General features: G+C 51.7%; 1 protein-coding gene across 1 annotated transcript; it reads right to left on the reverse strand.

The window, feature by feature from the left end:
- Positions 1-3275: 3275 nt before the first annotated feature.
- On the reverse strand, positions 3276-31600 carry PIGQ (phosphatidylinositol glycan anchor biosynthesis class Q; the record flags this gene model as incomplete). Its single annotated transcript, XM_079543069.1, has 10 exons — positions 30933-31600; positions 25542-25673; positions 24242-24362; positions 18548-18674; positions 17438-17591; positions 14425-14536; positions 12620-12700; positions 11557-11671; positions 7552-7613; positions 3276-3428 (listed from the first exon to the last, which is right to left on the reverse strand). The coding sequence occupies exons 1-10, from the start codon at positions 31595-31597 to the stop codon at positions 3276-3278; spliced, it is 1722 nt and encodes a 573-aa protein (XP_079399195.1). The 5' UTR covers positions 31598-31600.
- Positions 31601-59128: the final 27528 nt, after the last annotated feature.

Genomic DNA, 59128 nt, shown 5'->3' on the forward strand with positions numbered 1-59128 from the left:
GGAACCATAAGATGGAATAAATAATAAAGGCAAAATGGGGTATTCAGGAGGAAAAAAAAAGGACAAAAAACTGAGCAAGATTATCATCTTTGAATGACGGCTGGCAAAGCCTGCTTGTCGCCTGCTAGAAGGCGTGCGTGGTGGGAGGCAGAGAAGACCTGAAAGCTTTTACTGCTTCTCGTCTGGGGACTTAGCTGGATAATGTGAATCTGAGGGTAAATTAGTGCCACAGCCTCACCAGCAGTCTCTTCCCCAAGGAAATGCCAGCACTGGACCAGTTTGAATTGCTGTGGAAGACGATGCTGATCATACCTTGTAATTAGGGATGACGTAAGGTCAAACGCTCCCGAGCAGGATCTCTGCTAAGTTGTTGGAATGTCTCAGCACAGCATCAGAAAAGGACGGGGGAAAACTATTTCACGTCAGTGACTGGAAAGGAAGAAGACAGACATGGCACGCGTCCAGCAGAAGAAACCACAGGCTCAGGAACCATCATGGATAAGGACATCGAGTCCAAAACAGTAAGGCAGTGCAGGCACCGTCCTGCATGGCACTGGAGAATGATGCTCACTGAGAGCCCTTAATCCCCAGCTGGGCACCCAAGGCTCTCAACCCACGAGATCCAGGCTCTGGAGATTGTGCAGAATCTTTTTCCCTCTGATATCTCGCCACCCCTGGTGTCAGTATCAGCCCTCAGTAACAGACCTGGTGTTGGAATGCCTAACGAGTTTGGCAGGTCCCCAGCAGGAAGGTCACATTTGCTGCTTCGTGCTGTCCTCGGGGCTTTCAGGTCACTTGATCCCAAAGGGCAGCCAGGATTAGAACCATCCTGAGCTGTTTTGTCTTACAGACGAATTTGAAAAGGCAGCATATGAGGAACATTATTTCCACAATATCGAAAATAATAAAGTTTCCCTCAGCCTTTAGTGAACTAAGCTATGCAGGCATGGGAGGAAATAGAGGAATGTCATTGAATTACTCCAGTGGAAACATGAGAGGGGCTAAAGTGTAAACCTGCTCTGCTGTGCACCAGGTCAGGATGCCTTTCCACCACCCTGACTTAATGCTGAAGGCAGATACATTACTAAGAGCATTCGCCCACTGAATGGATCACAATCCAGCCTTACTCAAACCTGGAGTAGAGAGAAATACTCAGGCACTGATGCTGAACAAAATAAAATAGTGGACCGTGTACAGGGCTGTTAAGCACTGATCATTAAGGTTCCTTGATGGAGGTGCTCCTCCTTAAGCTCTGTTCCAGTTTCTGCAGCCAGCGATGTCCCACCCAGAGGGAGCAGGCGGTGGCTGGGGGACTTTGTGCCACTGGGATGAAGGAAACACACCGTCACAGGTAGCAGTACCTGTTAATGCTGCCTCCTCTGGTGATGTCCTTAAGAAAGCTGCAAGCCCTCGGCAGCTCCTGTGTTTGCCTGCTAAGGAAAGTCCGGACCAAACACCTACTTACAGAGCTCCATTTTCTTCCCATCATACTGCAGCTGAAGAGGCAGTGCTGTCAGAGGCTGTGAGCAGCCACAGGCAAACTAAACAGACCTGGCCATGGACAACTGAAAGCGTCCGACATCCCTGCAGCCATAACCCCTGCTCTTCTGTGATGCATCCAAGCACAAGGATGAGGCATGGGGTTGGAACAGAAAACGTATCCTGCGAATGGAGGTGCAGACTGCCAGCACACACACCCTCCTCAACAGTCTTCAGTTCCCTTGGACGAGCTGAGGTCCCCCTGAGACCAAGGAAAAGAGGGCAGACCCAGCATGCCTCTCTGCTGCAGTTACTGCAGCTGCCTGGGAGCGCAGAGCAGCAGCGGGTGCAGTGATACTGCATTGTTGTTTCAGCCAGGGCAAGAGGAGCAAGCAGACCTGAAGAGTGTGTGCTTTTAGGCAAGGACTCTGCACACCAGCAAAGTACCCAGCAGGACATCACACTCCTGTGCACAGAAGCACTCTCCCCAAGGCAGGAATAGCTTGCTGGAAAGGGGAACAGACATCAAAATGAGCATGCTGTCAGTACAGGATGCAGGAAAGCCAGCTGCTGCTGCACTGCAGAGCTGCAGTTCAGTGCAGAAACACCCTCCTATGACCAATGTGTCCACAGGTCCAGAGAAAGAAGTGGCTTTTAATACTTCATCTGAAATAACTTAAAAAAGGCTTCGACTACCAGAAAGTGCAAAAGATGAGGCAGCACATGAAGAGGCTCCCATTTGTGTCCTGAGAAGCAAGGGGTTGTACTGACCCTGCACAGTGCAGCACATGCTTCCCAAGCTGCTTGAGCTGCATACCACCAGGCTGCTGCAGTCCTCTGGCAGAAGCTGCAGCTGGGCTCAGCTGGGCTTTGCAAAGCTGCCTTTGCCTTAGACTGCAGCTGAAGGAAAGAGCCCCGAGGCTTGGCAGGGTCCCAGGCTCTCAGCTGCCTCAGCTTGCTGCTGTCAGCTCGGGCAGTTTGGGGTTGTGCACCCTGCACTTCCAATTCTGCTGTCAGCTCAGGGCTCAGCTCTCCCCACATCACTACTGGCTGCTGAAAAACATCGATGAGACTTTCTGTCTCTCATGTAGGCACAGTCAAACAGCAGCCTTTGTTTCTGGGCCTGCAGTACCATTGTTTCTAAGCTCAGTACCCGTGCTGGTGCTGCATCCAAGCCCGATGCAAAGGAAAAGAACATCCTGCAAACCCAAATAATCCCACTGTGCAGCCTTCAGCGTGTGACCAAAAGCTGCTCCTCTCTGCTCTGATCGCAGGCCGAAGCATAAAAGATTCAGAACATCCTTTGGTAGAACGCACCTCAACGCTGTGATTTAGAACCACCAGAAGGGCTGTTTTTAATACGGCTCTGTGAATTCACAACAAGATGTACACAGCATCAAATGCTCAGGAGGTACTTCCTTGATTACACTAAATGCTGGTTCCATGAGGCACTGGTGTGTTTAACCTTTTGCTCCAAAAATAATCATTAGCCCCTGGTGCCAGCAGGCAGACATCTCAGGTAGGATGAACACTGCATTAACAAGAAACAGCTTGGAAACCAAACCAGTTCAAACACACGGTAGGGGAAATGGAAAGTTGAAGAATAATATTTAAAAATATTTGTCTTCAAAAATTCAGCCCGTCCCACCTTACCAAAATGTAATTAAAAGGATCCAGCAGCTGCTGGCTCTGAGATACCTTTGGTCCAAAAGCATTAAGAATCAATATGTTTTTCTAACCAAGTCTTGCAGTCCTGGCTCTTGTGGTTGCTTTGTTTTTTGTTTTGTCTTGTTTTTCTACTCCTGTTTCTCTCCTTTGTGTTTCCAAGGGTAGATCAGCTCTCCAAGGAACAGCTTCTTGCAGAGGGACGCCCAGGAATCCTTGGGGTAACAGCTGTAGGTCGGCAGCCTGTATGTCTGTACCACATTGCCATATGATAGAGGGTTGATCTGTGAGAAGAAAGAGAGACAGCAGCAGTGAAAATGCCCTGAAGCAGGAGGGACAGGGAGACGAGGCAGTAATTGCAAGCTCTGTGCAGCACTGCCTCTGTTAGAACATCACACAGCTACAGAAGACGTCAAACTCCCTCCCTGCTAGTTAAAGCTATTTAGCCCTGAAACGTTAACAAACCAAGCCTGGCAAACAGTAATATTAGAACAGTTTTCAAGCAGAGCAGCAGATGTAAATGTCAGAAGGATTTGAGCTGCTCACCTTACAGTGAGAGGCAGGACTGTCACCTTGTTGCACCAGCAGCTTGTAGTGGCTGGAGAGATGATGGGGCTTCATTGCACACACCAGTACTCCTTTGGGCATGCACTGAAGTTGTAGCAACTTCTCCATTACGTGTCAGTTAGAATTTCCCTTTTAAGGTGCCAGCCCCCAGTTCACAGCTGTTCTTTAAGCTGAACCTCTCTCAGCACTTGATGGAATCCTGTCCTAGCAGAACAGGATGGATACAAAGCAATACCAGGCAGGGCTGCTCACTATCATTTTAAAATAAACCTCTTTGGCTGAATTCATAGCTTTTCAATGCAACTTCAATCCCTGCCCCAAGAAGGATCTGCCTGGAGTCCCTATGCAAGCTCACAGCCTCTGACTGAGGTCACAGAGTTTCTGTATTGGTTCTTTGGATGATGGGGACAGTCAGACAGATGTGTTAGCTGGAGAAAGGAACACATCAGATCTTGGAAACTCATTCCAGTGAAGTATTTTTCGGGGCAGAGAGATAGCTGAGGTGCAGAGGAGCCAGTCTGGACAAATTCAGATGCATGGGAAGGATGCACAGCAATAGACTGACTCTGAAAAGTGAAGATGATTACACAGTAACAGTGGTGTCAGGAAACAGACTGTGAGAGGTGCCAAGGCAAGGAGACGTACAGAGCCTCGGGAAGTCTGGACAGAGGAGAGAGATGGAAGAAAATCCTCCTCTATAAAAGGGTCCAGGTATGCTGGAACCAAGCAAGCAGCTGCGTGATCAAGAAAAGAGGTGAGAATGCATGGTGGAAAATGCAGTCACAGAAAGGACAGGGGCAATAAAAACACACACAGACACTGCTGTTCCAGAAGCTGAATTTTTCTTTTGTCCACTGATGAATGACCAGTTTTCTGGGAGTTTGCTTATGCCACCAGCCTGCTTCAGCTCTTCTGTGCTCATATAGAGAGAAGGGATGAACGATGGGTGCCTGCAAAGATGGAGCTTCAAGAAAGAGCGATTAAGCAAAGAGTTCTTTAGAATTAGTCTCAGAGACCTTTATCAAATGTGTTTCAAAGAACAGAAGGAGGAAAATGCTTGTGCTCAGAAGCACCCCTGTGAAGTTTAGAAGGCGGCCAGGGCAAGGCAATGAACAGACCCAGCACAGGGTCCAGCTGCGAGACAGTGACTCAAACAGATTCACAGGAAGCTGAATTCCACCCAAATGAACGTTTGTACCCGAAACCCAAGAGCTGAGCTCACACATGGGCAACCCAAACTACTGCAGCTCGTATTTCAAACACAGCCTGATGGCCAGGGATGGACCACAGGGATCGACATGATAACCAACCTCACTGCACTGTGGCCGTGGGCAATTAGGAAAAACAGATGAGAAAGAAGGAAAGAGAGAAAGAAGGGAGGAAAGAAAGAAGAGAGGAGAGAAAGAAGGGAGGAAAGAAAGAAGGGAGGTGGAAGAAACCATCCCTTTCTCCCCAATTAGAAAACAAAACGTGCACACAAAATAAATAAATAAAAAACCCCTGCGCAGTAAAACTCGAGCAATGATCACTGCCTGCTTCCTCAGCTCTGCACAGCACCGTTGGAGGAGGACTGGAGCCTCTGGCCATCAGCTGTGTGGGCTGGAAGGATGCACACAATGTTTCCCTGGGCAGGGAGATGATGCCATTCTCTGCTGAGAAGTAACATGTAACCCCAGCGCAAGATATTTTGTCTCTCCTATTATAAATGCAAACAAACGAGCAAAAGAAAGGCAACTGCTTATTAGGGAAGCTGCGCCATGAGTTCCTTTTTTGCAGTTTCTGTCCTTCAAAGTTACGCTACGCCCTGATCATACTCATCTGCATCCTTTGTTTCCTAAGGGAGCTGCTCCCTTTTGCTTTCCTCTTTCGCTTAACCCTTCTCAAAGCAATTGCTCTGAAGGATGACGTTTCTGGCAGAAGGCACACAGATGAATTAAACACTCTGTGTCCTCACTGAGCTGAGCCACGCTGCCAGAAATCCTTCTTGTGGACTGAAACGAATACTTTTAAACACTAATGAAAACACTCAGCTATGTCAGCTATGGAGAAAAACTAGCAGCATTTGGAATGGGAGCATCACCCCCAGCTGCCTGTGCCTGGACAGCATTCCTTAAATGTAAGAGTGACTACTTGGCTGAACCACAAGCTGAACACGAATGCTCAAACCCAGCATTATTGATTTCTCATCCATTACCAGTGCCTCAAAGGGCAGCTTGGATTGTAACAGTCACCTGCAGCTTCAATTACTGCAGGCATGGTCGCATGCATGTAACCATACTTTGATCACACATGGCATCAGAGGGCCACCATATGGGGAGGGGACACAGCCACCGTGATACTGCTACAAGGGAAAAACCACCGCGCAGCACAGATCAGAATTTCAGCATGTCACTTAAAAGCAGGCTTCTTAGATTTCCCTCTCAAAAGACCTATCAGAAAGCAGCACATTCAGCAGAATTTCTGACAGGAGCCCATTTTTCATTTCCACCACCACAAAGGGAGTAGAAAAAAGTGCCTTTACCAACTCTGTGCTCATTATTACTTGAGCAGAAGGCCAAAAGCGACATCCACTAGACTGCTTCCACCTTTTGATACGATGGCTTATGCTATATTCTAGATAGGAAAATTCATCGCATTCATATGACTCACTGCCTCTGCTCTCTATCTCAGCCCTGCTATTTTTCCTCTGGAGCAGCTATCCACCTCGGCTCACAAACACACTGCTGCCAAACTGCTCAGCTGCTCCTCTGCTTCACCACTCGTGGCCACAGTTTCCTTTTTATGGATTTTTTTGGGGAAGGAGAATAACACATTTTGGTTCTCCCACCGCCATCCTACCGAAAAGAAGTGGGAGCAGCGTGCCTCAAAAACACTCAATTTGCCCCAGCAGGAACCTGCAGGAGGGATTCCCTTCTGAATCGCTGCTGGATGATGTGCGAGCTCGGTGCTGAGCTGACCTATGCCAAAATGGGGCTGGGGTTGGACCTGTGATGGAAAAAGCAAAAGATCTGGGAAGCCGCGGTTAATTCCTTCCCACACACTCTCCCAGTGTGCAAATGGTTTCTATAATTCCATCTCCTGACTCACAAACTTCCTTCCCAAGATGCAAAGAGCAACAACAGCGATCCTGAAATATGGCAGTCGGGAGAGTTTCACAGAATCACTCCTGAAAGTGTAAGGACAGCCTCCCTGCTACCATCACAGCATTTCTGTGCAGAACAAAACTGATTTTTTATCTCCGGTGACAGAGCGTGGAAATGCAGTCCTACAGAAGCACAGGTTGCCTTGTCCTGTGCGCCCTGACAGGACAACTAAGGAGAACAGGGGGCCCTTCCCTCTCTTGTCCCATCCACACACCTGTCCTGACTGCCTCATGGTACAACTGCAGCTTTTCAACACATCTGGAAGTGAAACTCTTTCCCTAGCCCTTAACCATCCTTCATTCCAGATACTTCCAGCTGTCTTCTTCTGCTCATCTCAGTGTTCAGCAGTTATTAAGGTGCAGCTGCATGCAGCCACAAAGTGTGGCAGTACTGACATGGTATTTCATGTTTCTCGAATTTCTCCCACTTCATTTCACATCACACAAGATCCTGCATTTTCTCCAAACAGAAGAGTCAGCCAAGGCACTTAGAAGATGAGAAAGCAGCAGTTTAGAAGAGTGGAAAGCCGGCCAAAAGCACCTCCTTTGTTTCAGTATTTCACAGATGCAATCCTTGAAGCCAGGTCCTTACACAAAGGGCACTAAGCTGTGGGACAGCTTAGTTCAGAGCTCAAGAAGAGGAAAGAAAGGATCTGGGGGTCAGCTGGAGGGCTTTTCCTCCAGCACACGCAGCTCACCTGCATAAGGAGTCGAAGAGGTTTTCCATCCTGCTGCTCGAGGACTCTGAACTTCACACCAGCTGAAAAGAAACAGAACACAAAAACTAAATCCATGCTGGAGAAAGGCCCACACCATTTTGTTTAGCTTAGAGAAGAGAAAGCTCCAGGGAAACCTCACTGTGGCCTTCCAGTACTCGAAGGGAGCGTATAAACAGGAGGGGGAATGGCTGTTTGTGAGGGTGGATGGTGATAGGACAAGGGGGAATGGTTTGAAACTGAGACAGGGAGGTTTAGGTTGGATATTAGGAGGAAGTTTTTCACCCAAAGGGTGGTGAGGCACTGGCACAGGTTGCCCAAGGAGGCTGTGGATGCCCCATCCCTGCAGGCATTCGAGGCCAGGCTGGATGTGGCTCTGGGCAGCCTGGGCTGCTGGTTGGCGACCTGCACACAGCAGGGGGTTGGAGCTGGATGAGCATTGTGCTCCTTTGCAACCCAGGGCATTCTGTGACTCTATGATTTGCTGACCAGCTGTTGGCTGAGTGCTCCAGAAACAGCCTTCCACCTTTCTGGAATTGTTAACCCCTACTAATTTTCAACAGGAAGCACAGATATCCCCCAGAACGGCTTTGAGACTAATGACAAACAGTGTTTCTCTGAGCTCCATTAAAATCAGCCCTCTGAGTCCCAGGCTGCAACTGCAGTCCAGAAGAAAGCACAAAGCCCAGAAATCAGGCAGGCAGTGCTGCTGACGGACTGCAGTAATCCTTGCCTTTCCAAACTTCCATCAGAACGGGAACTTCACGTGAACAAGAGGCACGGATCACCTTTGATTTGTGCTCATGGGGCTGCAGCACGTGTGCGAATCTCTTTCAGACTGAGCAAGGAGAGCAGCCAGCCCAGAGGCATTCAGAACATTTCAAAGCCACCACTGCCTATTAATCACAGCACTCATGTTTTTAACACACTAATAACCCCATCAAACCTGACACTTTCATATTCCCTCTTGGACTCAAAACAATCCCAATACTTTAAAGATTCTGGGTTCCAATGGTGACATCCTGCTCATGAACATTTAATGCAACATGTCAAAGGATGGTAACAATTAGGGCTGGAGAGGCATTTTTCTTCTTTTCTTTCCTATTATTCCTTTCTATGGGTGAGAAGATGGGGCCAGAGTAATGAAGTGATCTGTCACAGATCAAACAGCAACTCAGGAGTACAAACAGAAATAAAACTCTTATCTTTACAGGCTCTGCCACTGTGTAAATGGCTCTTACACATTTAAAAACCAAAACAGTTTATCTTTTCCCTTAGCTTTGAATTAATGGATATTACACGGTTCATTCTTCCTTTTGGGAGAGAACACTCTTGCCCAGCAAAGAGCTCTTCCCAAATCATGCAGCCCTTTTTTGTACAAGGCAGGAAGGGATTATCTGTTTATTGCTGGGTTACATTGGAACATGGACTCCTCCAATGGCTTCCAAAAGAAGTCTGAGTATGCTGGGTCTTGAGCAGAGCAGATGTGCTGGAAGTGAAAAAGTCTTCAAAGGGATTCATTGAGTTCTGGTTACCAGAAAGCATCAGAGACATCCCCAAATCTTCTTTTCAAGCAGGCAGCTTGTCAGAGATACAACCAAACAGGCACTGGCTTTGCAAGGTGGGTGATGCAGCACTCTGGAGCCTTGTGCTAACATCAGGCCATTAAATCAGCAAACGCTGTTTCTCTAAGTCACAGTCACATGCTGCTCTTTCACAGATGCAAGCTAGTAATCTCTGGAACAGGTTATTTAACTGTTCAAAAGTCTTCAGTTCTTAACTTTATAAGAAAATACAAGCAAATTTATTTTAGAATGACCTACAGAGTACCACAACACTCAGAAATCTGAGCAATTCACTTAAGAGATGAAGCAGGAAGACGGGGAAAACTCCAAATCGCTCCAGCAGCAAAGAACCCTCAGCCTTCAGTCATTGCCAGCCAACTCCAAAGCTCGAGGTTCGGCACGTTTTTGTACACAGGCATCACCATCAGCACGAGAGGTCAGGACATGGCTCCATTTGCTTTGTTCCACACGACAGTGCACTGATGGTTGTTTGTGTTGCAGTAATTATGGGGGAACATCATGACGACAGAACCGTGCTGAGAATGACAGCGTTTGCCCCAGAGTTTGTGAACAGGCAAGAGGAGGATGGAGAAAATGAACTGACTGCCTGCTATCAGACACGGGCAGGCTGAGACCCCCCGGCCTCACTGCTGTGCCTTCCTTGAGGCTGTGTATCACCAGCACAGTGAACCATCCCAGCCAAGGTGCATCCCTTCAGCTGACATCTGGCAGGCAGAGCACAAAGGGTGTCGGTGTGGATGTATTTGCACCGACTTTCTACAATCCAAAGTATTTCCCATCACATAGAGGAAACAAAACACGGATTTCATTTCTGGTGTGTGGACGGATCTTCCAACCATTCAGGCCCAGGCTTCACCTACATAACATTTTGTCAATTCAGAAGCTGAGTCAAGAGACTTGGAAGCCAGCACTGAACTGAGATGAACTTAAACCCTTGCTGATAGGAAAAGCTATCCATTCACGTTGGTAGAACTATCTTGATGGTGCTCAAAATAATCAGATGCCATACATAACGCATGCAAGAAGATTTCTGAGTCTGAAAAGGGAAGCAAAACCTCAGCAGTGGGGACATGAAGCAACGCGTACTCTCTGAAGTCCTTTGAATCTGATTCAACTGCTCCATCTGTCACCACTCCAACGATATGTTTTTATTCTAGAGCAGGAACATAGGCTGCAGAAACTCTGAGATACCTCTTCATCGAGCAGGCAGCAGAGTACTGCAGCGTTTGCTTTCACAGAATGTGTAAGAGGAGCAAACAAATAGCCAGCAATGAAAGTCAGCTAACAAACTGCCAAGCAGAGAATCCACAGCCTGGGCAGAGGCTTATTACTCCACAGAGGGTAGAACAAAACTGAGAAGTAACCCAAGACTGATGGGAGTACACAGCCTCACAGCTCCCAGTGCAATAAGATATCCTTCTGCCCTCCGACTCGCTGTCTGTTGGATCAGTTTCCTTCTGCAGTATTTCCTGCTCTCCAAAGACAGCCCTCAAGGGTGAAGAAGTTTCTGCCAGGAAATTGATAGGAACACGCTGAAAGCGCACATGGAAGAGCAACAGACTTGGTAACACAGCTCAGCTCTACCTTCCCAGAGTCAAACCTGGCACCACTCCAGCACACAGAGCTGACAGCAGCTCCCAGCAGCTTCCTTTGCTCTTGATGAGTAGCCCTGGTTTGGTGATGAGCAAATTCCTTGTTTCTAAAATTCCTCCTGTGTGCTCTTATATTGGATGGGAGACAACGATTTAGACCAGCTTGATTTTAACTGGATTAACCACGTCCACTGACAGTTAAGCCCACTTCCAAATGATCCTTTACTCTGATACTAATCGTGGCTCATCGCTGTCAAAAAGGAAACAACAACAAATAGCTCCGAAATGGTGACAGGTTAATCTCAAAAAGGGAATGATGATCTGAAAACCTGGCCAGAACTCTGAATCTGACCCAAACATCTCAGTGCAGGACTCCAGTTAACCAAGTCAGCACAGAACTGGAGCTCCATTGATTCACATTCTTTATGATGCAGACTTTCCAAGTACTTTTGCAATTTGTTTCACAGCCAAAAACCCCAGTGTTAACAGAAGTTTTACCTGATCTAGTATGCTGTAACAGGAATAAAAAATAAATGAATTGATTTAAATGGTGTTTGCTTGGCTGTCACTTTTATTTATCACAGGCTTCGTAAGGGCGCTTCTGATTCTGATTCAGCATCAAATGCCTTTCCACTGACATCCAGCTCCTTGCAGCAGCTAGTTAAATGCATGGACAACCACACTGCTTATGCTCTGGGTCGCTTCCCAGCCCTCTGAATTTTCTATTCAGAAGCTATCAATTGCACCAAGACAAAATGCATAATGCAAAAACCCTGAACTTTTGCATATGGAAGCGCTGAAGGACTTACCTGCCAGTCTGTAGGATCTGCACAACCGAAGGATGACTGAGTAAAGAGGCAGAGAGTCAATCAGGTCAACCAGCAAGTGGATCAGGCCTTGCACAATCACCACCAGCAAACGGAGCTAAAGAGAAACAGCTCAGTAAGCAGCACGAGATACCAGCCCTGCAAACTCAGGAGTTGGCCTGCACTCTGACATTGTGCATAAGCTGAACTCCCCTGAGGTGAGCTTAAAAAGTCTAACAGTGCTGGGTATCCAGTGCCTGTATAAGGTTTCTTAAGGGTCTAACTGTAGCGAAGCCTCACGTTGGTGGATGCTGTGAGCCATAAGGACACAAGAGCAATTCCCCTTTCAGCAGGCACAGTCAAAAAGGGAGATTTCATGCTCACAGTTCCACTGAACTCCATCACCCTGCATCAGAGAATGCAAATTTCCCTTCCCAGCAGTGAGCTAAAATGCTTTATTTCTGTCTGAAGAAACCCCACGTAGAGCATTTAAGCAAGAGCCAAGCAGTCAGAAATGAGCTTCCTGCTTAGCATTGTGCTGACTAAGGCTCCTTTTGTCAGACTGCATTTATTTTTGCTGTCAAGCCCATCTCAGAAGAGAGGGCTCATAAAAGATATTGAAATCGTGTGTGAAGGCCACTGTGTGTGGAAAATACTGCTCCAGGCAGGCCATGGACAGGACTGGTCATACTGGAGAAAAAAAAGGAGGAAGTCTAACCCTCTTAGCAAAGTCTGGTGGAGAGCATTTAACACAGCAGGTTAACTCCTTGAAGAAGCTGTTCTGGATCAAACTGGAGACATGGCATGGAAAGACTGAAATGACTTCTGAGGGAAAGACAGGGGAACAGCGTGTCCTGCTGCCCTGCGTTTGCTGGGAATTCCCTCTGGAGAAACACAGCCACGTACCCTGAATTCCACTTCCTTGGTCTGCATGGGCTGTGTGACAGCTCCTCCTGGACACTCACACAAATCTTGTGTTTTCCTTGTGGATGACAGTAAATGACTAAGACACCCTTATATATCCATATATTTCAGGAAACAGCTGCCTTCAAGGGTTAAATCTTACCAGGGTAAACACCAAATAGTACAGTGCAGTCGTAGGCAGAAGGAACAGCAGGATGGTAAACAGCAACGTGCCAATAAATAACTAGGGGAAAAAAGAAACAAAATCACCAGCAGAACAATGGCAAAACAAAATAAAAGTAATAGGAAATGCTGAAGCAGAGAGTTTGCAAGCCTCTTAACATTTTCTTTTAAATTCCCTACGTGAGTAATTCTGCTAATATTTTCAGTAATTATTCTCTTTTTGGGCCTTTTATATGACTGTTTGAAAAGATCCTGGAAGCATTTGTTCCTTTATGAACAATGCTAAAGATTTCCTATATTAGGCTGGCTTCCTTAGGAAGCAAAGCTTCTATGATTACACTGTTCAACCATGCCCTGCCTCTGTGAGTTTTAAAACCATTGGTCTGTATTTTAATGGGAAAGTTGCAAAGAAGTAGAGACTGGGTAGGGAAATCTACAGACTTTTTTGTTCCTCCTTGGTTTGGGAGAATTGGGCTGTAAGTCTTTCAATGGGCAGCAACTGGCCGGCCAAAGGACATCAAGGCTCTTGCTCTCAGTAGGTAACTGGGAGACAAAGAAGATAGTGACTGGGCAGGATGATGTGATACTTTGAGAGGAATAAGAAAAATCCATAGGAAAGCAGATGTCATTAGCTCCACTGCCCATGGAACTGGTTATTTTAGTGTCAGGTTGGCCCAGCCGGCATAAGCCAAACTAATTTCAACTGAAACCAACAGAGAAATACAGATTTATGATAAATAGAGACCCAACTCTTCAATTCTCTGTTCTGGTGACTGGGAGGACACAGGACCAGGGGGCACTGCAGGAAGAGAACACAGCCACGATGTGTTACGGAACAAAACAGCCCTGTTGCAGAGGTGGATTGATGGCTCAGCTTCATGCACAGAGCCAGACATAGATGACAACCTGACCCATCCCCTTCACAGCCGCTGTTTCTCCCCTCCTCTGTCACTCCATGCAGTTCCTTAATGTCTTCTGAAGACTTTTAAGGTCAGCTCTGAGTGTCTCATCCCACCCAGGCCAACAACACAGCTCCTGTGAGCAGCAGGATAGAGCCAGGAGGGCCAAACCAACCCTCCTCAGAGCACACAGGGAGAGCCTGACGTAAACCATCATCCTGACAGACACTCTGACTTTTCCATCACCAAGGAAAAGAGAAAACCTTCTGCTGCGGTGGTGTGAGAAGCCAGAGCTCATCTGCTGAACACAGAGAGGCACCTGGGGGTCACCAAACATCACTTTATTATTTCAGTGATGTCTGCAACAGTAGGTGTGGCCCAGCCTTCCTATGGCCCTGCCCAGCCTTCCTATGGCTCTGCCCAGCCTTCCTATGGCTCTGCCCAGCCTTCCTATGGCGTTGGAGGATTTCATAAATAGGTTACAGCATCTGACAAAAAAAACCAACAACTGCCTCTGCTGTTTGAGTGAGAAAGTGTGGGCCACCAGACTCCAGCTTAATGTGAATGAAGGGGGGCTTTTTCATAGCAGCACTGGCAAGCCAAGCCAGTTCCTATGGCAACACTGCTGGGCACTGCCTCCCTCCCCCATGTCTACTCTGTGCTGAGAGCATCTCCAGCACCCCCAGAGCACGGTGGGCACCCAGCACCTGCCACAGGGCACACAGGGAAGCATGGAGTGCTGCAAACCCAGGAGTCACACAGCCAAAGGATGCCCCAGGTTGGAAGGGATCCACAAGAATCACTGAGTCCAATCCGCAGCCTCTGTAACCAAAGCAGCCAGGATCACGCTGCCTGCCTGCAGCAAGCCCTGATGCTGCAGCACTACCTGGTCCAAGTCATAGGAGCAGGAATCCACCCGCTGCCGGAGGACGTTCCACTTCTTCCCACGGAACAAACGCCAGAGAGACGACAGGCCGTAGATCTTCAGGCAGTAGAGTCTGAGCAAAGAGAAGATGCCACACATCAGAGCTGTGAGCTCCTCAGCCTCAACACAAAGCAGCTGTCATCATGACACCCCGTGCCCACCCGCTTACTGATGTCACAGAACTCGGGTTGGCAAAAGAAATCAACCCGAGAACGACGCAGATAAAATGTTGATTGCTCAGTCAACCAACTGGGGCTGCCCCCTGGTCCAGGCAAGGAAGGCTGCTGCAGGCAGTTCTGGACAACTGTGGGGCAACCACTGTGCCATGCCCCATGGCTACAGCCAGGCTGATTCCCTGCTCTTGGTGATGAAGAGGTTGGCATACCCAAAGTGCCAAGTCCTGCTGGAGGTGGCCACTATGAGCAGCCATTGCTACCACCCTCCCTGCAGCAGGAGCTGCAAGTTTTTTCCCTGCAGCCCACCTCTGTTTCTTCAGATTTCCTCTTTTCCCTTCACTCCACCCTTTTCCATGGCAGGAGCATCCAAGGCCTTATTGCTTGTGCTTGAGTCAGCACCATTTACTTTTGCCTCTGCAGCACTGAGGTGAGGGGGAGGAATGGAGCACTGCACCTTCATCCATAAGAGTGGGAAAAGATCAACTAAATGGCTGCTGGCACCTCTACTGAATCCTTTCCCATGGCTTTAGTAACTTGGTGCTATGACACTTGGAACTACCTGAGGAAACGGCAATGGTGAGAGGCCTGAGGTGATGAGAGGTGAGAAGTAGAGACACCTACAGAACAACACAAAGGAAGAAAGAGTCCCTGGAAGGGAAAAGAGGGACAAAGAGCCTCAGAGAGCAGGAATGTAAGTAAGGGAGACCCAATCTACGGAGCAGAACAGAGCTTGGGAGAGCCTGACCTACAGCAGCCAGACTGGCCAACCAGCCTACACAAAGCACCAAGGCTGCTCAGGCTTCAAGATGGCATTGTGAAAGCAGTGGCAAGGAGTCTTATCCCAGAGAAGAATTTGGTCTGAGGAACACTGGCTGCTTCAAGGATGAGGCAGGTGCCCAGACTGCACGGCTCAGTGCACTCATCTCCAGGCCAGAGGGTTCCCAGCAGGCTCCTCCAGCTTGCTGCTGCACACCATCCATGGCTCCTGCCTCTCACCCACATACCCTGCTTTGACACCATGCAGGTGGACCTGATGGAGCACCTGCCCCACCTTTGCTGCTGCCTGTGCACACATGCCAGCTCTTGTTTCACTGGAAAGTCTATTGTGGGTGGGTGCTCAGACTTCACCAGCACCCAACCCAGCAATTTGTTCCTCCAGCTGCAGGAAGGCAAGGTGTTGTGGTGATTGTGCTGATGTGGGTGAGCAGTACCTCGTCCTGACTCTCCATAGGGGCAGCTGACACAGCAGGGACAGCTGGGTGCCAGCAGTAAGATAACATACAGCTGTTCCACACTTCTAACACAGCCCAGGCTGGTAGACTGGCTCCCTGCAGCTCACAACAGGAGAGCAATCAGCAGAGAAAATGCTTTTCCTGTTTCCACTCACAAGCAGAAGGGACCAAGACCACTGCTCACAGCCCAAACAGAAATTCCAGAAAACTGGAGCTGTTCATGGAATCATAGAGTCAGAGAATCACAGAATGCCCTGGGTTGAAAAGGACCACAACGATCACCCAGTTCCAACCCCTGCTGTGTGCAGGTCGCCAACCAGCAGCCCAGGCTGCCCAGAGCCACATGCAGCCTGGCCTCCAATGCCTGCAGGGATGGAGCATCCACAGCCTCCTTGGGCAACCTGTGCCAGTGCCTCACCACCCTCTGGGGGAAAAACTTCCTCCTAAAGGCAGGAAACCCCTTCTTCTCCTGCTGAGAAGAACCTCTGTGTTACCAACAGTACTGATCTCAGGTGCAAGTCCTACACTCACAACAGCACCAACTCATAAATCGTATCTCAATACAACCATTCCCTAAGCTGGCTGTAACTCAAGTTCTATCATTTCTTCTGTTGTTTGCAACATGAAGGCCTCTGCTCACAGCCTGCAGAGGAATGATGGCAGTTCTGCACTTTATCAGCCAAAGGTTCCCCTACTCATTACTTTCTCTCTCATCTTGGCAAAAGCAGCTGCTTTTCAGTGGTCTGCGTGATGCTTTGCTGCAGCACTTGTTAATGGAAGGCAGGAACAAAGCATGTTAGCAGGCACAATAATTCCAGCGTGCCCAGCACAAGGCATGCCCAAAAGTCCTCTGCACTCCCACATGCTCCCTCAGAGCCTCTGTCCTGCTTTCAGGCAGCGGGGCCCTGCAGTATATCCAGAAAATGCCACCAGGATGGTGGCACAGCCATGCTGCAGCCCCAGAGCTGCCACCCATGGTGCAGACTGGAATCCCTGAAGCCAGGCAGAGGCAGAGACTTCTGGGCCTCTCCAGAAGAACAAGGGTTCATTTCTCCTCCTCCTCTCCTGTTCTGAACTGAGCAGGGTGCCACTGAAACGTACCGTGAAAGGTTAGGGTGAACTTGCCCTCCACCTATCACAGTTTTATTTTTCCAGGTCACTACCACAAGTCAATATTTCAAGATACAAAAGAATCAAAAGGCAGATTGTTTGCACTGCTGTGACTATCATTTCTACATGCATTAAAAATGCAATAAATTAGCTGCTGCCTTAAAGTGTGAATTCACGAGTACTACGCTAGGATTGAATGCCACCAATATGACACTGGGCTTGGGACTGGAGTGCTAATTGTCTCACAGATTCTAGTATATCAACTTGTAAGTTTTGTGGACTCCTTGGTGAGGAATCAAGCCACAGCAGCCCCGTGTATCCCCAGTACCTGCTGTTTGCTTTCTGCATTTTGAGGGTCCATCTTGTAGCTGACTTGTATCATTGACTCCATCTTGGAGTCAAAGGTTCTTGCTTTGACTACAAACACGTCCAAGACAACCAAGAAGACTAACTCACCTCGCTCCATAGACATAGAAGCAGTAGATGTGGAAGGTCAGAAGTGCAATGATGTCAGAGAGGATGCAGAGAGCCACGGTCAGACCCAGACAAGCTGACAGACCAACGTACCACAGGATCATCTCGATGAATGGGGACATCAGGTGAATGTAGCCTAGTGAACATGGCAGTGTCAAGATTTCAGTGAGACATCTTCCCCACTCACACTTTCAAAAGCCTTATTTTCCCTTTGTCCCATTTCTCCCCCCTGTTCAAACATTGCTCCAGAAATCATAGCCACCAAACCACTGGAAAATTCCTTTGGATGGCCATTTTCTGCTTAGGAGAGCCAGCAAAAGCTCTTTCTCCCTAGGCTTACATCCAAGTATAGCAGCTATGTAAGGACAGAATCAGCTTCAACAGAGCAGTCACCCTGCTCCATACAGAATTTACTTCTTTAGATCTGCATTCAGTTCTAATCATATTTTTAACCACGCAAGTCAAGCTTTACTGAAGCCATCTCCCTGCTCTTCCTGTTCCCACAAAAAACCATGACAAATGAATTCTGCAAAATAAAAATCTGGAGACATACAGTGTCTTTCATCACTGATGTGGAGCAAAGTAAATATAATATCTAAGGAGTTTGTTCCCATCATAACTATTCTCCTTCCTCAAGACATTTATCAAGAATAACTGGGGCGTGTTACTTCAAGGAAGGAATACATACAGAAGAGCTCTAAAATCTGTGTAGCAAGTCAGTGGTAGGGCAGGTTTGCATTTGCATCCAGAGAGCACACTTCTCCTTCCGATCAAATGCCACTTAGAGGGCAGAGCTGGCATAAGACCTTAAAACCTTCTCTTGGACTCTCAATGCTAATGGCACCAAGTAAGTGAGGTCCACTGCGACTTGCACTTCTTGCAAAACATCAGGACAAGCACTTTATTTCATATGCATGACTTCCTTGTGTGGGAATCCAGCTCTGGCTTGAGTTCCCACAGCAGGAAGACTCACAGACAAGTCTGTACTTGCAACAGTGCATTTTGATTCATTATTCACTTCTAGGCAAACATTAAGCACTTAGGAGGGAAGAGATGAAAAGGGAGGCTGAAACGTTGAACAACTGCACTTACTAATCCAGAGGTGGATGTGGTAAAGGAAGAACCGACCCAGCACCTGATCCAAAGCTCGGTTCATTTTCAGTCCAGCTGGTGCTCCCATCAGCCACTGGAGCAGGTCCTGCAGCTCTTCAGCTACACGCTGCAAACACAGAAACAAGCACGGAAACAACCTGAGATAAAAGATGTCCATCACACCAAACAGGTCCAGTGTATGGAACCTGATGCCCTCCACCAAGTATTCTCACCACATCCTCCAAAGCAGTGGGGAAAAAAACCCAAACGGCTGCTCCGTAGACAACGACTTATTTAGGAGGGCACCTTTATTAGCAAATGAGTTTTTACTGAACATGAACATAACAGCAGAGAGGAAGCTGAACTGCTTAAATGGTTCCAGTGCTGGCAGCATGAACTTGTGTTTGCTCATGGCCACGGCTGGTAGATTCACAGTGTGGATTCGTGGTGTTCTTGAAATCCATGGCCAGTGCTGGAGCACAAACCAACTTCATTCAGCAGACAACTGAAAAGTCAGAACTGAGGGAGTAATCCAGCCATGGGGAAAGCAGTTGGGAATTAAAAGGGGGCAGCATGGAGTGTGCTCATGGACAAAACAGGTGATTTTTCAACGGAATAAACTGTGTGTGTACAGCAGAATAGAAAACACAAATACATAAACATGGTTCAGTATAAACAGATTTCCTTCTACCCTGTGGGGCATTAGGCAAGATGAAACACAGTGTCCCTGGCATCCTAGGGAAAAAGAAGCCCTCAGTCATTGAGAACAAAGCTGATGGAGTTCATTCCCACATCACTGAAGGCTTTGACTCGCTCTTTCTGGTGATTTAATACCTGTTTACAAGGGTGGACAGTAGTAGGACAAGGGGGAATGGTTTTAAACTGAGACAGGGGAGGTTTAGGTTGGATATGAGGAGAGAGGAAGTTTTTCCCCCAGAGGGTGGTGAGGCACTGGCACAGGTTGCCCAAGGAGGCTGTGGATGCCCCATCCCTGCAGGCATTCAAGGCCAGGCTGGATGTGGCTCTGGGCAGCCTGGGCTGCTGGTTGGAGACCTGCACACAGCAGGGGTTGGAACTGGGTGATCATTGAGGTCTTTTTCAACCCAGGGCATTCTAGGATTCTATGACCAAATTATTGATGGACTTTCTCTCTGTCCTACACTACTTTGCCTGCAGTAGGCAGGGCAGAAGATGCTGTTCCTTCCCAGCAACGTGTGCCTGAACGACCCACCTACACTGAAATAAATGGTGAAGTTCATTCACCAGGCTGAGAACAGTAACCTCCAGCAAGCAGATGGGAACACACCTGGAAGAAGGGGCCTCACACACTGTTCCACAGAGACTGTGAATGAAATTCCACCTCTGAAAATCCCAAATATAACCAGGCCCACGTGAGCTTCAGTGCAAACTGTGCACATGCAGCAGAATCAAGACCTGAAGCAGATGTGCCGCAGCCTACCTTCCTACCTTCACAGGGGAAATGTTTTCTAAGGACCAATTCCATTTTATTAACCAACTGGATCATTGCAATATGGGTTTGTGCTCATTTACTCTTAGTGTAGTGTAAAATTCAGAGCTCTACCTCCAATCTATCCCAATTTACCCTTACTAGCAGGACTGCCTATTTATTTCATTCACTTTCCCTCTGTCTCAACATCTCGCTGCGAGTCGGAACTGATTTGACCCCACAGATCTTACCTCCATGCAGAGCACCGTTAGCTGCTTTATAAATAGACTGGCTTTAATATTTAAAGCGTTGGATTTGTAACTTAGAAAAAGCATTTGAGGATTTTAATGAAATATTTAAATGCTTGAAAGCAGTCCTTCAGCAGCAAGGCTTGTTTTCCAGCACTGAATGCTTCTGGAGGTTTCCAGTTCCAGAGGTGCCACTAAATTCTGACAGTGGCACGTAGCTCTGGGAAGATGCCCAAGCCTCCTGCTATTTAGCTGGGCAGAGCATCTCCAAACACAGCCCTAAAGCATAACCTTGCAAGCTGTTTTGCAGCTGGATATTTTAGGACTGATCAATAGCAAGCAGAACAAGAAAAGGTGACTGGGAGCCTAATCCTCTCATTGCAGTCATGCATACTGAATGTGACCAGTATTAATAAAAGAGGAACAGTGAATTACATGGAAGTGGTTTCATAAAGGAGGGTAAGGACGTCACCAAAGCAGAGACCACAGCTAACACGGCTCAGATGAAGTGGCTGTGAAAATATTTCCTTTGCAGCCACGCTTTTCTTGTTTGTCTCCACACGTGGTGTCCGATGGCAGTGTGATATGGATGGAGAAAGACAAGCAGCCCACTGGAGAGGGGCACTGTGGGCACTGGAAAGTGCAGCATTAGCTTCCTGAGTGGAGCATCTAGTGCAAGGCAGAGCAAGCTGAGCCCAAGCACTCCCCACCGGGCACCTACCTGTGATTTCACCAATTAGCATCTAAGAATATTTTCCAGGCTGCATCCTCTCTGCTGGCTTTGTTTATGGATTACAGAACAGAACTGAACAGGAACTCACATCCAATTATCTCTAAGCCCCAGCAATACTTTTGGAGGCAAGATCTACGATAAATATTTACATGTTTCAAGGAGATTACAGCTTAAGGAAAAGAGAGATCAGTCGGGATGCAAGAAGTGAAGGAGGAGAAAGAGAAAGAGGGTTTGTAAGCTGTTCTTCAATTTAAATCAGAAAAACGAAGCACTTTGAATTGGGTATTTTTGTGGAAGGCAAAAACTGGGACTGCTGATGGGAAGCCTGGTGGGAGGGAGAGGAAGGAGGAGTTGTGAGGGCACCCACAGAGAGAAGAGCGTTTGCATTTTCCACGCTTGGTTTTGAAAGCCTGCTCCAAAATCAGCCCTTTCTATTGCATGCAGCTACACCCCGGTTACTCCCTAGGTGTCTGAATCACATCTGCTTCAGTTACCAACAAAAGCAACTTGTTATTACAGTCAGCACAGCACAGCTCATCAAGCTGTGAAAAGTGGGAGCTGCAGTCAATTGCTAGCAAAGTGCTGATTTGGAAAGCATTGTATCAGGGCTTGACGAATGATGGCTAAGGAACTTGGCTCCATCTTCACGTCAGCAGGCTGGGCTTGTGAGCCTGGCAGTTGTTGAGAGTCAAAATAACCAAGGTGCATCTGTTTCTTCCCTGAGATGGAAAGGTCTAGGACTAGGAAATAAAAGAAGTGCACTGTTTCCAACCCCCAGACAGCTGAAGGTTTGTCAATATTAATATCAATGAAACCAATAAGGTTTATAGATTATATTTTGTCAAGATTAAAATCAATCAAAGCCATAAGGTTAAAAAAAAAAAAAAGTTGTACCATATTATGACATGATTATTAGTATCTATCTATCTATCCCATGTTCTGTTTACTAACATACACAGAGATGTAAGAAGGTCAATATCATCAGCAGGTCCGGGCCTCACCAAAAGCAGAACAGCAAAGAGCATCAGGGAAGAAAAAGGGAAAAGTAACTCCTTCTGCACATGGGAAAGTTAGCATTGCTGAACTTGGCAACACATAAGCACTTGAGAAAGCTCAAGTGATGGGAATAATGTGTACCAGATGGACACTCAGCAGCAAAATGGAAACCTACTGTTGGATGGCTAAGGGGAGATTTTGCTGTCATGCTGGAAAAGAAGTGGTGCTGGCTTGCATACCACATGCTGAAGTCATTGGTATATTTTGGGATCGCTCAGAACTGCATTTTTTAAGGCCTGCACATAATGCACATAAATCAATGCCCACCAAAGGCAGGAAAAGAACTCCAAGTGATTTTATGTCCACAATCTAATACGTTTGGAAGGAGAAAGCGAGGCTGGAAAGTAAGGGGAGTTAAGTGGCCTGAAATGATAAGCTTGGTGATGGAGGCACAAACGGACTGCCAGCCACCTGTACAAAGGGGAGTGAACTGCCAGGCAAGTAAGTAAGCAGCTCCTGGTGATACTGAGGTAACGAGGTCTACACGTGTAGAAGGCTTGATGAAAATAAGTGGCGTTACGATATTTATGCACAGTGACAGATGAGCTAAACTTCTGAGAGAGGAAAGAATGAGCAACTCTCACAAGCAAGCCTGTCCAGGCCAGGTGCTGGGATCAGATACACCTTGAGCACAGAGAGAGCCCATCTGCCAAAGACACTGGGCAGATGGAACCCCTCCTGGAGCCACCTGTGCAAACAGGAACGCTGCCAAGAGCCACTTCCTTGCAGACTTGTTAAGAAATCAGATTTTTGAGAGCTGGACACTTGCAGTAATCCCACAAGGAGAGCTTTAGAGAACTTAAGCTTTTTCAGCTGAAATATCTGTAAGGTAAGCTGAAAAACCTGAAGATTTAGGAATAAGATGTAAAGAAGATCTTTAGTTTATAGCTCAAGTAGCTCAGGAGCAAACGTGTTGCAGAAGAAATGTCCTTCATACCCCATCACTGCTGCTGAATAGGGTCTGCATCAATCCCTAAAATGTGCAATCCTCTAAAGTTTGGCTACAACAAATAGCAGAAATAGCAGTAACACGACCCACAGCTATGCTGGATCTCCAGACACTCCACACGCACTCTCTGGAAGCACAGTGAGCATGACAATGATCAGAGACATGTGGCTTGTGACAACAAGAGTGTTAGACATGGACCAAACAGATCATTGTTGAGGGAACTACGATCTCCTCCCAAGAAAGACAGGACAAGTAGCAAAAAAGAAACTGCTGATGGAATTCTCTAATCAGAATAAAATTCCTCCCTGGAATTTCCCACTTTGCTGGAGAAAGAGCAAAGATGATGACCTCCAGCTGCCAGAAAAACCAATGGAAAGATCCACAACCTCTCCCAGAAGTGTAGGAAAAGCGGGCAGAGAAAGTATTAAGCTGTGCAGCTCTGTGGCAATGCTTGACCCTAGCTACACATGTAATCCCAAGACACAGAAGCTCTAAAATCAGAGCTAACTTTAGATTAATAGTCTGGCCTCCAGCCTCTGAAGTGCATTATCTGTTCCTTACTGCCACTAAAGAGACATATTGGAGTGATGCACTTAAAGCAAGCCACCAGAAAAGCAGGATAGCATGAGTCACGCTCGTTCTTTGTGAATTTATGCTGATGCTGAGGGATCTCAGCGGGCAAGAAGAGTTATGTCTGAGAAGAGCACAGGACACAGCAAGTTTTTCTGGTTTACCATCTGCACATCAGAATTCTTAGGATTTCAGGTGTTTGTATCCTGTCTAGCTAATGCCTTTGGATTTCCCCATAATTTTCCTCTTCACTGGCACACTTGCATGCTTATCAAGTTTGACTTTTTAGTAGTTTATCGGACTCAATGCAGGTTACAGCTGGCTTTTACCAAATGCCCCATAAAGCAACAGCTTGAGGATACTTCTGTGAACTTGATAACCACTCCAACTTGCAGCTGCAGAACTCTGCCCAAGCCATAATTGTTACTTCGGGAACTAGAACAGCCCTCCAGTAAGCATCTAATTACTATTCACTGCACACTCAAAGCAGAGCTGTGTTCCTTTTGAGCAGCCCCAGCAGGCTTGATTTGAAGATTTCACTGTTCTTGAGGAGACCCAATTTACATGACTTCGGACCAGACTCTCTGAAATCCTTGTGTGTAAGGCAGTGCCTCCTTACAGCCACCCCAGGCACCAAGAGGTGGTCAGGACCCAGAGAAGGTGAGAGAGGAATGGCTCCAGCCATACTTACATCAGCCACAGGGATGAGAGTGTCAGCAAGGTGACCGATCTGGTTCTTTCTGTACAGCCAGGACATTAGCAGTATCCCCAGAGCCACATCAATCAGCAGAGAGACAAAGATGTTGGCTTTCCTGCATGCAGGATAAAAAGAAACAACGCTACAGCAAAAGGAAGGACAGCACCTAAGGTTTCAACGGCAGCTGTTGGCTTCACTTACATGCTACCCCTCTTGTCCCAGGAACACTAGGACAACTTAGTAAAGAAACATGGTACAGACATATTTTGACTTTCACTGACCTGCTGCTACTTCTGTGGCTGAACACCGAGCCACTCTGAGCATGCCACACCATGAAACCTCTTTTAGCAAGGGAAGTGAATAGCAGGGCTGAAGCTACAAAGCAGAATGTTGGACAAGGTGTACATGTATACTCAGTGGGAATTCCACAACCCCAAGGGCACGAGCACTTGAAGGATCCCCATGGAGATCAGATGGCTTTCCAAAAGATGTAGTTCAGTTGCAGTCAATGCAATCAGTTGCATCCATGGGCATGTAAGCAACTCCAGCAGGGCTGCAGAACTGCCCCTGACTGCTAGTGGGTCTGAAGGAAATCCTATTACGTGAGTTCTTCAGGCTAAACAACCACAATTACATCTTCAAATCTGCTAATCTAAGTGTTCTCTGGTAGTCCATTTCCCCAGGCTCAGAGAACCACCCAGAACAAGACTCGCTGTGTAACTGCCATAGCACAATCAGTATCTGTGTCAGATCCCCGCCTCTCCTGTTCCACTCACTGCACTGCACGTTTGCTTTTTGTCACACTGACTTCCTCACTGCTTTTGGAGCCTTTGATCTCCAGTTACTGCACGAAAGGAGCAGGCAAAAGAGGGCAGCTAAAGAAACTAAACCTTTCTGCTCTTTTGGAAAGCGCTGCTGAATACCGATGGCAGCTTTTGGTTAACCTTGGCAGCATGCATGCAAGCAACGAGCTTGTGGAAGTACTGACAACAAGGCAGTATCCACAAGGGTGCAGTACAGGCTTTCTGTGGGCAAGATCCCAGCCGTCCTTCCCAGAAAAAAAAAGCCCATGCCTGGCAAAAGACATAGGCAGGATAAAAGAGAGAACAGGGAAGATATCTGCAAAGTACCAAGGAGCAGAGCAAGGTAGGTAGCACAACATGGCACACCGAGGATCCTGCAGTGCTGTTCTGTCAGCCAGGCCAGTCTCAGAGCCCTGTGGCAGGCACAGGATCCACGGTTTGGGTTCTCCAAAGGAGACGGGGCCATATGTGTCGTTGTGTGCATTCCATACCTCATTAGCTGGGTCTGGTTTTGAGCCTTCTTGCTGCTGCTGATGACCTGGAGGTGCTGCAGGCGATGGCCCAGCTGCTCACAGGTTGAGAGTTTGCTCCACAAGAAAGACAGAGGCCAAAACTTCAGAACCCTGCAGAAACACAACAGGAACATCCCCTTTGCCTTCTGCCTGCATACTGTTTGTACAAGCTCCATGCAAAACATTTAGTGTAAAGTGAAGGTTGTGTAACCAGAAACAGCACTGACATACTCAACGTCAACATCCATTTCAGGCTCAGAGGGGAGGCAATACTCACGTGTTGTTTTTTTCTTTGACTGAGAAGCAATGCACTAGATGATGCTCAGTTATCTTCGTTGCCACACAATGCACAAAAGGAACAATTTGATTTGCAGAGCCCAGAATGACACATGGGATACAGGTTTGTCAGAGTGCCCAGCAGCAGTGCAGTGACACAAAGCACCACGGCTGCTGTGGGGAATAAACTGATGCTGATATAATCGGGATCACTTCTTTCCTGCCCACAACGGTCATTTCACTCACTAGAAATCCATCTCCACTTTCAGTTACCTCTTTCACCCACTCACTTGCACTGTGCTGGCACGCTCCTCCGGTTTACATTCCTTCCAAATGCTAAAATTATTCCTGGGATTCTGCTTCCCCTATGAAATTGGACAGCTGTTGGGACCATTAGTGAGTGAGGCCTGGAGACTTCCATGAATGTCTGCATGCCTCCCCTGGCCCCTCTGGGAGGAAATCAGCCCGCAGCATGGCAGCAGAGGCCTTCAGGACCAGCCTCTGCCTGCTGGTACATTTTACACAAATTGCAGCATTACAGCTGGTTCCAAATCCTGCCTGGTTTTGGTACGGTTGCTCTGCCTTTCCTCCTCACACTTCCCAAGCCCTTTTGTCCAGACTTCATGCAAGGTTCCTCACTTCAACAAACAGTGCTGAAGCCCTCTTCCCCCTCCCCATTCAACTTTCAGACATTGATTCCAAAATGCACGCAGCATACTGTGAATCATTCTTTTTAACTTGAGAGTTACTCAGCTCTCCTTCTCAGCCTCCCACCTTAGAGACAAATGAATGCACTGTTGTTCAGCTGACTTACTTCATCTAAAGTGATGGAGAATAGAGCTCCATACAGGAGAGATGCAGCACGGGCACCTGTGCTGCCCACTTCAGAGACCTCTGCAGACCCACATAGGCTGTGGACCTTTCCTTTTCCTTTTCCTTTTCCTTTTCCTTTTCCTTTTCCTTTTCCTTTTCCTTTTCCTTTTCCTTTTCCTTTTCCTTTTCCTTTTCCTTTTCCTTTTCCCTTTCCTTTTCCCTTTCCTTTTCCCTTTCCTTTTCCTTTTCCTCTTTTCCCTTCCTTTTCCTCTTTTCCCTTTCCCCTTCCCTTCCCCTTCCCTTCCCTTCCTTTCCCCTTCCCTTCCCTTCCCCTTCCTTCCCCTTCCTTTCCCTTCCCTTCCCTTCCCTTCCCTTCCCTTCCCTTCCCTTCCCTTCCCTTCCCTTCCCTTCCCTTCCCTTCCCTTCCCTTCCCTTCCCTTCCCTTCCCTTCCCTTCCCTTCCCTTCCCTTCATTTCCCTTCCCTTCCCCTCCCTTCCCTTCCCTTCCCTTCCCTTCCCTTCCCTTCCCTTCCCTTCCCTTCCCTTCCCTTCCCTTCCCTTCCCTTCCCTTCCCTTCCCTTCCCTTCCCTTCCCTTCCCTTCCCTTCCCTTCATTTCCCTTCCCTTCCCCTCCCTTCCCTTCCCTTCCCTTCCCTTCCCTTCCCTTCCCTTCCCTTCCCTTCCCTTCCCTTCCCTTCCCTTCCCTTCCCTTCCCTTCCCTTCCCTTCCCTTCCCTTCCCTTCCCTTCCCTTCCCTTCCCTTCCCTTCCCTTCCCTTCCCTCCCCTTCCCCTTCCTCTTCCCTTCCCCTTCCCCTTTCCTTCCCCCTTAGCCCAGTGGCTCCAAGTCCCAACCTGGAAAACCTCTGCTACAGCACAGAATTGTTCCACTTGCACTCTTTCTTTGTCAAGTCACTACGTACACATTCATTTAAATAAAAATACAAACATGCTGCATAAACCTTGATATAATAGTTGCAAGATGTGCTATGGAAACTCCCATCTGCAACAGTAATGAGAAAGAAAGCCAAAAATACTTCTTGCGTGGTCTCCTTCCCTATGCATAGCAACTCTGCATCGCCGTAGATGCTCCCACCTGTTTGTCACACAGTATATGCACTGGTTTTTGTAAGTGCAATGGAAAACCAAACCGTACACATAAAATATGAATGACACATGTTTGCCTTATTTAAGCAGGAGACCTTTGGGGTACTTCCAAATAGAAGGAAATAAATTAACATAGCCTGCAGGAATAAATCTTCAGTTTCCAGTATTATTTTTTTTTCCCAGGGCTGAGGGATTCTCCAGATATCCGAAGGAAAGCAGTCTTTGGGGCCCAGATCACACACAGATATTACAGCCCCATTAAGCAGAGCCCCCCGGCTTCTTTTTGCTCTTTCCTAGAAACCACAGGAACAAAGCCTCCCTTCTGGGTGAGGCATCAGACAGAGGTCCTGGTGTCATTAAGAGCATGGTAAGAGGGCTTTTAGAATAAACAAAGCACGGCATGGAGTTTATTACCCCAATACAAACCATCCTGCTGCTCCAAACAGCTCCCTGGAGCCCTGCCTGTGGTGGGGAAATTCTGCACGCTCCGAATGCTGAGCTGCACTGGGCACTGCTAAGCACAAGGTGGTGCTGAAGAAATGCTTTCATTTGAGATCAGAGCGTGTTTGTGAGGTCGGGTTGATGTCAGCGCTCACTTTCTCTGATTCCTAAAGCTACCTCCCCATTTACCCAGCACAAACATACAACACAGGGCTCTCCACAGCAGCTCCAGGCCTCTGCAGCCTGAGCAGATGTCACTGAACTCCTCCTCCTGCTCTTCAGATCCAACTGTCCCTTAGGATCACAGAGATCTGGGGACTAAAGTGGTACTGCAGTAACTGCTGACAGAGAAGTTGTCAGAGCAAAGGCAAGAAGGAGACTTCAGAGCTGAGAACCCATCACCAAGCTGCCCATGGGAAGGACCTTCCTCTTCCCCAGGCAAACAGCGACCTGTCCACAAGGCACCCAAAACATGATGTACCCCTGTAGCTTGTTTCCTCTAAGTCAAAGCCTGAGTGACACAAAACCTCTGAAGTGAAAGCAGGCACCCAAGAAGCCTCACTGGGGAATGGCTCCGTTACCAACCAGTCCCATTTCAGGCTGCCTCTGCATGTGGTGCTCAGAGAGGTCTGGGCAACAAGGCCTCCTCCACTTCCTCCCCCAGGAAGATCCAACCCCCACACAAACCAAGGAAACCATCCAAAGCAGCTCTCCTGGAGCAAGTGGTGCTTCAGGAAGCATCCCTGATCCAACAGCAACACTACTGCACAGGGAGGAGGGGAATGGTAGGATGCTTACACATGCCATCCTTGAACCCCTCTTACACTGCAGATACTGGCACGATTCAGCTGTAGTACACCAAGTGGTAAATGGAACTAAATTGCACTGAATGACTTAGAAGGTCGAGCAGAATCTCTGTCATAACTCGAGAGTGATACTTGAAACCACTGAAAAATATCATGCAGGTGCCACAGGTGAATAAAACAAAGCAGAAATAAACCTCCATCTATGTCCCAAGGTTAAGAACGAATTCAGCTCAGGTCTAAGCACAGGGAGCCTTGCATTCTGCCTGCTGATATGTGCAGCTGGCTGCTAGCAAAGCTGCTGCTTGGGCTTCAAACATCCACACTGGGCTTAGTAAAAGCTGAAATTAGAATGGCTGCTGATAAACACGCTGTGGCTTTCTGTGTCCAGCCTGCCAGGCTGCAAGGAACAGGCTCAAACTCCCATGTTATGCTTGGGCTATGGCCTTTTGGAAAGCTGTGAGGCTTGGGCTTAAGCTGACCATAAGTCTGAATCCCAATGGGCCTGGATAGAAAAGGATCACCCTGCTTGTTAGTTGTTGAACACAGCCCATGCACAGCCAAAAAAAAGGACCCTTGGAGCTGACTTCAATACCTTCTATCCAATCACAAAGCTCTGCCTTCACTTCCACTTACAGCTAAGTGCGTGGTCAATATCTTACAGCCACCCCAGCAGGCCTTGGTGGCTCCTGATTACAACAGGTTGTATTCTGACCCTAAATCTCTTCCAGCAGAGTAGTCCAAAAATGGACAGCTTTCCCCTCATGTACCAGTGCACATAACCCAACTGCTCAGTAAATCTCTGCATATGAAGAGCTGTGCTGTAATTTTTCATGACAGCATCATACAATTAGAAACCTGTTAAAAGAGTCTGCTCCCCATACCCTCAGGCTGCACTTGAGAAGATTTAACCATGACTACAGCAGTAGCTGTTATCCAAATCTGATCAATCAAAGTGTCCTCTTGCAGCTTGGAAGCTGATTTGCAGCACCCGCTCTGGCACGCTGGCACTCACCAGGCTGGCTGCTGGCTGATCAGCCGTGTTATTCAGCACTGGATGCAGAAGCTCCTGCCCTTCAAATCTGCTCAGAATTCCTCTTTAGAGCACATATTTGCCACGCATTACATTTCAAGCATCCTACTCAGTTTCGCCGTTGTCACAATGGGATCCCACCAAGGCATCACACAGATCAGCTCTGCCTGCAACCTCCTATGATGTCCAAGAGGTGATGGGTTCAGACATACTATTAAATGATGTATTCAGTCAGTGAGGTTTCCACAGCAAACAGGGACTGAACAATCTCAGCTATCCAGCCATTAAGAAAACCCTCACATCAGTCTGCCAGCCACGTAATAGTTGGAAAACCATTTCAGCCATGATGAAACTGAAGCGGGACTGAGGTACCCCTGCTGCACATGGGCAACGGCTCACTGCCTCCCCAGAAAACCTCCCCACACCTCCAGGTGTCCGAGGGTTTCTGCCTTGTGCTTTCAGTGGAGCTCCCCATGCTTTCAGAGCAGCTCTGCAGCAGCCTGTTTCCAACAGCAGGTTTATTCAGGAGATTCTCAGCCTGCTGTTGTCCACAGAACCTGACGTGTGACTGGTTAGCACGGGGTCTGCAGATGTGGTGGGACTGCCCAGGACGTCCACCAGACTGACCCACAACCTGCCACGGTTAGAGAGCATGAGAGGAGCTGTGCCACAGCTGGCATTGCCTGTCACCATGAGCCCATCCTTTTGCACACTGGTGATCTCAGAGATCAGAAAAGTATTCCTATTGGCTGCCTGCAAGGTACCTGAAACTAGAAGCAGCACCAGGAGATGCACTGTGACTAATACTGATGGAGTTTTAGCAGGAACCTCACAATGTTCTGTGATGCCTACACACAAAAACTACATCTCCTCACCGAATGCAAGCAGGCTGCAGCACTCACCTGCTGTTGCAGACCCCAGAAACAAGTGAAAGCAGGAACGTCAGCAGCATGCAGGCAGGCACCGAGGCCTGCTTCATCAGCTCCACAATGATACTTGCTTCAACGCCATCCGACTGCCAGTGGGTCATCTTAATGGGCCCGTCGTCGTACCTGTCTGTCATGAAGAGCACCTTGCTGCTTGCAACTGTGTTAAAGATGGCAGAGAGCTTGGAGGCATCCTCTGCCCCGAGGTCAGCCGTGTCCAAGGGGGGGTGCAGATGGGACAGCATGACTTTACGTTGGTCATAATACACTAAGATGATTTCTTCTTCTCTGTGGTTGTCAGACTGTTTCTGAAGGGTAGAACAGTTCCAGAATTTGCTGTTTCCCTCTTTGCTTATCTGAATCCATGGCTCATGAGAAAATATCGTCCCAAGGTCTTCCAAGAACTCACTCAGGCTCTCTTCTTTCTCCTGTTTGCTGTTGTTCCATGAGCCGAGCACAGAAATGCTGACCTTAGTCACCTGCTGGACTTCCCTGAGATACTGCTTCACCTGAACAGGAATAAAGGGGAAATGGACCACGGCGAGGACAACAGCAGAGCTCTGTTCTGGGATCCAGCGGCCGATCAAAATGCCGCTTTCTGCCGAGGAGCAGCACGAAGGAAAGAAGACCTTAAGGACCATGCCAGCAATCCCTGGAGGATGGGACACCTGCCAACAGACACAGGAACAGAATTTGGAGTGGTGATTAGATGCAAGGAAAACATGAGCTGGCCAAAGTCACCAGCAAGGAGGTCTCCTGCATCACCCAGGCACCCAGAGCTGAACTCGGTAACAAACACACTGAACAGCCCTGGCCACAGCACTCATCCCCTCCTCTCACCTAGAAACAAAGACAAGAAGTTTGTTGCAAGCAGACTACAATGACTGACTGATCGAAGCTCACAAAGTAGCTTCAATTCATTAGATGCAAGATCCCAAACCAGGAGAGGCATCTCTGCTTTATCAGTGCTCCGTACCTGAAGTATTTTTCTTGATGTCATTAAGAAAATACCTCAATGGCTTCATAAGACTTTTATTAAAAGAAGCTTCAGGGCAGCTGACAATGTCTCTTTAAATAAGGTGAAGGTTTCTAACAGAAATATAATTGCTATAAGGAGAGCGCTCGCACACAACAATCGGCATCTGGCACCCGTTGTCCTTTTCTGTCCTTCAGTGCTTTGTTAGAGATGTGAAAACTCCCCAGCCCCCGAGGCTGGCTGCTCTGCGAGGGACCCAGTCAGTCGGAAAGAGGAACGGAGTGTATTTATAACACGCACAGAGGATGCACAGCGCGCAGGTCCCTGTGGTTTGGTTTCTTTCCTCCCTTTTTAATACAGGACAATTGATCGAGTAAATCTCAGCACTGGGCAATCTGCAGTGGAATGGAGCAGGCGATGGGGCAGCAGCAGAGGCACGTGGTTAAGCAGTTCCCAGGCCCACAGCTCTGCAAATATGGCTCACAGAGGAGCACTGAGAAGCTCACTCCAGGGCATTCCCTCTATCAGGGTGCTCAGGGAGGTTCTGCTGCTGAGCACAGCATCTGCAGGTACTGGGAGCTCCGGCCCATGGGGAGAGCAGCTTTGGGAGCCCACAGAGGGAATGATGTCTCCTCCTCTATGACCGAGGATAACTGTAGAGATGTGGAGCCTGAGAGCATCTTGAGAGAACCTTTAATAATCTGTATTTTTTTTCAAAGGGCTTCAAACCTCCAGCAGATTGGGAAGGGAAAACATATCAAAAGTAGAAAACTGGGAGGTGTGACATCCTGAGACTGGAAAGGTGCAGCACCGGGCATGGGAAAGATGAGGGAACTGCAGTCCAACTGAGAAACAGCATCACCAAATCCTAACAATTATTAGACCCAAACAGACTCAAAAACAGGACATCCTGCTTATCCACTCCTATTGACACAGCCCAAATGAGGGTGGTTTTGCTGTTTGGGGTGGAAAATCGTGAAGACAAAGGACAGACACTCAATTAGAATAACACCTGAAATGCACAGGAAAACAGTGAAAATCAGCTGCCAATTAATTAGACTGGTCCTAAAAAAGTCTAAAATAAAACCTGTCCCTGCATCACACATTTGTTTCTTTTGGAAAGAAGTTGCTGCTGTGCTGTTTGCACAAGCACCGTCCCTTTGCTAAGGGTCACGTACACCCCAGGTAGAAGGAAATAAACCAGGGGCACGACTCCCACCTTGCACCCATACCTCTGCAGCCAAAAATCGAGCCCCTCCTGCTCGCACAGCACACGCACTACCAGCACACAGCGACAGGACGAGGGGGAACGGCTTTGGACTAAAAGAGGGATTATTTAGGTGAGATGGGAGGAGGAAATCCTTCACTCAGAGGGCGGTGAGGCGCTGGCACTGCTGCCCGGAGCTGCGGGCGCCCATCCCTGGAGGCGCCCATGGCCACGGATGGCTCCTGGGCAGCTGAGCTGTGGGGCTCAGACCACGGCAGGGCCTTCCTTTGGTGACAAGGCCATTCTACGCATGCCGGGCCGCTCGGGGCGCGCAGGGGACGAAGCAGCCCAAGCTAAATCCCTGCCCGGGAACCCCGAGCTCTTTCCGCCGGCCTCGGTGCCGCGGGGCCTGGAAGCGCAGCACACAACGGAACGCGCCCGCGTCCCGCCCGCAGCGCAGCGCTCCCCGCCGGCGGCCCGCAGTTGTAGCGCCCCCCCACCCCGCGCCGCCCCGCGCCGCCCCGCGCCCCGCTCCGGCCCAACGCCGCCTACCGCTCCGCGCCGCCCGCTTCCGGGTGCCGGTTGCTCGGAGACGCCGCCTGCGCACCGCGCTGTGCCCGGCCGGCCCCGCAGCCCGGCGTCCCGCGTTCCGCCCGCTGCGCTGCTCGTTTCGCCCCTCTCCCCAGGCCCCGCTTCGCGCTGGGTTTCCAGGACCTCGCCCCGCAGCACCGACCCGAGGCGTCCTCGCAGGGCTGGGAGCCGCGCGGTGTAACCCGCAGCTGCTGCTGAGCCCGTGAGATAAGCAGCGCCGGCGCTCGGCCCTGCTATCTCTCGTGGCCACGGCGCTCGGCTCCAGGGCCTCGTGGTGCCTCGCAGCCTCTCCCCGCACTCTGTCCCTGGCTTACCCTCCTGCTGACCAAACGCGATGGGAAGGGGCATCCAGTGGGGTGTGCTTGGGATGCGGGATAAGAGCCTTTGGCAGCTATGGGGCACAGATCACAGCACTGTGTGCACAATGGTGCACCCAGCACAGCCAGGCTGGGCGCCCTGGGAGCCCGGAGGCATCAGCTGCAGCCTCGGAGCTGTGGGGCAGCCTGCACTGCCATAAGCCGGAGCAGGAGAGGAAAACAGCCTTCCCTGTGCCACCACACCTTGCCCTCTCTCTGCTGATAGCGACGTGGCTCCTGAACTGTGCAGCCCCAGTGTTGTGCGAGCAATGGGACGTGCAGATAGGAAACGCGCTCTGTGCAGTAGTTGCTGCTTCCCTGTAGAGGTCAGGAATGTGGCACGGAATTTGTTACCTTTCTTTTAATGTTCTCCTGGAGGGTGCCGCAAACTCAGCTCTGTCCTGGCCTTACCCCTCTGGCTGTGCTCTGCCTTGGACATCAGGGAGGCAGAAGCGTGGCCACGTAAGATGGGTATGTGTGGGAGAGAAGGAATTATTTCATTGAAAAGACACACAGGAGGATGGCGGTAAGTTTCCAAGGCATCAACACAACATCAATTTTTATAGAACCAGAGAATCCTTCAAGTTGGAAGGGAGCCATAAGGACCATGGGTACCAACCCCTGGCCCCACACAGCACCGGCCAAACCCAAACCCTCTGTCTGAGCAGTGTCCCATTGCCCTGGGGAGGCAGTTCCATGCCCACCGTCCTATCTCAGCCCTTCAGCTACTCTGGTGGATCCAGGAAGGGTGGAGCTGAGCCATTGTCGCTGTAGTCCTTGTTTCTGCCATCTGGAAAAGCTGAATGGCAACAAGGTGGTTGAGTGCAGGGACAACAGGAGCGCCTTCATTTGCAACCCACCAGCGGACCCAAAGCTCAGCAGGGTTGTGGTGGAACTGGCCCCACTCTGAAGGTTGTCACAGGGTGCCCAAGGGCAGCCGGGGCCTCACGTGGTACTTGAAGACTTTCACACAGTTCTCACCTGTGTCTGCCACGAAGAGGTGCCCAAAGGGGGAGCAGGCCACGCCGGCCGGCCTCCGCAGCCCTGCGGACACCAGGCAGATGGGAGCCCCGCTCTCTGGGAACAAATGGACGGTGCGGTGCTGCTCGTCTGCCACCACCACACTGCCTTCTGCATCCACACACACCCCCGCCGGGTTGCCAAACTGGTGTCCGTATTTGCTGCTGAGGGAGCAAAGGAGTTTATGACTGCTCATGAACACCTTGACATCTCCGCACTCCTCACTTACCACAAAGCCTCCATGGGGTGCCGGGCTGACGTAGCGAGGTCCCTGCAGGTTGGGGACTGAGCGAATGTTCAGTGTCCTGAAAGCATGGTCCAGTGCAAAGCTGCAGACTTGGCCTTGGGCGTAGTCTGCTACTAAGATCTTGCCCGTGGAGTCCACTCCAACACCCCTGGGGGAGCCAAACTTCCCGATCTTTATCCATTCTCCTTTGGAGGGGGTGGTGTGAGGGTTGAAGACCCAGACAGCCCCATTTGTCACGTCAGCTACGGCCACCGTTCCTGCCCGAGTCACAGTCACATCCTCCGGCAAAAAGCTGCCACCTTCCCTCCCCGTTTGCCAGCAGGGCAGGGACTTCAGCACTTGGCCTGTGCTGCTGAGCACGTGCACCCAGGGAGCACCTTCAGCTGTCACATAGATGGAGCCATCCTGGGAGCAATGGATTCCACTTACACACCCGTAACGGCTGCCAGTGGGGTTGGGGATCTGCCGCACCAGCTCATCCTGACGATAGTGGAGGAGGTTCTTGATGTTGTCCAGGTCTCTACACAGGCTCTTGGTCTTGTCTGCCAGCTGGTGGACTTGGAGCTGTGTCACCATGCCCATGCCCTGCTGGCTGCTCAGCAGCGGGCTGGCAGTCTGGAGAGTGGTGTTTGACTTCAGCTGGAGGGTGTAGAGGGCTTTCAGAAGCTTCTCCTTCTGCTGGCTGGTCTCCAGAGTGGAGTCCATGATGAGACTCTCATCCCTGTTTAGAGTAAGTGGAAGGCCTATTACTGACCGATCTCTAGGGACATGCTCTGAGCTCAGGTGCTTGCTGAATACACAGGACCAAGGTGTTGGTGCTAGGCTGGATTCACGCCAAAGCAACAGAGAGCAGCTCAGTCCTGCCCACTAATTATGTGCTCAAAATGTACACAGGGACAATGGTACAAAAATCAAAGGGGAGCAAAGCTGGATCTGCAACCAGAACAGTGCATGGGCTTCAATGCCAGTTTAGTGACAGATCTGTCCTGAGGGTTTACGCAGAAGGGACAGCCCTGTGTGTAAGTGCACTGGGTCTGAACTCCATCTCTCCAGTTCTTAAGATCAGCAGCTTCTCTCAGGTCCTTCACACTTCTTTACCCTATTTTCTCTAAGCCATATCTCCCCAAGCCATGCTCAGTCCCTGCTTGCACTGGCTGAGGATAACTTTTCCTCCACTCCCATGTGGGTCAGATTTCACACCTGGCCAGGGTGCGTGTTTGCTAAGGGCAGCCTCTTTCCATCCAAACCAATGTATTCTGGAAACAGCCAATGCCTTAGCAGGAAGAAAAAGAGAGGTATTGCTCTGATTCAGCCTCCACAAACATTTCAGAAGTGGGTTACACCTTCTTTCAGATGTGAGAGCCAGCACAGCAACCACAATTTCTCTTTTGCCCACTCTGTTTTACAACCACAGATATGAAGGTTGGGTCCTGCAAAACCCAGAGTCTACAGCCCTGCTCTTCAGCAGAGAGGAGCTGCTAAGAGAAACGTGACCTTGGTGAGGATCCTGGAGAGGCAGAAGTTAACCTTGCTTTAAATGTTCTCATAATTATTGTTATAAAGGACACATTCAGCTGTTCTGTTTGTAAGCCACTGCTCCACCTTGATTGCCCTGTGTCCCATGACTGGCTGCTGTTCTACACTGCCTGCAAGAGTAATCCTTCCCCAAGCCAGCACTGGAGGGTTGTGCTGGGCTGAGGCATACTGGGTGTATCCTTCCTAAATGCAAACACTGCAAACGTCTGAAACATCATTCCCCAAGTATCTGCAGAAATACCAAATGCAACTACATGAGAGTGAGTGTGAATCCGGCTCCTGTTGGATCTGTGGCTTGAGGACAAATTTCTCATCTTCTTCCCTCAGTGCAGGGGAAGTGTGCTTCAGCCCCTGACAGCAGGGAGCTGAGAGATGGCACCAAGCCTTCCTCCAGCCCTCACACTGCTGCCGTGGCGCATCGGGGTCTTCCTGAAGAACTGAGCAGAGTTCAAATCCAATAAACTGGCTTCCAGAGTTGGTAAAAAGCAAGTTACTAGCCAAGAGGCTAAGCTGCCAGCCACCACAACCCCAAAAACACAAGCGGCCACTTTGTTGGCCGTGACCCCATCCCCAGCACAGCTCAGTGACTGTGCACAGCCAGGAGCCCAGCTCCTACCTCTAGTCTGGATGTCCTGGGGCTGCCTGTCCTTCCCAGCAATGCTGCCCTCCTGCTGGCTCTGTCCTGCTCCCTGGCCAGACTTAGGGTGGTGGGGCTGATGGTGCTGTGTGTGTTGTTAGTGACGGACAATTGCCCTTGAATGTGGGTAAACACAACAGCTTCTTGTGCTGACAACCAGAAGCAGCAAGACAAGGGCTGGTGCACCCAGTTTTTATTCCCTGCTGGTCTGGTGCCCAGACAGAAGGTGTCTTTCCTCCAGGATCAGAGGAGGAAAGGCCCCAAGGTGCCCAGGTGCAGTGACAATTAAGGGCTTTACTGCAGAGCTTCAGACAAAGGGAGCAATATGCAGCACCTGAGCGAAACATCCTTTGGGAAGTGGGGTGGGGACACTCCCACACCTTGGGTCAGGACTCTTAACTTATCTCACTGCTCCTCCACGGCTCCCTGTGTGCTCCCAGCCTGGGTCGCATGCAGTTGGGTGCCCCAGTTTATGGGAGGAGATGGGGATTTTGGCAGGGGTCTAATGGAAACGCTCTTTATCTCCATGTCTGTCAACCATGGCTCCCTGCTGCTGTGCAAGGCTGTGTTCTGACTTGGAGGTAGCACTGATTGGTTCAAGCAAAGATGGTGAAGAGTAAATGCAGAACCAGTGAGGTCCCACCTGTAAGGCACTGCTCAGCACTGGATTTGCGTAGTGTGGGGTCCACCCTGGCCAAGGACGAGTTCAAAGCATCCACCTTAAATGTGGCCAAGGTTTTTCTTGGCCTTAATAATGTTTGTGTCTGTCCATTACCTACACGAGCCAAAGGCAATGAAGTTTGGATCAATCTCCCCCCATTTTTCCATCTTATGGAGTGCTTGGAGGCAGTTGGGCCCTGCTGACTGTAGGGGATGCAGGATGGGGAGCTGCCTCCGGAGCCCTGGACTGGGAGCTCGTGATTTAGTGCTTGGGGATCTTCTGGTCCTATCAGTGCATCCCTGAAGCTCACAAGGTCTGGAGGGCTGCTTCAGGCCTATTACCAGACAAAATTACAAAATAACCTGACATGACAAGCACTGGGGCCACTCCATCCAAGTCCCAGCAGGACATAGGCAGCTTCAAAAACCATCTCCCAGGGCAACAGGGTCTGACCTTTTGTTTCACTGTTGTGTGCTCCATCACCATGATAAACAAACACAGCCTGGCCCTGGGGCTCCTGTTCACCTTTCCAGGACCGTGCCTCTGTCACAACCCGTTTTGAAGCCACCCCTGGACCTCAGGAGGCACCTGTGTCATGGTACAGCCCGTGCCCAACGCCAACACTGGGAGCTGCAAGGTTCAAAGATGGGGGCATGGTCTGGCTGCCCACACTACAGATGTGCCAGGTGAGGAGAGCTTGGGTGCAATTCAGGTTTTCCCAGAGCATGGCACTGGCAGGCATTAGCACTGACCTTCAGCCCTTGGGTTTTTTTCTCCCCTTATCCCAGGCCCATGAGTTCTGGCCTGAGTGTGCACACGGAAAGCTCTGTGCCCAGCGGATGGGGCACAACACCTGCCTAGCACCATACGTGTGTGCTGGGTGGCTTATCCCATGAGATTGCTTACCTAGAGGTAGAGTTGTGAAAAAAAAATAACCCAAACTTACTTAGATCACATCTGCAGGGATGGGGGGAGGATAAGGGGAACGTAGATGGCCATGGCATCCATGGAGGGTTTCAGTTGCCTTGGAGAGATTTAGGCTGATGGCTGGGACTGTTCTCAGGCAGACCTGAAGTAGAACAGCAGTATCTCAGACTGCTCTGAGAGCATTGGTTGGGAAACCCTACAGCTGTCCTGCTCCTGGCCCCTGGAAATATGTTCACCCTGTGAGACACCAGAGTCCCCATTGTCAGCCATCTACCCTATGAAGAAGGTTCTGCAGTGTCTGATAAGGACCAAGCTCTTTTGGCAGAGCAATAGGAAAGCCCCATCCCTCCTCCTGCACAGCCTTTTCTCCCCCACGAGGCTCACCAGAGGATTAAGAAATTAATCCTGTTTGGGACATCTAGCTCTCTGCTGCCTGACCAAAAGGGCCAAAGGCAGTGCAGATCAGCGGGCACCGGCAAAAAGCCCCTTCCCTGCAGGAGCAGACCCATGCGCTGCCCCTTCCTCATCTGTCCCCAGGCTGTGGCAGCCCAGTGCTGGGCCATGAGTGGCTCCTAGGGTGGCACCGGGCCCTGGTTCCCGGCATCATCTGCATCCCCTGGAGCAGAGGGAGGCCCACGAGAGGCCCGAGGGAGACCTGCTCTCACTCTCTCTCTTGCTCACGCTCTCGCTTTTGCTCTTCCAGGCTGCCCTTGGGGACCACGTGCCCCCGAGCCAGACCGCGGCTCTCCTACATACTCCCAACATCACTTTCAAGTACTTAAACCCTCCCTGCTTCGCTCTCTGAGCCTTTTATCCAACTCCAAAGCCAGAGTGGTTCTGCCCTGGGCAAACACCCAGGGAACTAATCTGTTCACATCCATTCGGAAGTATCCAGGAGCTGGGAAAGGAAACCTCCAACTGGAATAATGGATGGGCTGGGGAAGAAAGGCAGCAGGGAAATGTTGTCGGCTTTTCTACTCTTTTTATTCTCCCACATAACTGAAGAGGTTGGCTGCCTCCCCCAGCTCACAGTTCAGAAACCAGCTCCTTGTTCCCTCCTGCTCAGACAGAGCAGCTCTGCTGTAGGTTGTCTCAGCAGCTTCACATATCTGCTCAGAAATCTCCTTGCCGACCTTGGCCCTTCTTTAGTCCACGTTCGGTAACTTTCCACTGCTCCGAGCTCTGGCCTGCCCGTGTCAAGTTAGGAGAGAACTGGTTGTGCTGGGCAGGAACCACTTCTCGTGCCCAGCTGGTTCCACCTGGGATCCCACCGCTATGAATGAGTGCCCAGCATCCCTACCACATTGCACATGGTCCTACCATGGCACAGCCTGCATGGCCATCCAGCAATGCTCCAGGCCCAGCTCATTGAGCACAGGGCTATGCCTGCCTCTGCTTCTTGTTGCTGGTCCTCGTGATCACAGCCAAGACACCATGGCTGGAAAAATGGGTTGGGATGCAGCAATCGCACCCATTGCATCCCAGCTCTGTTCCCAGAAACCCTGGAGCCACGTCCTTGTGCCGGAAGGTTGCAGAGCCATAACTTCCTCCTGCACAAGTTACCCTGAAGCTTTGTCCCTTGCCTGAGAGAAGCCTTCCCTGGGGGGTTGTTTATTAGAAAACTTCAAACCTCCCCCCCCTCCCTTAGCTGTCCTTTGCTCTTGAACCCAGAGGAGAAGGAATACCTGAGCAGGAGCAGCTCTACCCACCCAGGGTAAGAAACCCATAAAAGCCGTGCAGCTCCATTGAGCAGGAGCTTCTGGTCTCAGTGCTGAGCCAAGGACCTGCTTTGACCCAGCGTCTCTCCGCCACGCAGAATCGACCAGGGAGGAATTCAGCCTCATTCAGATGGGTCCTCCGGGGAGTGATGGGATCGAGCCTTGGCACTGCCAAGGAACTCGGGGGGATGTATGAGCAGGGAGGCTTTAGTCAGCCGTGACAGAGGAAGATGGCTATCGGGTGGGCCGGCTGCAAAGGGTGGGTAATGGCCAGCCATCAGATGCCTTTAGGGTGACCAAATAGCCGTGTAATGGGCCCCGCGCTGGAGTGGGCTGAGGGCCCCAAGGGCACAGATTGCAGCCTGGATAAAGCACCCTGGTAGTTCAACTCCCATCCATTATTTAAATGCAAAGGTAAATGCTTCCACCTTTGGAGCTGGAACAGTGCCACAGGCTGCTGCCTCCTGGAGGCACTCATGGCCATTGCAGGAGCGCCAGGTAGCTACAGCAGGCAAGGAGGGGGTCTGTCCCCTTTGCGGGGTGCCACAGGCACCACTGGGGCAGGGAGGCTGGGTGACACTGAGGACGTGGGACTCAATCCCACACCTTCCCTTCTGCTGCTTCCCACACTGGCACTCTGGAGCAAGAGATGCTAGCACCGTCTTGCCAGCTCTGAAGACAGGGACAGCCAAACTCACCGTCCCCATAGCAGCTGGCTTCAATCATAGTGAGGGGACAAACCCTCAAAACCCAGAGATGCATGGGCACTGGGATGGAGAGCCCAAGTGCATGCCCTTGGCATCAACACAGCAGACAGCAGCAGCCCTCGGAGGTTTTTCTTTTTAATGGTTTGGTTTTCGTTTTGTACATTCGTAAAACTGTGAACAATAAATAGTGTGTGGTTGGCCTCTACCTCCTGCCTGCCCCCCGGCTTTCTACGGAGGCAGGAGAGGCCGTGAGTGATGCAGCGAGGGCTGCGGGCACCGGCTGCCGCCCCAGGCACCGGTGAGCAGGGAGGGGTCCCAGATGGGGGAGGTGGGATGGAGCCAGGGACTGGTGTGGGGAGGCAACCCGTGCTCGAGCAATACATCAGCTAAAAGGGAGAAAGGCAGCACTGTGTGGTGGTCTGGGAGCTCGGCTCCTTCACTGGTGTCTCAGACCTCCAGGGTGCCCAGGATCTGCTAGGAAATGCAACGTGCTGCTTGGGGCAGGGAAGAGATGGGGCTCTGGAGTGAGCAGGGGGACCCAGAAGTGCTGTTGTTCCTCAGAGGAGGTAAGGGATGAGTAAGCAGGGATGGATAGCACAGAAAAACAAGACTCCAGCCTCTGTGTGCTCTGCTGGGGCAGAGCGAGGGTCCTGGCATGGAAGAAGGTATGGGGGAAAGAGCCCTGAGATGGGGAAAATGGGGTGATGCTGTTGTAGGGGAGATGTGTGGGACTGAGGGAGACAGGAAAGGGTGGATTGACAGGAGGGGCACAGAGCGGAGAGAAGAGGCTGGAGAGAGGTGGATAGGCTGCTGGGAGTGGGTAGTGTGAGCAAGGTGCTCGGTATGGAGGGGGCTGCTGTGCTCATAATGTTACAGCATCTGAAGATCACAGCACTGTTCAAACCTGGAAAGAAAGGCCCAGCTCTACCTCTCCTGGGCTCCAGAATCGAGGATCCTGAGCCCAAGCTCTGGGGTTTCTTGTGGCTGGGTCTCACGGCCACCACTGGTCTGATGGAGCCAGAGCCATGCTGGGAAGCAGCAGGACATGCCTCATCAGGAAGATCTTGAGCTGGAGCTGTGGAGCTGAGCTCAGCAGTGCTTTCCTTCTCTGCCCCCCTCACTTCTCCAGAGAGACCTTCGGTGACCTGTGTGCTCTGAGCAAAGTCCTTGAGTGAGAAATAACCCCCTTTGACGTGATGGAAACCTTGTCCAAAGGGCAGTCAGATGAGAAGAGTCAGCTTCTTCTGTTGTCTAGGTCCATCAAAGTACCTGGGAGGCTGCACATGGGGCCTTGCCTTCTTGACACTCATGGTAGCACTGTCCATCTTGTGCCCAGAGAAGTGCCAGTGCCTAAAGCTCCCATGCTGTGCTGCACAGGCCCCTTATTGGCGGCTTTGCTGTCCTGTTTGTCCTGCCATCCCCACTCCTCAGCTGGGCTCTCTCTTTGCAATCCCAGCCACAAGTTTGAAGAACCTTGTGCTAAATGTGACCCCACCATTTCTTGAACAGAGTGTGTGGATGAAAAAGGGCTGAGGAGAGCACATTGCACCCACCACGGTGGAAGGAAAACCATGAAAAGCCTGACCCAGGCACGGGGACTTCTCGACCCCAAGCAGACCCTGCCCAACATGGCGGAAGGGGACAGACTGATGGTTGCTTGGTGTCATTCCAGCTTGGGGCAGGCCAAGGAGCTGCATATCCCAAAATTCTTTTACAGTTGTCTTCAGCATCTTTGTGTCCTGAGCAGCGGAGCTCGCAGCACCACCATCTCACCCCTTTTACAGTCCTACCTACCATCATTTGGGAGTTTAGGACTAGCGGGCAGGAGTTCTTAGGGGTGGTACCCTGCAGGAATACGGGCTTTTGTGAGGAGCATGCATCATGTCTGCATGAGGAGAGGCCAAGGGGACAGAGGAAGGGAAAGTCATTTCTGTGTAAAGGCAAGAAAAAGAGCCAGATGCTGGAAGAAGGATGGGCAGGAACGTATCCCCACAGCCCAGCAGTACCTATGCACGGCAAGTCCTCTGGATAGAGATCTCAGCACCCAAGTGTGGAGCCACGCTTTGAGGCAAGGTGGCTATTGCATCTTGTTGTTGTGGCTGGGAAGATGTTCTTGTCTTTACAGTGTGGGAGGTACTTGGCCTCTGGGTCAGTTCATCTGGGCAAACACTTCCCTTCTGTGACCCTGAAGCCACCATGGGATGAAGCTGTCACAGTTCTGCTCTGTACAAAGGTGACAGCCACAGCCTCTTTGAGCACAACCACTTCTGGACCCAGGTTTGTTCTTACAGACACCCCATTTGTGGTCTCCCTCCCCTGCCATGGGAGCTGGGTTGCAGAAGTCCCTGAGAGTCTCTGATGAGAAGGTTGGATGAGCCTTTAACAGAAAGCTTGTTGCTTTTAGCAGCTCGCATTTCTTGCCTGCTAGTGACTTCCCTTCCAAAGGGAGCTCCAGGACCAGGGAGCTGAGGCTGTTGAGCATGCAGAGCCCAAAGGGACAGTGGGGAGGGGGTCACGGGCTGGTTTCTTACACTTTATGGAGTCAGGCAGTGGTGAAGCTTTCATCTGTGGGGAGGTGGGACACTAGGAAGGTCAAGCATGAGGTGGCCAGTGAGATCCAGGAGCTTTCAAGCCAGGTGGATTTAGGGGTCGGCATGCAAAGGGCTGTGGACACACACCGCGTCTGTCTCAGTGGGAAGGCTGCAGGACAGGGAGCGCTGCACGGCCCGGCAGCCCAGCGGCCCGTCCTCGGCGGTGACGGGGAGCGGAGGGCCCTGGGTGGTGCCGGATCTGCCATCAGAGCACAGCAGGACGCTGGAGTCCGCCTCGCACTTGGTGGTGCGGCTGTAGTAGGGCTCCATGACGTGCCGCAGCTCCAGCGGCACGGCGAGGGGCAGCACCTCCGCCTTGATCACGGCACCCAGGTGGGGCTCGGAGGAGGATGCCCGCAGGCTCTCAGAGTGGCTCATCTTGATCAGCAGGTCGATGGTTTTGTTCTCGGCCTCCAGGAGGCAGCTTGGCAGCCCCTCCTCGTCTCCAGCCTCGGCTGGGGCTGAACATTTGTTGAGGGCCCCTTGGTCTTTGCCGTGGAGCTTCTCCATTCCCAGGCCTACGCCGCACGTTTCCTTCTTGGTCTGCGGACACTTCTCCAGGCCCTCGGAGGATCTCTTCACCGAGAGGTCCAGGGGCCCCTCGTGGGGTTTGGCGGCTCTCTCCAGAGCCTGGTGGATGTGGTAGAGCTCCCTTCGGATTTTGACTAGCTGGTCCCTCAGCTCTTTTTGCCCAGGAGTGTCCTCCTTTGCCAGATCAGACAGTTTCTTCTCCACCTCCTGGTACTCCTCTAAGGTTTTGGACAGGTCCCCAATAAGCACGGTTGTAGCCTCAGAGTCTGTCATGGTGGCAGAAGGTTCTTGCGGTCTGCTCTGCTTGCAGAGGCCGTGCTCAGGGGCAGCACCTGCGCAGGGCAGGCCTTCAGGGTCTTTGCCCCTCTCAGGTTCCTCAGGCCAGCCCGCCAGGACATCCATGTGCCAGTGATCCAGAGCCCTGGGGATGTGGCCGGCGTTGGCCCTCGAACCACTGCAGAAAAGAAATGGATACAATGATTAGGGAGAGCACTGGCAAAATCTTTGGATATGTCCAGGACCAGCAGGTTCAGCATGAGCTCCTCCGTGCGCGCTGCCAGCATGAGGACCTTCCAGGAAAGGCTTTGGTCTGAGCTTGCAGAGATCTGGCTGGATCTGCTCCTGCCTTTGTTCTCCCAGGGGAGAGATGGAGCCTAAAACAGGCTGTTTTGTGCCTCCCCCCAACACAAGTCTACTCTGGGAAGATTGTGCTGGTGAGCGATGCCAGCTCACATGGCCAGACTTGTTTTCTCTTTCTCTTTGGAGCACTGAGGGACAGATGGACACACACACTAATGCGTGTCCAGGTGCAGAGGATCTCTGCAGCCATCCTGAGAATGGCGAAGAGGCAAGTGGAGGTAGAAAAGCATAGAGTGCTTCTCCAGAGAATGCTCCTCTGGGTGCCAAAAGCTGTGGTTTTTGCAGTGACATTTTTCTTGGAGCCACAGCTGGACTTGCACAATCAGGGGAGGAACTGAAATTTTGTTACAAGGAGCTGTGCACATTTCTAGCCCCAGGTAAAAGGAAATGTTTGGAAGCGTGACCCTCCCTCTGGGCTTTGGAACCAGAAGGCAAATCAGAGGAATGCAAATGTGAATGTTTAAACGATTGTTCCAGCAACTGTGAGATACTTGGGGACCCAAAAGAAGATTCCTTGGTGCCTGGGGAGGCAGGTCCACGCTGCACAGACCCCACTCATTCTCTGCGAGTTGGGGGAAATCTAGGAACAGCAATGACACAGCCCAGCTGCTTGGATGCACCTGCAGGGCCAAAAGCCCTGCTCTGGATGGGTGCTAAATGCACTGCTGGCTTGGAGTGAGCTGTGCTCCTGCAGCACCTAGTGGGAAGGGGTCATCAGGGATACAGAGGGGTATGAAGATGGTGTTTAAGGGCCAGATGTGGAGAAGAAGGAGACCGAGGACACCTTACCTGCTCTGATAGCTGACTTTTCCAGGCATCAGCATTTCAGATCCTATCAAATCCAGATCATTGGAAGGGAGCTTCCTCTTCAGGTTATTGCCTGTGGGACTGCCGTTCTCCAGGCAGGTCACTGCTGCCAGCTCTGCCTTCTGGATGCTGCTGTGGGCAAAAGTGCCATCCTTCATCCCCACCAGGTTTTGGAATATGTCAGTGGTTGGCTTTTTGCGCAAGTTGTTGAGGCCCAGCTCTGGGTTACTCTCCTTCTCTTGGGACAGCCACTTGTCTTCTTCCTGCCCCAGCATGTGTCCATGGCTGAGCTCAAGGGCTGGCTCCTCTCTACCACTTTTGGGCCAAGGAAAACTCGGTTTCAGCACCGGTACCTTCAGTAGCCCTGGTTTGGAAGGCTCACTGGGGGTCTTGGCTTGGGGAGGCGTGGGCATGACCGAGCCCACCAGCTGCTGGGCCTCCGGCTTGCTGGATGACATCTTGCCTTCGGTGGAGCTGAAGGTGTGCTCAAAGAGCAAAGGGTAGTAAAAGCGAGGCAGAAAGGCAGAGCGCTCGGGGCTCTGCAGGGGCTGGAAGTGGGAAGCATGCGGGTGCATCAGCTGGGCCGTGGAGGCCAGGAATGGCAGCTGAGCCAAGTGCGGGTGTGTCGTCGCACTGTTGGCCATGGTGGGGCTCAGGTAGGAGAACAGGCTGGGGTTCAGGGGATAGTTGATGCCCAGCAGTGAGAGGTTGAGGCCCTGAGGTTCGTGGTAGTCACTGTAGGCTGGAGGTGGATAGCATGGGATGATGTTGCTGTCGGTACAAGGTGGGGAGACCTCAGGTGTGCTCCTCCTTTGCCCATTTGCCACCAGTTTCCATTGCTCCATGAGGATCCCACCACTGGCCAGGCATTTCTTTGGCACTCTGCAATGCTTTGGCTTAGCTTCTAGGTCCGGGGAGGCCATTTCTCTGCTTTTCATGACGTGGTTCTTGAGAGAGAAGACATCCGTGATGATGAAGTCGGGCTCCACCTCCTTGCAAGGCTTATCTCTCTTGTTCTTGAAGCCAAAGACCAAAGTGTTCACTTCTGGTTCAGCTGGATCACCTTGGCAACCTGCCTCTTCATTTTTCTCCTTCTTTTCCCCCGCATCCATCTGCCTCAAGAGGCCAGCCACGTCCTCCTCCTCCTCTTGGAACGGGCTGCCTTCCTCCCCAGCCCCTTCGGCAGGCAGGATCTCCACTCCTGATGCCGTCTTCTCCTCGTGGCCAACCCTGCCAGGGTTCTGCTTGATCCTGCCCGACCCTCCCGACGTGGCCGAGGAGTCGCAGGTCTCCGGCTCGTCCTGCCGCCCGCGCAGCCGCGTGGCCTCGGTGGCGTGCAGGAGCCGCAGCTCCGGGTGAAGCAGGTTGCCCTTCTTGTAGGGCCAGTCAGACTCGATGAGGAGGGAGAGGGAGTTCTTGCACAGGCTGTACTTCATGTGGTTGTAGAGGTGTGATTTCTCCATGCACGTGAAGGGGCACTGGAAACACTTGTAGTTGTAGGGCTTGCCCCATGGCCTCGGGATGTAGTGGGGCTTTTTGGGCTTCCTCTCCTTGTGTTTGTAGACGGAGGTCAGCTTGCAGCCCACGTCGTCCTTGGACATGGCAGTGGGTGTCTGGTGATGGCTCCTGATGGGAGCAGAGGGGCTCAGTGCCTAAATCTCACTCCACCTCCCCAGGAGCTTCTGTGTGCCCTGGAAGGAGAGAACATGGGAGCTGGTGAGCTGTCAGCCCTGAAAAGTCCTGCTTGTATGTGAATACAGTCAAAGAAGGTGTTCGGACAGACAGATTTGATGGGGAGAAGCTACAGACAGACTGAGTGTACCCCATTCATTATGGGCAGCAGCATCTGCAGACTGCCACAGGCACCTGGGACCATTGAAGGAAAGGAACAGTGTGGTCTGAGCCTACTGGGGAAGTGAAGGCCACAGCTGGGCAGCCAAGACTAGAGCTGCCAGGGAGCTTCAGGCAGCCATGGGCATTTCTTCCCACTGGACCAGTGTGCACCCAGCCCAGCCCAGCCAGAGCCTGGCTGCAGCGCTTGAGGGCTGTTTCAAGGTGGTTGCAGTCTCAAGCATTATTAGCATTCACAGGCACCCTCTGCTCATGCCTTGTTCCTACAGTGGCCCTGCAGACAGTGCCAGCAGCCCCACACTCAGCTGCTGGCTGCTGGGCTGGAGGATGCTCTGTGTGCTGGCGGACTCCCCCGTGCTCTGCTTCCTGTGCTTTCACCACTGGGACCATAAAGCATCACATTCCCACGTTGCATCCTGCCCTCTTCCTCAGCACCATTCCCAACTCCAGCCCCTGAGCCCCACACAGATTCATGAGCCCTGGTCATGGCAGCATCCCAGTGCCACACTGGAGGATGAAGAACATGGAGAGGCCGAGCGGGAGCCGCGCAGCACGCTGTGTGTTTGCAGGTCAGTTGAACAAACATTTGGTGTTTATACACCAGAGGCAGATTAAATCTGTGCTGAGAGACTGGAACTGGTTGTTCCATTCTTGCACGCCCGACCCTCCTCCAGCAGTGCTGCAGAGGTGCGCGGATGCCATGGAGCCGTCCCACATGAGGACAGGGAGCGACTCCACAACACAGCCAATTCCACCTCCCCGCACCGCAGAAATGAATGGCAAGGCAGGGAGCAGGGGAACAGACAGCAATGCGATGGGAGAGTGCCCCACGTGAGAGCCAGGGGCCAGGGGAGGAAGTCTCAGCGCAGCAGAGGCATCCCCAGAGCTGGATTGGGCTCTGCAGAGCTGGGAGCCAGGCGTTGCGGCTCCTGGTTGCTGAGCAGTTCCCGCACCAGCAGATCTTCGTGGTCTGTTGAGTCTCGCTCTGCCACAACGCATTATTTCCGGTGGGCTGTCAGCTGCGGACGTGCGGGGCCGTGCCTGGGGGCAGCGCTCGGCGGGGACCGCGCACCTGTGCCTGGGAATTGCAGCATCCCTGCTCTCCTCCTCAGGACATGGGGAGGGGGGCATGGTCAGATGGAGGCAGCGGAGGGGCGAGGGGAGAAGAAAGAGATGGAGAGACAAAGGCAACGAAGGAGGGAGAGATGCTCAGAAAGGGGATCTGCAGTCCCCAGCACTCCAGCGCTTTATAAATCCCAAACCCAGCCTGAGCTCCAGGGATAGAAGCAGTACGTAGAACTCTAGGGGCAGCTTGACTGGATCACATCAACAGCCTGTCCAGCTCATGTCTCTAACAACAGCCAAAAGGAGGTGCCCAATATGTAGGGCAAGCATCTATGGTACTGCTCCAGTTCCCCAAACCTTCATTTCATCTCTATATTGGACATGGTGCCTCCAAGAGCAGCACGCACCAGTAACCCTCCCATCTCTGGAAACCGTGGAAATATCCAGCCCCCAAATCATCCTGCACTGGGGATTTCCCCACCACGCTGCTCAGAGTGCGGCCTCCTGAGCTGGCCCTTCCCACAAATTTCCTTTGACGCCTCCAATTCTGTGGCTCACCATGACAGTCCTGCTTCACCACCTCCTTTCCAGGCAGAAGGTGGGCAAGCGTAAACTGCTGCAGACCTCTCTCCCTATATGTAGGTATAGCCATGTGCTCAGGGGAGGGAGAAACATAAAGGCTGCCGGAATTGAGTGGCCTGGTTCAAAGACCAAAGCACGGGTCCACTGGAGAAGCCCTGGCACTGTGAACGTGTCCTGATACCTGCTTCTGAGACCCCCATGAGCTTTTCTGGTTGGAACAAAGACCCCATGTCTCAGACTGATGTCCTCCCTTTGCCCCTTGGGTCCTGCCATGCTGTGTGTGGGCTGCCAGGGAGCCACAACACATGGACATCAGTAGCCATCAACCCTTCCCAGCTGGGCGTGAGACATGGCGTGGAAGTAGGGGCATGGGAGAGATGCTGAGCTTCCTATGGTCTTGAGGGCTGGTTCCTGTCCTGCAGGGGGGACTTCAGGGACGTGTTACCCCCACAGCTACATTCACCTGGCTGCTTCCCCCTGCATATTCAAACCACTTGAGCTCCAGAGGCTGAGCATCACAACAATCTCAGTGTTCCCTACTGCCATTTGCCAGCAGCGGTTTCTGTAGCAGGGAGCTGGCTGCCCAAATGACCACGGATGGTCACCAGGATGGCACAGAAAGGAGCATGGGGGGCATGGCTTTCCTATGGGGTGTGACGCTTACACTGACAGCCCCAAAGACCACCCCTTTCCTGCGATTACCCAAAGCCTTCTGTTATAGTGCTTGCCATTTTCACCAGTGCTGAGGCTGGAGCAGGGGTGGATGGCAGCGGCGAGCCACTGATCAATGCAAAGCACTTTCCCTACATGCTTTTGCTGCAGGGGCTACTTAGCGGATATTGGGACCCTTTTTATTTTCATAGCCTGGGGTTGCACAGTCTGAGCTTTTAAGCATTTATCAGAGCCTGGGATGAGGGCAATTGGCCGTGGCAAAGCAGCAGGCGCTCAAAAGAGGGGGGAAAGCCTGGTTGATGGAGGCCTGGGAGCTCCCAGCCTCCCCACACCTCACTGAAATGCCCACACTTGCAATTAAAATGACAGTGAGAAGTCATCCTTTGGTGTCCCCACGTCGGGAGATTTGAAACTATTCCCACCTTGAGATGTGCCTTACGCCTGCTTGGGCTCCATTGAAAGTCCTCATCTCTAAATAGATTTTCCACCTTTATGTGCCCAAAAGTGCTCTATAGGCAAACTGTCCAAACCCAGCTCTCTAAAAATTCACCACCATTTGGGTTCCCAAATGTTTGGGTTTCCAGCATTTTGGGAGATCAGGCGGTTTGGTTCCCATGGCCCCATCTCAGTGAGCACCTCTGCTTCTGCCCACCCAACATCAGAGAATCCTCCAGACTGCTCCCCACAACGTGCCACCCCCAGCACCTTCAGCACGCAAGTCTCGGACCCAAATTGTGGCTCCAAGTTTTCTCCTCCCTTTTTTGCCCTTGTTCAAGAAGCGTTCTGCATCTCCCACCTCTCCTCTGCCTCCATCCCCAAAAAGCAGCCGCCTCTCCCCGCTCTGTTAGCCTGAAGACTCCCCGAGGCAACCCCAGCATCCTATGAGAAGCACACGCGGTGGCAAGCGTTCAACCAAGCGACAATGGGTTGGAATCGTCGTCTCCTGCCCTCTGCCCATGGCACACAACTCGAAGCCTCACGGAGAGATGAGATCAGGCCGTGAGAGCCTCCGGGCTACTCTCCACAGAGGCGAGTGCCCTCCACCGCAGTGGCTTTCCTCCCACAGCCCTTCCTGCCGCAGCCCTCTGGGGGAGGAGGCAGGTCCTGGTGAGGAGATGTAAGGCTGTCTCTGCACATTACATCAACCACCTGCACAAGCTTGTGCTTGGCCCCCGCTGCAAGATTTTCCTGCTCCTTCGTCCACCTCCACCTCTACCTGCTAATGGAGCCCCGGGAGACCGCAGGCTCTCTGTGGGATTTAGTGGCTCCTTTGCAAACAGACCTCCAGATGTGTGAAGACATCCATCTCCAGCAGCTGGATAGAGAAGAAACTGACTGTGTGCAAACCACGAAGCCAGCAGTGTGGCTGGCACCCAAAAGTGCACAGAGGAGATGGTGCCCACAGCTAGCATGGTGACAAAGGGGAGAGGATGAACATCTGGAAAGAGCTGGGAGGGCTTGAGATGTGCACGCATCTGGATAGGAAGGCACAGCACAGCTCTCCTATGTGGTGAAGTCTGCATCATGCTTGTGATGTGCAGGGCTCCACCTGCCAGCCTCTAGGGCTGGTGCTGGGAATGGAAGCTCCTTCCTCACGGCGTCCCAGCCCCATCTCCTCCCTTGTGATGCGGCACACAGGCAGCAATGTGGGGTTCAGCTCCACGCCAGTTCCCACCATCCCATTGCCATCATTCCCCCTAGAGGAGCAGCTGCCAGCCCGCAAGGCCCTGGAGCCTGCTGAGGGATGGAGATTTGTCTCTCAGCACCAAGAAATGTTCTCCACCTTTTTGCTTCCCACGTATCCTTGGATATTTCACACTTCTTAAGTGCACCAGGGAGGGGAAGGATAAGAACTGAATGAGATCTCCTCTCTGCTTTGCTCTCACTGGTCTGACAGAGCTGAGCTCCTGCAGTGCCGTCCAGGGCTCCCCAAAGCTGACTGGCGGTTCCCTTCCCCACAGAGCCTTTCTCACACCCCATGCTTCAGCTGGCTTTCTTTCTCCCACAAGCAGTGTGCTGTGTGTATGAGCTGCTCAGGTGTCTCCCTTCTTTCACAACCAGAAAATTCACTGTGTTCCAGTTCAAATCCATGCAATTTGTTTTGAGGTACAAAGCCTTCACTCCTCCTTGCCTAGCCTACCACCTCCCTCCCATTCCAGCCTTTTTCTGCTCCTATACATGCCCATTGCTGTACCCTCACCTCCTTTCCTTCTGCTGCAGGAGAGGGTGGGCCCCTGGGCAACTGGATGGGGCTGTAATCATCCTGATTGTGCCGGGGGAGACCAGCCCATGGCATGGGGTTGGAACTCGATGGTCTTTTAAAGTTTTTTCCAACCCAAGTCTTCCTATAATTCTGTGATGATTCTATGATTCTGCGTTTCTACTCAAGGCAACAGTGATAAGTTAAATAGATATCTGGGGAAGGGGATGCTTTAAGTCCTCAGCATGCAGCACAGACTGCAGCACCAGTGCAGGGGCCAGTGCAGACTGGAGCCCACATCCCAAGAAATCCAGTCCAAGCAGCTCCAGCTTCTGAACTATTCCAATTTAGTCAAAAAGGGAAAAGGAAAATGCTTTGCTGCTCCCAGCTCGCAGCCTCCATCTCCCAGCACCGCTCTCCCACCCCAGGCTCTCAGCACGATTTGGGCTGCAGCATGGTGATGAGGTGGCCCTGCATGGCTAGCAGTGCTCGCCTGCAGAACAGCTCACCCAGGGCTGTATGGCCAAGCAGTGACCAGGAGGAGCAATGGCCCAAGGCAGAGCCACCAGGACCATACACGGGGATGTTGTTAGCAGGGGCTGGGGACGTTGTTAACGGTGTAAGCCAAAAAGGCAGCTTGTTAACACCCTCATAAGACCATGAGAAACAGTCACAAAGCCATAGCTGTGCACATCCCAGTCTGGGCACAGCCACCCTGCACCGTGCAGCTCCAGAGGGACCACTGTGTGCATCTGCTCCAAACGGGATCCCCACCAAAGTGCTGTGAGCCACCCCTGTAGTACCAGAAAGGCTCCAGGGCAAGGTGAGAGGACACAGGGGCAGCACCCAAACCTCCCTCAGGTTGGCCATGGGGTTTGACACCGCTGTGACACATTTGGGACCTAGCCACCTCAAGTCCTTATCCCTCTCTTTTAAGAGCCTTAGAATGCCCAAGAGATGCTCTTCACTGCACGACTCATTAATTTAATTGTCAAAATTACTGCAAACACACATCTAGTTGGACTAGATGACCATAGCGCTCCATTCCAACCCTAATGGTCGGCACTGTTGAGCACTGCAGTAACCTGCAAAACTCAGAGCAGCTCCGCTTTGTTTCTGCGTCTGTTGAGCAGAATTTAGAGAGGAAAATTATGGATGCTATAAATAATATCGTCTTACTGCCAACTCTCACCCTGCCCCTATTTGTGCTTCCCTTTCCCAAAAGCAAACGCTTATCGCATCTCTAAGCCTGCAGAAAACCACTGCTCTTCTCCCTTATTCTATGAATGCAGGGAGGTGAATTCAGTCCTTGGGAAAGAGCACTCAGAGCAGCTCTGTGCACGCACGCAGCGCTCCGCAGCACACCACACAGCGCCGGGGAAACCGTCCAAAATCCTCCACAAACTTTCAATTTGAAGGACTTGCGTGAGCAAATCCCCAGCAAAGGCAACTGAACATGTCATTAGGAGAGCCACCCGAGCAGAAAGGCCCCATATGACCTCCCCGGTGCCGAGCGCCTTTAATAAGATGGAGCCGCAACACTTTGCAAAGATATTGGTGATGGGATCAAAGAGCACCGCTGTGGAAGGACCAAGCCGCACGCCGACTGCTCTCCGTTCTCCTGCAGTTTGCACAGCCCTTTCTGGTACCCATTCATCCCTCCTGCCCCAACCCCAAACTCACAGCGCTGGGCCTCCGGTTCCACCAGGCTGACTTTTTAAGGAGGTACCAAAGCAAAGGGAGACAGCAGCTCTCACCGTGGGAGAGCGTCCCCCTCCAGGTCCTCCATGGGGTCCTGTCCCTGGGGTCACCCTCAGCCCCTGCCCACCCCTTCACGCCCCAGAGGACACCGGCTCGGCCCCACTTACAGCTCAGCCCGTCCCCGTGCTGCAGGCTGGGAGCAGGGGCAGGTGACTTCGGACGCCGCTCCTGAGCATTTACAGGGCTGTTTGCAGACAACATCAAACTCCGGAACAGAAGCGCCAACCCAGGAGTCATTCCCCCTCCTCGCTGTCCCTCCCCACCCTCTTGCTTGGTCTCATTTGTACCGATTTGCCCCGCAGGCTTCTCTCTGATTTGCTATGGCCCTGGCAGAGCAGTGTTGGGGAGGAGGTGCGCGGGGCTTGGGGGGCGGACAGGCCAGTGGAAGCCTGGATTGCCAAAAGAAGCTCAGCCCCAGAAACTGCCTTTATGCGCAGACGGAGCAGGCTGGGAGCGAAAGCAGCTGGGCCGGAGGAGGATGTGCTCAGTGAGCTCATGGCTGTTCAGGGCTGGCTGCGTGAGCGGCTCTGGGCTGCCTCCTTGCACCACTGCTCAGCCCCATAGGGTGGCACAGGAGGGAGGAGAGGGCTGGAGGAAGAATCCCCCCTCCCTGCATCACCTTTTCCTGTTGGCAGGCAATGCGCTGAGTGCCAGTGCAGCTCTCTGCATCATTTACTATTTACCCACTCCGTCCCCATCCTGGGATCCCCGTGCATAGTTGAATTCCCCCAAACCAAACCTTCCCCAGAATGCCTGATACCCTAGACCGGCTCCTCTCTTTGGGGCCAAATGAGGGGATCACGTCTCTGCACTGCTGCCCCACAGGCTCCCCATCACCCGGTCGCATCCCTGCTTCAGCATCTCACAGCCTGGCAAGTGCCGAAGCTGTGGATCCAGAACAGCACACAACATAGCAGGCACTTGCAGCCATCTCCAGTGCCCCCCTCATCTCCCCACTCCCCGCCTTCACTCCTGTCCCCTTCCCAGGCGTGTTGCACACAGCCGGCCCCAATCTGCCACGGCACAGGGCCACCTGTGCTGGCTGCCCACGCCATCTGCGCATAGAAGGTCGGGGACAGACGGCTGCCACCCCCAACTCCGGGCCAGCAAGAGAGGGACGGCCAGGGGGGCTCAGCACTCGGCTGCCTCACTGTACCCCACAGTGCTGGCACCCGGTGGCAGCATGGCAACAGCCCCTGCGTTGGCTGCTCCGTGGGTCTGCAATGGTGGGAGCGATTGTGGGGGTGATGCGGGGAGGGTGAGGGGGGGCTTGAGCCCCTTGGGGTGCCCAGAGGGGCAGTGACGGCCACGGTGTGCCCTCCTACCTGTCCCAGCTCAGCCCTGCGGTGTGCTGAGAGCTCACGGCCACGCCGGGCAGCGGTGAGTTAACTCCTGACCTCGGTGAGCCCCACAGGCACTGCAGTGGTGGCTGCCCGCTGCCGGCCGGGCACGCTGATGAGATGATAACAGAGCCTGCCCGGCGCCTTGCTACAGGTAGCCGGAAAGTTTTCTTCATTGCTGGCTGCTGGAAAGGTCAAGGCGTCCTCCTCCTCCTCCTCCTGCATTTCTATTCCTGGCCTCTGCCCTTTTGCTGCTATACACCGGACCGAGCTGTGCCATCTTGTGCCATCTCAGTGTGGCCACGGCCCTGAAGCGCATTGGCAGGGCTGGGGTACGGCAGTGGAATGGTTGCGAGCACAGAGCCGGGAGCATCGGGGGCCAAGGGGTGCTGCTGGTGTGCCCAGGGTGGGATCCAGTGCTGAGTGATGGGGACAAAGAGGGGAGTGCAGGTCTGGCAGCCAGGATCGGGGAGGGGGAAGTGCTGGCAGCATGCAAACCATCACAGGTGTTACCCAAAGCCAGGCTGTGAAGAGGGAAAGCCCCAATACGACAGGATGGTGTTCTCACAGAAAATCTCTGCTCACTTACGCACTGCGGATTTTTAACGGAGACCTTCATGGGGGGACCAAGCCTCAGCCCCAGCCTGGCCCTACCACACTACAAGGTCGGGGCTGTACAGAATCCATCCTAAAGCGCTGGGCCAACCTGGAGAGGGGCCCTGGGGAGCTTCCTCACACCACTTTGTTCACGGAGCAAAGATATTCCCAGCCCTGAATTTATAGATTGGCCCTTAAACTAAAACAACCTCTGGGGACCAGAAAAACAAAAGTAGGTTTTGGTTCTGTTTTGTGTTGTATTTTTCTTTCCTGCATAGACAGCCTTTGCCCAGGAGGGGTTAGCATGAAAAATGCATGTGGGGATTGGGGGAGAGGGAGGGTGTGAGGAAGCAGCTATCGATCAAGCAGCTCTGAAAGCCACACAGCTGTGCGCCTCTGCTGCACTCCCCAGCACTGCCCTGCTGCTGCTCCGTGCCGGGAAGGGCTCCATGTCCAGGTGGTGCTATGGGCAGAGAGGAGTTGGAAGCCCCCCATCCCCTGTCCTATCCATGCAGGTGAGCTGCTGGGTGGCTTCTCTCTTCTCCTTCCATGCTTTTCTCCTTCCCTGCATCCCAGAGCCTCGGTCACCGCATTAAGAGATGGGGAGCAGCAAAGGGCTGGAAAGGGGGAAAACCCACTGGCAGCTCTGCTTCTCCCTCTGTGAGTTTGCATTTCAACCCCTCTGAGGGCAAGCAGAGCTTCTGTCAAAACCTTAATTCTCCTCCAGAGAGAGGAGAACGAACATGCTATGGAAATTGCTCAGGCAAATTGTCAGAGGGTTTAACAGGGTTTGGGACCTCTCCGCAGTGACACTCTGCACCACCCGCTTGCCACCATCTCCAGCTGTCTCTGCAGAGGGGAAGTGCTGATTCTGGCAGGGCACTGAGCGGGGCCAGCACTGCAGGGAGGGGAGAGCACTGGATCGGGGGGGGGGGGGGGGGGCATTTGCCACCAGGGAGGGTTTTAAAAGGTAAAGCCTCAGCAGCAATTCCCTTCCTGCTGCTGTCTCCCCTCAAATGGGCTCCAAGCTGTGGGCACGGGAGAGGGGACTCCCTGAGCACTTCCAGTACTGCCACCATCCCAATGTCACCGAGCTAACAAAGGGAACTGGATCTCCACCTTCGGCCAGGAAAAGCTCCTGGCAGCAGGAAAATGCCAGGACAGCTTGGCCCAAACCAGCGGCACAGCAGGGTGCCCTGCACGGACCAACGAGCCCCAGTGCCCCTCCGCACCTACATTGTATGGGCTCCAACAAATGCCTTCTTGGAAGTGCAATTTTAATTATGATCTGTGCAGATTCCCCAGGAAAAGCCAGAAATGAGATCCAGAAATGAGGCACAGCAGGGTGCGGGCAGGGGAGGTGCGTAGATGGGGAAACTGAGGCTGGAGCACGGGAGCAGCCTCTCAGGCTCAGCCTGCCTCTGCCTCGTGCACTCACAGCAATTTGATCACCTACACACAGAAATCCACAAATTCATCATTTTAACCCTTTTGCCCTTCTTTGACCCATTCACCCTGACAGCGGGGCTCTGGGACCGCAGCAGCACGCTCAGGTTCCTGCAAGTTCCCCGAGGTTTCCCAGCCCCGAGCGCAGCTGTGCTCCTTACTCCAACCCCCCAGCTCGACCCCCACTGTCAGACACAGCCGGGACCCAGCAAGCAACAGCAAAAAAGCACGATGCAAAGCGCCCAGGCTGCGGGATGCTGTCACTGCTGCTGGGAATATCACCATTCAGCGGGACACAAACTGTCCCAGGCACAAAGTTTGTTCCCCAGCGCAGGGACAGACGCACGGCACAGCGAGAGCCCCAGCAGTTCTATATTGGCTGCTCCGTACTGACCCCCAGCAGACAGACAGGCAGACACCCCCCCCCCGCCCTCTGTGCTTTGTTCGCATTTTAACCGCGTTATCTCCAGCTCACATCCCCCATTCAGTCCCAGCCCGGAACAGTTTCCTTCACAAGGGAGATTCCAGCACATGAAGGTGAAGGCATCCAAGTGGATGCTGAGGGATGAGGGATTGGAAAAAAAAAAATAAATAAAATAATAATAATAAAGAAGGAAACTTTAAAAAAAAAAAACAACAAAAAGTGCTTTTTAAAGTTGTTTGCTCTTGTTCTGCTCCTTTGGAAACGGCAGAGCAGGTGCAGCTATCCGGCTGCGACATCCTGGCGTAGCCAGGAGCAGGGATGCTCATATGCAGGGAGCGGGACGGGCAGCAAAAAGGATAAACCCCCCCAAAGAACCGTGCCTAAATCTGCCTGCCTTACAGCTGCACTGCCGGGTGAATGGCCCCTCTCACCTTCCCCCTCCCAGCAGGGATCCCAGTGGGTGCTGCAGGGACTCACCTGCACCAGGGCTGCTCTCCCAGCACGGCTGCGCTCCGCCTGATGTTCGCGCTGTGAAAGTGGGAAGCGTTTCAGATCGTGCAGTAGGTTATATATTGTCTGCAAGTCTGGCCCTAGGGCGTCCATCAGTTGGTCTTGCTTTGCTCCTGCCCCTATATGGAAGGCAGCATCACATGCTCCGCGGCTCCCAGCTATCTGCCTGGCGAAAGGGGAGACGGAGACGGAGAGGAGAAAAAGGGGAGAAGAAAATTAAAAGGATCTTCATCATGAAAGAGACAGAAAGAGAATTTCCCAGTGTAAAACCAACCTGCCAGAAATCCCCGCCCGAGCCCAACTTTCCCCGCTCGCCGCCTGTGATCGCGGCTCCCAGCAGCCCCTTTCATGTGCTCTGCAAGGCCTCCAGACATGCACGGCTCGCCTTGATCCCGCTGCCTCGCTGCCGCAGCAGGTGAGGGGCCGCGGCCCCGCTCGCAGGTGCTGACTGCGAAATGCTCCGTGCCTCCGTGCTGCTGCCTGCGGTTCTCCAGCCACCCGGCCCCAGGCCACGGGTTTTAGGGCCACGTTCTCCTCCACGTCTGCTCCAGGACAGGGGCAGCCCCGCACCAG

Source organism: Tetrao urogallus, assembly GCF_951394365.1.
Source record: "Tetrao urogallus genome assembly, chromosome: 15".
NCBI classification, from domain to species: Eukaryota; Metazoa; Chordata; class Aves; order Galliformes; family Phasianidae; genus Tetrao; species Tetrao urogallus.